The following is a 72,089-nucleotide window of genomic DNA, read 5'->3' as shown; positions in this document are numbered from 1 at the left end:
TCTATATTAAGTTCCTCATAGTTAGTCCTTCTCGTCCATCCCCTCTATGGTTCACCAGAGTCCTGTACTTGAAGATCAAACTTTCTGTTCATCTCTGGTTGTTTCAATAGGAAAGTTTGAAGGTCCCCTGTTTCATTGAAAGTCCATCTTTTCCCCTGAAAGTGGATGTTCAGTTTTGCCGGGTAGTTGATTTTCAGTTGTAAACCAAGATCTTTTGCCTTCTGGAATATTATATTCCAGTCCCTATGAGCCCTTAATGAAGATGCTGCAAGATTCTGTATAATCCTGACTATGGAGCCTTGGTAGTTTAATTGTTTGTTTCTGGCAGCTTTTAGAATTTTCTCTTTGATTTGGGAGTTTTGGAATTTGGCTATAATATTCCTGGAAATTTTTCTTTTGGGATCTCTTTCAGGAGGTTCCATTTTACCCTATGCTTCTAGGATCTCAGGGCAGTTCTGCTGAAAAATGAAAGTCTAGGCTCTTCTCCTGATCATGGCTTTCAGATAGCCCAATAATTTTTAAATTATTCCTTCTGGATCTGTTTTTGAGGTCGGTTGTTTTTCCAATGAGATATATCACATTTTCTTCTAATTTTTGATTTTTTTGGAAGATTTTTACTTCTTCCTGATTTCTTGCAAAGTCATCAGCTTCCTTTAGTTCCATTCTGCATTTGAAGGAGTTATTTTCTTCAGAGAGCTTTTTTATCTCCTTTTCCAGCTGGTCAATTCTGCTTTTTAAGGCATTCTTCTCCTCATTTGCTTTTTTTTGCTTTGCTTTTTCCATTAGGCCTAAACTGGTTTTTAACATTGCTTCAGTATTTTTTTGTATATCTTTCACCCAGCTTTTGATTTGGTTTTCATGATTTTTTTCTGCATCACTCTCATTTCTCCTCCCAATTTTTCCTCCATCTCCCTTAATTGCTTTTCAAAGTCTTTTTTTAACTCATCCATAGTCTGAGCCCATTTTCTATTTCTCTTGGAGGTTTTGGATATGGAAGCTTCAATTTTATCATCATCTGAGTATGGTTTTGATCTTCCATGGGACTAAAGTAATTCTTTATGGTCAGATTCTTTGTTTTCTGTTGTTTACTCATTACCTCAGCCCAACACAGCACTTCCAAGACTTTGGGTTTTTTTTTGGGGGGGGGGACACCCCATTGGGACCTTGATCCCTCCAAGGTCTTATGCTCTCTAGCTTGTGCTTTGATTTGTAGATGCCCCCCCCTTTCCCTCTGCCCTGGAGCTATAAGGAGGATCCTGCTATCTTAGTATGGAAACCCAAACTGCAACCTGGATCTGAGTATAGGGAAACATCAGAGTCCTACCCCAAGGGAGAGCAGAGAAATCTCTACAGTCTTCCCTAACCCCTCACCGTCTCTGAGGGGTGCAGGCTGCTTTCTCCAGATTCTCGCTGCAGAGTCTGTGGCCTGTGCTCCTCATTCCACACTCATTCTGGTGGAGCAGAGTTCTCTCACCACCCCTTCATGCTGTTGCTGGTAATCTCTGGGCTGGACTGTGCTGTGGCATGTTTTTTTTTTTTTTTTCACAACCCCTGGTCCTGGTGAAATGCACCTTTCCTGCAGAACTTCTAAATTATCTTGGACTGGGAAAAATGTATTATCACTCAGTCTTTCTGTGGGTTCTGCCCCTCTAAATGTTTGCTAGAGTCATCATTTGTTTGTTTTTTGGAGTTGGGGGGGGAAGGAGTTCCTGGGAAATGCTGCCTTCTCACCACCATCTTGGCTCTGCCTTCTTTATTGCTATTTCTTGCATCACCTTAGTTATCCGCCCCCCCCCCCCCCCCCCCAGAGAGCCATCCCATATGAGAAATAGTATTTTTTTATTTAGGGAAAAAAATCAACACAACTGATCAATACCTTGGTAAAATCTAAAACATGTGCAACATGTAATACTTGTGGACTTCCCATTTCTCTGAAGTGGGAGTAGGTTGGGCTTTCTGCTAGATTTTAATCATATTTACTTTTGATTTTTTTGGTGTGAAGTTCTTTATTCTGTGGTTTTTGTATTGTGAACCTTGAATCTCTTCAGTTGACTGGTATCCTGAATAGCTTCAGAGTGTTTTGGTCTCCAAAATCTTTAATCTCTTCTCTGATTTGACTACAGAATTGAATGATCAGTTGTCTTGTTTTAACCAGTTTTTAAGGACACAGACCATCTAAAGTCCTGTTCTGCATTTGGTAGAAAAAGGGGGATTGATGAAGAGGAGCTCATCAGGGCCCACAAATGCTGCCAAATCACCTGCTGATATCTCCTCCTCAATGGGTGTCTGTTGTTTTTCTGCTGAATGACTAAAATATGGACCACAAGTAGGCAGGATATTATTTTCTTGGTTCTGCTTACTTTACTCTGAATCAGATCATAAAGATTTTTCTAAACATCTCTGTATTTATTAATCAATTGTGGTTGTTTGTCATTGTCCTTTGTTCTCAAAGAGGATAAATGACATTAGAAAAATGAATTGGATTTAAGTGAACTGAATTTAAGTGAGGCAGGATTGCAAAGTCACCAGCTTCACCTTGTCCTCCAGTCATCAGAGTCCAGTGGTAAGATATAGATCAGGATGACTGGAGATAGCCCTCAATGCAGTGGGAGACCTTAACTTTTTAAAACTAGGGTCTTTAACAGGTCTCAGTTTCAACACTCATTTTAGGTATGATTTTGAGTTTCAAATTTTTCTCCTTTCCTCCCTTCTTTTTGTCTCTTCCCTAAGATAGTAAGCCATTTGATATAGTTTATATATCTATATCTATATCTATATCTGTATCTGTATCATTTATCTATCTATCTATCTATCTATCTATATACACACACACAATAATGTAAAACATATTACTACATTAGTCATATTATGAAAGAAGAAACAAAAGTGGAAAAAAGGAAAGCAAATGAAAATGGTATGTTTTGATCTACCCTTCTTTCTCTGAATGTGGTTAGCCTTTTCCATCAGGTGTTCTTTTCGAATTGTCTTGGATCATTATATTGCTGAAAAGATCTAAGTCAACTGTAGTGGATCATCACACAAGTAGTATTAAGCCCTTACTTTGAGTCACAGAGAGTTGGACATGATTGAAATGACTCAACAACAACGAGTCCCATACCGTGCCAATTCGTCCTGGTATAAGTAGGAAGAGTGAAACAATCCCTATTTGCTTATCGAAAATATTTGGAGCTTGAAAGGACCTTAAAGATCACCTTGTCCAACCTATTTATTTTACAGGGGAGAGAACTGAGGCACTTAGAAATGAAATGACTTGTCTTGAGTCACATGGCTAGGGAGTAGCAGTACTGGGAATGTTAATTCAGGGCATCTGACTTTGAAAAACAATTACTCAAGATTATTTTTTTTCAGGCCTTGGCCAAGTTACCCATAATGTTCTTTTGCATGTGGGCATGATAAGGCAAGTATGGAAATAGGCAATCATTTTACTGAGTGTATTTTCATACTGTCTACATCAGACAGGATAAACAAAAGTGTACATTCTTCCTTGGCTTATGAGTTTCTCTAAGACTTAATTATCAGTGACTGTCTCACCTTCTAATCCTAGAAGGGCAGGGCCTTTGGTGCCAATAATCATGCCTCTGTTGGTTACCCATGTCAGGAAGAAAAACAGCTGGGTTGAGCCCATTTTGAATTTATCTGATAGAGCTTTGAAGAAGAGTAGTCCCAGTTTTCCTGTTTGACAAGTCCAGCCTGCTTTCTTCTATTTCTCTTCTACCTCTTGCCTTTAATTCTCTCCTTCTTTTCCTATTCCCCATGGGTGTGACCTGTTCTGTGGCTTCACACAGGTATTGCTATTGTTAAAGATTTATAATGATGGGTGTAGCAGAAAGTATATTCAATTGTTATTAGCAAGGGACCCAACTTTCCTTCTCATTGTTGACACTCCAGGCCCTTGTCTTCTCTTAATCCCTAGCTCCCTACAAAATCTTGGCTCAAGTGCCAGCTCTTCAGAGACGTTTACTTATTTTCCAGTTAAATGTTTTCCCTCCATGAATTTCTATTTTGGGGATAGTTTTCATATTTGCATAAAAGTCACCCTCATGAAACCTGAAGTCCTAGCATGTGCTTACAGTGAATAATAGTGACTATTACCAGAGTCATATTTCTCCAACCATATTCATTTCTAACTCCTGATTTTTGCTCATGCTGCACCTGCCTGCCCTCCTTCCTGTCCTTACATCCTTCTATCCAAATCAGTGTTATAGTGGAATGAGCACTGGATTTGGTTTCAGAAGACTTGGGCCAGTTTAATTACTTTGGATGGATGACTTCTCCCTGGACATTTCACTTTCCTTATAAAATGTAGGTATCACACTAAATGACCTCCTAGATCCCTTCCAGTGGAAGCTTATAATTCCTATTTCCTCTAAAAGACCTTCCCAACTTTTCTAGTACAAAAGCATATATATATCCATTTTTCAAATTCCTATAGAGTTTATTATCTATATGACTGATTATAGTATTTCTTTACTCAAAGTATTAATTAGTATATGTTTCATAGAGAAAGCTCTGAATTTTGGGTCAGAGGAATTGGATTTGAATTTAGTCCTGTTATCTTTTCAATTTTGGACAATTCACAAAACTTTTCTGAGTTTTATTTTCTTCATTTGTAAAAAAAAAAAGAAAATTGAATAATCTCTGAAATTCTTTGCTTTATCATTCATTCCTTCATTCATTCATTTTGTAACCACTTGTTGCAAGGCACTGGACTAGACTCTTGATAAAATAGAGTAGGAGGAACTATATAACTTTGTCCCTTCCCTTTTTGAAATTTACCATCTATTGGGGGGTACAAGGTGTCTTATCTCTCCCCAGCTAAGTCTCTGGAAGACAGGGATTTTTCTCATACTTCTTTTGTATCCCTTCTCAGTATTTCTATGATGTCTGGGACATAGCAGGCCCTCAGTAAATCCTTGTTGAATAAATGAATGAAGAATAAATATACTGATGTTTTTCCAAATTAAAAATTGTTTAGGGCCATACTGGAAAAACTAAGCCTTTTAAGATATCATGTCACGAATTTGTATAGCCAAGAACTCATTTAGGTTTTTTGGTTTGACTTTCCCTTTCTCTTTATTCTATTTTCCATATGTAACTTTGTGAATGGTGACTTTATCTGAATAGGAGTGAAAACTTTCCACATCCTATGCTTCCAGCCTCTCTCTCTCAACTAGTATGTAAGACATTGACTGGTTCCCATTGGTGGCTTTAGTGCAGAGGCCTCATCTGAAGTCAATTCTCTGAATTTAATGAATTGCTGAAAGCCAAGAGAGTGCCTTGGTAAGCAGAGGGGGGAATTATAATAGTAACAAGACAGTTTCTCAGTTCAGTCCTTCAGGAGGTTTCAGGGTAATCTCTTTTTCCCACAAAGATACTCATTATTTAATTTTTTTAAATAGCTTTAAAAAGATCATAGCCTGCTGAATTACCCACACCTTTTACTCATAAGAAAGATAACTCCAGGTCATAGTTACATCCCCATCACATGGGACAAAGGACAAACTTGATGGGCCATGTGAATTTTTGTGAGACTTTTAATAGCAACTGACTCCTTTTATTGTGGGTTAGTTCACTATTACTGAAAGCAGTTTGATTAAAAATTATGTATTTATACATATACACATATATAAATTATAAGGTATTATAAGGTAGCTAAACATATTGAACATGCATAATACATAATAAATATATGTGATATGATATATATTATGAATGTGTATATATATATATATATATGTATTTAAAAACTTCTTAGGAAATATTTATTTTGGTAGTTTAGTAGGTTGTCACACAAGCCAGTTATCACAAAAGGTGGCATTTCTACACAAAGATACTCATTTCTCTGTTCTGTAAATAGTGATCAGATGAAATTAAAGACAGAACTAAGTGACTTTTTGGCAGGATAGCTAGTTCCACATGGTTATTATTCAAGATAGAGCAGTACCTGACTAATTCCTTGCTCCTTTTGCAGACATCAAGGGCCTGAGTTTCACCCTGAACAACTTTGAAGTGACTCATCCCAGAGCTTAGTGCCAGGTGAGCATATGGCCCAAAGGGATGATTGAATATTATTCTTTTCATTGAAACTAGCAATCATCTTAATCATGCATGATGATGGTTCTGCTTTAGTGTGCTAGTATCTGAAAACAGATGACCCTGATTCTTTCTCACTTCCCCCCCTCACCAACTGATACCTCTTCTGAGCTGAGGTCAACATAAAGAGTGTATGTCTCTACTAAGTCAGCTGTTCTTGGCTTCATGGTCACTGAGAATTGATAGCATTACAACTGGCTGGATAAGAGTGATTAGGTAGCTCCAGTCTTTGAAGACCTTTGTGTCAGTGAGATGGTGGAGGAAGGGGAGTACTGAAAACATCAACACCAACACAATGAATCTACTCAAATGGACTGACATTGAAAAAGACAATTAAACGATGTAGAAATACACCATATATAATCCTCCATGTTGTAAATGGTCTCAGAGAACATATCCATGAGCAAGGGGTCTTACAGGTTGTCCTTCATTGTTGAAGAAGACCACTACATCAGGGAGGTAATCCTATGGAAAGCACATAAATTGAATTTGTATGAAGGGGTGCTGTTCTAAGTCACCAGTCTCACTTTCTCCTACAGACTCATCTGGGTTCAGTGACACAGCTAGAAAGTGTCAGTTATCTGAGACTGGATTAGAATTCTCATTCTCCTGACTCTAAGATCAGTGCTCTATTCACTGTACCACCTAGCTGGCAAATCTGGCCTCAGACAACTGACACTGAGTGACCTTGGGCAAGTCACTTAATCCTGATTCCCTCACATCCAGAGCCTTCTCCAGTCATCCTGATTCATATCTGGTCATTGGATGCATATGGCTCTGGAGGAGATAGTGAGACTGGTGATTTAGCACAGGATCCCCTCATTCAAATCCCAATCATGCTTGTCATGGCATCATCCCTGATACAAGTTGTATTTGTATGGGGAAGTCCAGATTTAAGCAGCTCATTTCCCATTTGAATATATTGCTCCAATTTTTAGGAAGTTTTTCCTGAAATGAAGGAAAAAATTGACTCTTTGCAATATCTATTATTCCCAATTCTGCCTTCCTAGGCTATATAAAATAAGGTTAATTCCACTCCTTGTGCAGTCCTTCAGATACTATAAGACAACTATTATATCTTCTATTTCTTCCAAAATTTTCTTTTCCAGGATGAATATCCTCAATTCTTTCAATTTTTCTTCATATGCTATGAACTTGAGGTCCTTCACCACCTTTGGTCACCCTCCTCTGAATGCTCTCTAGCTTATCAACATCCTTTCAAAATATGGTGCCCAGAACTGAACACAATACTCCAAATATGGTCTGATTATTGTAGGGTATAGTGAAATCTTTTGATGCAGGCTAGGGTCATAAGAGCTTTTTAGACTATCATATTGTTTATTCAGATTAAGCCTGAAGCTTGCTAAAATCTCCTCACTCCAAAATTTCTATCTATTTAAATCTCCTCCATCAACCAACTTGGTAGGTATAAGTATAAGACTTTATATTTATCACTCTTAAATTAAAATAGTGTAGGCTCATTGTTTAACCCATAAAGATTTTTTTTTTGAATTGTGAATCTGTTGTAATTCCTAATATTTCTTTGGCATTTTGAGGTTCACAAATCACTTCAACTCTATAATCTCAATTGAACAATTCTAATTATTTGGAAATATTTTCTTTCCATGAAGCTAAAATCTGCCCCTTTCCTGTGTTCACCCATTGCTCCTAATTCTTTTAGTAACAAATAGAATCAATCCTTCAAATATTTTAAGTCAAATATTTTAAGCTATCAAATCCCTCTTCTCTCCCCAGGACTTTTTTCCCTCAGACTAAACACAGCCAGTTTCTTTCATCAGGTGGAAAGTAATTACATTTTTGTCCATCTAATGCATGAATTATGTAGTATGTGGTATAAAAACTAGATGCTGAGAATGAATATGCTCAATAAATGAAGATGATCAACAGAAAGTTTGTAATTTTTCCTGGAAGATACAATCCTTGTGGGTAGCATATTTGATTCCAAGGTAGAATATTGTTATAGGAAGACAATTTTGAAAAGTTTCCTCAGAAGAAAAGAAAAAAGAAACACTTTTCCAAAGGCAACCAGAAAAAGAAATGTAGGATCTGGAACTAAAAGTCATTTTGAAAACCATTTAGTCAATCAGCCAATGAACTATTCAGTGTAATAGGCACTATGTTAAGTACTCAGGATGCAAAGATAAAGGAGCTTATATTCTGTTGGAGGAAAAAAATTACACATATATGCAAGGAATATGTGTGCCCCTTAGGTTATGTATGGATCATTTAAATAGATAGATATAATCTGAGGTCCACATAGCCATGAGGAAGAGGAGGATGTTCCCCAGTCTTTGAGATGGCTAACATACTAGAATCATAGCTTTATGCCACCTTAATAAATTGCTGGTCTAGGGATACAATAGTTTCAAAAAAACTCATTGATGTCTCTTAAAGGGGGAACAGTAGTCTTTACATTTACTATTTTGCTTCCTTCTTCTCAAATACTAGTTACATGAAAAACTATCAGAAATAATGAATAGCAAGTAAACTTTCTTATCCAAACAAATAGAAAATAGAAATCATTCAAATCAACATATTACAGAAAACAATGTAATAAATGAGATCTCCCACTGGGAGTGAAACTTCTCAACTCAAACTAAGAAATCCCTCAATCTCACTTATGGGAAAATTCCCCAGAGTCTCAAAGGGGCACAAGTATTTATTCAAGTATATAAAATTTCTATGATACAAAAACATAGACAAATTTGTCTTTAGCTTCCAAAGCCTCTCTCCCCTCCCTTCTCCTACTCCCTTCCCCCCTTATTTCTGGTGTTGGTCTCAAGAAGAAATTAGAATCATGTGTGTCCAAGAAGAAAAATAAGAATTTTTTTTCTATCCAAGACACTGGCATCAAATCCTTTCTTCACATAAACATACTTCATTGAATCAATATTCTCTATACTAATTAAGAGAATCTCATGCAAAATGTTCCAGGTTTTACTAGAAATTTGAGTTACAGTATGCAAAATATATGCATAGTAACTATAATTTGGGAGTATGGTTGCAGGGATAGAGTGGAAGCATTAGTAATAAGAGGAATGGGAAAGTTCTCCTGTAGGAGGTGGGCTTGATGAGCTTTGCAGGAAGCTTGGGATGCTAAAAGGAAAGGTGAAGAGGGAATGCTTTCAAGGTATAGGGGAAAGCCAAATGTAGGTTAGAGCTAGAATTTCAAGTGTAACAGTAAGATCATTTTGGCTAGACCATGAAGTACATGAAGAATATGTGAAATTTAGGTAATAAATCTGGGAAGGCAGGTTGGAGCTATAAGAGTTTTAAATACAGAGCAGAGGAGATTGTATCTGATCCCAAAAGCAAAAGGGAGGGGTGGCTAGGTGGCACAGTGGATAAAGCACCAGCCTTGGAGTCAGGAGTACCTGGGTTCAAATCAGGTCTCAGACACTTAATAATTACCTAGCTGTGTGTGGCCTTGGGCAAGCCACTTAACCCCGTTTGCCTTGCAAAAAAAAAAACCTAAAAAAAAGCAAAAGCAAAAGGGAGTAACTGAAGTTTACTGAATAGGGAAGTCACATGTTAGACCTATGTTTTAGGAATATCATTTTGTCAACTGTGCAGAGGATGGATGGGTAGGGGGAGAGAGTTGAGGCTGGAGGACCAATTAGTTTGCTTTTGTAGTAGTCTAGGTGAAGATAGGCTAATTAAGATAAGTGGAGAGGAAAGAGCAAATTCTAAACTTGTACACAAGACTGGGCACATGATTGGATATGAAGGATGAAGTATCAAGGCTGACTCTGAGATTACAAACATTCTCATTTTATTGCTGAAGAAACTGAGGACCAGAGACATAACACTAGTCAAATATATAAAGACTGTGATTTGAACCAGGTCCATAGCAGACTCCTAGGTGGTCACTTTCATCTTTAGGAGTCCTAGAACATAAACTCTAGAAGTTTTCAGTCTTGCAGGGAAAAAGTTAGAACACTGGTGTAGGAAATATGGGTAATGAGCATCAGTATCTTAAAGCTCTCTAGCCCATTATTCTATTCTTCCTGACATGGTTCCATGATCAGAGCAATAAATTTAGAAATAAGACTTAGAACTTAGTTAAGTTGAAAGTTTCCCTAATATGGGTAGATAACATTACCTCTTCATATTTATTAATTGGAATAATGGTATTTAACTAGCCCAGTAGTATTAGGAGTAGCCTATTGATATTAGTTAATCAGTTTCAGAAACTTGAGAAAAAAAGTGTCTTAGAATTTCAGTGATAATTCTTGATATATGACTATACTTCTTGACCTCTAAACCACTCATGATGACTTACTTTAGACTTTTTGGTGGGATGAACAGCTACTTTTAAAAATGATTTTTAGGAAATCCTTCTCATCACTTGTTCTCTGTTGTGGTGAGGGATTTAAAGCACTTTGACGATTTGGGGATTTTATGAACTCCAACCTGGAAGACCATTTGCTGCTTTACCACACCATAAACCAAAACCAACTTTTTATTATTATATTATTAAAATATATGAAACTACAAACTGAATAAAGGTGGGACTTTAAAAGCAAAATAACCATAAAGCAGTTCATTTCAAACTAAGTCTGTATATTTTAAGCTATTGAACTAGAACAAAACTAAAACATTACAATATTTTCTAGACAATGTTCTCTTTGGGGTTTTCCCCTGACTCTGGATGGATACTTCTGGGAAGTTATCTATTCCATGTCTGTAAGTAGGTGTTTATAGTTTTTACAGTCATTCTGACCTCTATCAAAGCTATGATGATCTTCAGTGTGAAGAAAAAGAGTCTTGACTGTTGGGGAAGTATTAGTACTGAGACAAATAAATTATAAGGAAAGTCTTTATTTTTCCTGTACAAGGCCAGTGAGGATACAATAACGGGTTAAATATAGGCTGTGATTCTGTCCTTCTCCCATCTCCTCCCCTTCAGTTTGCCATCTCTCAAAAGATAAGAGTTCTCTCAGCAAAAGACAAGTCTCTCCTACCTCTTATCCTATGGTATCAGGTAAAAGGGGACCTCTGGGATTCCTCTTCTCCAAAGAGTTTGCACTTTGAACAATGACTGACTCTATTCTCATTTGCAAAGAGATAACCCTTAGGGACTGCTGCACAGAAATTCACAAAAAGAATCTGTGGAAATCAGTGCCAGACACAACTGGAGAGAGGGGAAAGGGGGAGGTATGGGAAGATCTCTAGAAATAGTTAGGTTTCCAGTTTCTAAGCTCTGCAAATGAGCAAGCCTCTGATCTAGAAATACATTAGAAGGGAGGAGAGGTGCAGATAGAGTGAGAAACAATAACCCACGTGAGTTAGCAGCCTCCTCATCCCCCAGCACAGTTCTAGGATTGTCTACCAAAAGGGGTCATGGCAGGGAGTCTTTAATTTGGTAGAGATATGAAAGGGAGTGTAGAATCCCATGAGAGAATGGTCATGCCTAAACTGGATGAGGTTTGTGAAGAGGTAAAAAGTTTGCACCTATTTCTATTCAGGCTAATTTTCTCTCTTAAGTTTCTTTTGACTTATTAACTATTTTTTTTCCTATGGCAAAAGTTTATTTATTTCCTTTTAGGAAAAGAATCTCAGGTTTCTCCTAGATTAAGTCAATGGTTTTTATATGAAAAATTCAATTTGTTTTTCCAATACATGTACATATTTGTATGTGTATTCATAAATATGAGACATATCCTTAAGATAAGTTTTTGAAAGATTATTTATATAAAAGGTATGTATTAATATATGTATATATTTATAAATGTTTTTATATTCTTTCAAAAATTATTTTAAGGCTATAGCTTATTTGAGGGGTGACTTATACTCAGGTATAGAACATGGTGGCATATATTTCAAAACTTCTAGCTGAGAGATAGACTGATTGATAAATTATTTTCCTGTTCTCTTATATGAGAACCCTGTAACCACACTTCTCATTCAATTATATAATGGTAGTATTCTTCTTGTGAAGGTATAAACCACCTAAATAGTCCTAGGACTTTGTGACTATAATATTTGTGAATAAATACCTAAATTGGATAATGCCATCTTTCCTTAAAGAACACCTGGAAACAAATAGTTTTAGGAACTAAACTTAAGGAGCACTTTAAGCTTTAACATATTTTTATTTTGTTCATGTCAGGTTCACCCTTGTAGGAAACTGTTTTCTATTTGGGGAGGAGATATAGCATTAGTACTCAGAAGAGATAAAGATCTTGCACAGCTTAGCAAAGGATTCAAGGTGTGCTTTTTATGACCTTAAAAATGCCCCAACATTAAAAAAGGAGGCTTTGAGGGATGCCCCTGAAAACATACAATTACCTTTTTCTTTAGTAAACTATCTGTCAAATGTTTAAAACAAATTTGGTGGGGAAAAGTGTGAAGTAAATGAATTTTGTTTACTTATATTATTCAACAAACATTTATTAACTACAGCTTCATTTCTCGTCTTTTTTTTTAGGTTTTTGCAAGGCAAACGGGGTTAAGTGGCTTGCCCAAGGCCACACAGCTGGGTAATTATTAAGTGTCTGAGACTGGATTTGAACCCAGATACTCCTGACTCCAGGGCAGGTGCTTTATCCACTATGACACCTAGCTGCCCCTCATTTCTCATCTTTTTTCAGGGACAAATTTAGTTTTTCTAATTAGACAAGGAGGGTTCAATTTCATTTTGTTGTTGTACAATTGATTAAACTCAAGGCCATCATATTTAGAGCATCAAGTCAGGGAATGGAAGAGATACAAAGTTTAAAGGAAAACCAGTACTGCCTAGGAGCAGCTAAGGCCCAAACATAGCTTGTTTTGGTAAATAGAGCTATGAGTCTGAAGACAGAAAGTTGGATTTGAATTTTGCCTCAGACACAAGCTGTGTGATTTTGAGGGAGTCGCCTAAACTGCTCTCAGACTCAGTTTCTCCATCTCCATAATAATAGCACCTACCTCAAAGGGTCATTGTGGGGATCATATTGGATGATAAATGCAAATCACTTTCTAAATGTTTAAGTGCTATATAAGCTATTTGAATGAGCTATTATGAATAACATATTACATTAGAAGTTCATTAAGAAGGTATAAAACAAGGGCAGCTAGCTGGTGCAGTGGAGAGAGCACCGGCCCTGGAGTCAGGAGTACTTGAGTTGAAATCTGGCCCCAGACACTTAATATTTACCCAGCTGTGTGGCCTTGGGCAAGCCACTTAACCCCTCTGCCTTGCAAAAACCTTTTAAAAAAAGGTATATAAAACAATGAGATCTGAGGGGAATGGAACAGAAATTGTAAACTGGAGAAAATAATACTGTAGGGATAGAACCTTGGATATATTGGTATTGCTCATTTCTCTTCCTCCATTTCTGGGTACCCATTGCCATCAACTCCCACAGGTATTCATTTGAAGCAGATTTAATGTGTTTGTGTTCTATACAGGGAACAGCAAATCTTCTTATACATGAAGGTCACCAGTAACTATTACAAGGTAAGAATACTGGTATTGTCCTGATTTGAACTTTGGCTTATTTGAAGCTGATTTTTTGGTTTATTACCATTGGACCTGAGGCATTTTCTTGGAAGTCACTTGAGGCATAATAATTCTCATTGTTTTAGAGATGGCATTGAGCCAATTCATCTACTTCCTCTTGGGTCTGGCAAGCAAGGATTATGGTACCTGTTGTTTTGACAAGATTCATTCCACAGGTGAGATGAATGGTTGTGTTGGGCAATGAGAAAGATAAAGAAGAAATAAAACATGGCCTCAATTCCCTGCCATTTGAGCTATTTTGTCAAAAGTACTTACTGACATTCTACTTTCTAAATTGAATGGTCTTTTCCCATTCCTTCCCTCCTCTACATCTTTATATCATGAAGCATCACACTCTAGTAAAAAAAAATCCCCCCTTGGATTCCATGATACTAACTTCACATGGTTTTCCTTCTACCTCTTTTAATTGTGTCTACTCTTCTTTGCTGGCTCTTCTTTATTCTGCCTTCTAACAGTAGACTTTATTTTTTCTCTTTTGTTCTTTTCTACACATTCTTTTTTTGATCAGCTGATCCTGTCTCATGGTGTTAGCCTCTGATTCCAATCCAACACACATTTTGTAAGTGCCTACGCTGTGCAGTTTTCAAAAAAGTACCAGTGATCTCATTGTGAAGACACTCAGGAAAAGTCTTCCCTCTACTGTTGCAATATCTTCATCTGCTCTATAGCTTAGAGCCTTAGAGAACAGTTTGGGGATGATGAGAAGTTATGATTAGCCCAAGGCTGCACAACCAGTAGGTGTCAACCTATCTTGCATAGCCAAACCCCAACCTTAGATCACCCCAACCATCCACTGCCTTTGCTTCTATTCATGAACTGCTGAACAGAGTTGGAGAAAGTCATGAAATTCACTAAACCTACTACAAACTGATGTTACTCAATCTCAATTGGGCCCTCATTGCAGTAAGGTAATATTTTAATAATCAATTTTATTGGAACAGCTAGATAGCACAATGGATAGAATGTCAGGTCTGGCATTAGGAAAACCTGAATTCAAATCAGTCGTTGGACATTTACTAGCTGTGTAATACTAGACAAGTCATTTAACTCTGTTTGCCTCAGTTCCTTCATCTATAAAATGAGCTGGAAATGGAAATGGCAAACAGTTCCAGTATCTTTGCCAAGAAACCCCCCCAAAAAGGGATCACAAAAAAGTTGGACATAACTGAAAAAAATGACCAAACAATTTACTATCTCTCTTATAAGATCAGACATTGCGGATCTTTTCATCCTTTTTATGCCTTCTATGTAACCCTTGACCCAACCTTTCTTAAATGAGGACCTTGCCTTCATAATTCACTGAAAATATTGAGTCCATTTACTGAGGATTCCCTTAATCCCCTTCTTATGTCACATCTTTCACTATCTCTTCCTTCACCAGTTTCCTTACCAATATACACCCTTCTACAGTCACTCTTGATCCTGTCTCATCCCATGTCATCTTTTGTCACTTCCCATGTACTGATTCTTTCCCTGCCTCCTAAAAAAATTCTCATTTGATCTTACCATGTCGCCTCTAGTTATCTTTGTCTATTTTTGAAGAATCTGTCTACATATTGTTCCTTCCCTTCCTCTCCTTTTACTCAATTCTAAACCTTTTAGCTTCATCATTCAACTGAAATCGCTCTCTTCAAAGTTACTAATGATCTCTTAATTGCCAAATGAAATGGCCTTTCCTCAATCCTTACCCTTCTTGACCTCTTTTTTAGTCTCCTTTGATATATCACACCTGCTCAGTTCATATGTCCCTCAAGGCTCTGCCTTCTTTTTCTAAATTATTTTGCTTTGTGATTTCATCAGCTTCCATAAATGCAATTGTATAAATGATTGGACAGAAGACTATCAGATCTATTTATCCAGCCCTGATCACTCTCCTGACCTACAATCCCATTTCTCCAACTACCTATTGGACATTTAGATGTTTTTTGGAGATTTTGTGTGTAGAATGGTAGAGCTTGACTTGGAAATATTAGTTTTAATATTTCTCTTCCCTTGCTTTATAAATTCCTATTATCCCAAATTAAACCTTTTAAATTCCCAAGATTCACAAAGTACTTTCTTAATTCACAGTGACCCTGTGAGATCAATAGGGAAATGTTGTTATCTTCATTTTCTAACTGAAACTCAGAGAAGTGATTTGTCTGTGGTCACATAATTACTGTCAAAAGTATTAATACTTATTGGTAAAGTGCAGCAAGGTGAATCGATAGCAATGGATAGAGTTCCTTAACCTATCTATACCTCAGTTTCTTCAACTATAACATGGTCATAATAATATCATCTACTTCTCAGAGTTATCGTGAAGATTAAATGTGATAATACTTGTAAAGCTGTTATTCAGTTGTTTCAGTTGTGTCCAACTCTTTGTGACTCCATTGGGGTTTTCTTGACAGAGATATTGGAATGGTTTGCCATTTCCTTCTCAAGGTCATTTTATAGATGAGGAAACTGAGGCAAACTAGCACATAGCTAGTTAGTATCTGAAGCCAGATTTGAAGCCTGATCCCCATTTGTAAAGTACTTAGCACAACAGTAGATGCTCATTTCTTTCCTTCCTTTTCTTCCTTCTGGATTTGGAACCAAAGTTTTCTGACTCCAACTTTGGTGGACACTTTACATTATACAGAGTTGCTTATAAATATGTTGAATTGAATTAAATTGAAATAATAGCTAGCATTTATATAGCATTTTGATTTGTTAAGCACTTTATAACTATTAACTCATTTATCCTCACTGTTATTACCCCAATTTGACAGATGAGTAAGGCAGAATGAGATGAAGTGACTTGTCCAGAAGTAAATAAAGGTTTATAAACAAATGTGACCTCAGATCTTCTTGTCTCTAGGTCTGTGTAGAAGTCTATCCACTATATTACCTCGCTGCCTAAAAAATAGGAAAATGTCAGGTCATAAAGGACCTTAGCTGAACCTTTTGAGTACACCATGAAGAGTTAGTTATTGACAGAGTTCAGACATTAGGGTGACATGATTGGATCTATGCATAAGGAAGGCTAATTTGGTAGATGTGTGAAGGATGAATTGGAAGGAGGAAAGAGTGACTAGAGGCCCAACAAATAATTGCTGGTTGGTTAGGTGTTTGATTGATGATGGATCTTGCTTTTCAACTTCAGCTCCACAAGGCCTGATTATTGCATGTCAGAATCTCTGTTAGTATGTGACATTTAAATCCCTTACAATGGGAAATAGGTCAGATGTTCATGTTCCCTGATAGATTTATCTACATCTATAAAATGTCTCTTTTTCCTCATCAGTATTTCTCATGGTCTGATAAAGCTGGGAAAACTTCTAGAACCAATCCTGATTAGTTAGAAAATGGATAGAGTATCTGTTAGAAGGGAGTACCTTTAAAAATTTAATTTAATTTACTCATAGTACCTGCTTCCCTACTTCTGGTCATATTTCTGATTTTCTATCTTCTTTCCATATTATTTTTTTAACCCTGCACTACTTTTTTGTTTGTTTTTGTTTTCTTTTTTTTCCCTTAGGTTCTTTTGCAAGGCAAATGGGTTTAAGTGGCTTGCCCAAGGCCACACAGCTAGGTAATTATTAAGAGTCTGAGGCCAGGTTTGAACTCAGGTCCTCCTGACTCCAGGGCCAGTGCTCTATCCACTGTGCCACCTAGCCGCTCCTTTGTTTAAGTTTTAATGCTGATCATAAATTGACTGGCTTCCTTTCCTCTTCCTCATATAATTCTGACTTTTTATATGTTAACATTAAATCTCTTCCCTGTCTACCATGAGCAGCTTCTCAGAGTTCACCTTCTTTCATTGTTTCTAATCATCTCATCTGATTGATCCTTTTCCATGTTTACATAGACATAAATTTATTTCATGAAAGTGAAACCAACATTTTTATCACCTTCAAATCCATTCTTAACAACCACAATCTTCATCAAATCTCCATGTAGTTAGGACAGCTAGATGGCACAGTGGATAGAGCACTGGCCTGGAGTCAGGAGGACCTGAGTTTAAATCCAAATTCAGACACTTAACAATTACCTAGCTGTGTGATCTTGGGCAAGTCCCTTAATCCCATTGCCTCAGATAAAAATAAAAATAAAAATAAAAATCTCATGTAGCAAATATACAAATATGCCCTCTTCTTTTTCTTTCTAGTTGGGTATGGGATTTTCCAGTACCTCTTACTATGAGAAGTAAATGAGTTCATTAAAGATAAAGTGAATTATTAACCTGAAGAGCATTGTTTTTGTTTCATTGGTTAAAAATATTAAAGTACCAGAGGATTTTGGAGTTTTAAGAGATGTTAGATATCATCAAGTCAATTCTCCTCACTTATGTATATATTAAAAAAAATTACTGATTATTTTTGATGTCCCACCAGGGTTATCCTAGTAAATATTTAACAACGATCACTTGAGGAAAACAGGACTGACACACTTTTAAGTTAAATCTGTATTATTAGCATTTTCTTAACTCTAGACAAATCAACAAAACAATAAATCAAGCTAATTTTTTGATGATTTTAGAGGTGTCAATTATCACAAAAATTTAATAATCAGTTCTCCAGATGAATTTGTTAGCACTGGCTCCAGCATACCTATACTCTTAAATTTTAGGAGTTACAAGGTCAGCTTGAAGCATAGTGTGAAAAATGTAGGGTGTTGGTCTTCACAGGGTATGGAGGGAAACCCTTAGGGAATCCATTACAAAGTGGGAATAACCCAGCCAATCAAAAGACTGGAAGAGTTTTCCTAATTCCATTCCAGGGATACCAAACCCCAAACTGGTTCTCAGTGGGTCAAGAGTGACCTAGAAATCTTGATCTAATGCTACTGAGTTTGGGCAATTAGGTAATTGAATATTAACCCGCACACCCCCATCATGATTGGGGTTCATTAGCATATCATGCCTCGGATGATGTGGGGTGAGGATCAAATTAGGGGCATGTCATGGAATGGGTGGACCTCTTAGATTGTAACTCAAACTCTGAGAGCCTATGAACATCCAAGAGAGAGGGGAAAGAGTTTCTGAAGACCATAAATTACCTGACTTTGAAGACTAATTCGTGCTTCACACCTAGGTGAGGTACCATATCTTGTAAGATGTATCTTGCTAGGTTAGCGAATAAAATATACAATTTTGTCTCACTCTAGCAGGTTTTTCTTTTCATTCATTTATAAACAATAGCTACAAGAGAAGGGTGATTAGGATGAGGATAGGTCCTCAAACTCCTTTTTGGGGGGTTGTCTTTTTAGAATTGCTTGAAAGAATTAAAGACATTGGAGAAGGATAGATGTGGAAAGTCTGATAATTATCTGCAATACTGTAACATGGCCTTGGTAGTATAGTAGTATATATATATAAGTATAAATGGGAAGAAATTATAAGAATAAAAAGGAGTTTTTGATTCTCTATATTTAAGACCTTTCTATATAGGATTAATAATCAATAGGCTGCTTCATGACATGATAAGTTTCTTTTTATATCATCCCTACTATCTTTGAACTTTATTCATACTACAACCAGCCCTAGTTCTAAGCCTTGTCTCCATAGCAATAACCTGCTAGATGTTTCCTCAAGTGTCTCTCACTTCCAATCCATCCTCCATGAAGTTGCCAAAGTAATATTTCTAAAGTTCAGGGTTTCTTACACCATGCCTCTGCACAGGCTTTCTCTCAATCCCACACCTCTAGCTCTTGAACATCCTAATTTCTTTCAAGGCTCAGTTCAAGAGTCCCCTCCCTTGTTTCCCTAGAATAGAAGCTCTTTGAGAGTAGAGAGTGTTTTAGGTTTTGTCTTTGTATCCTCCAGTCTTAGAACTGTCATTGACACTTAGTAGTAGTAGGTCCTTAATAAATGTTTGCTCAATTGAACAAGAAAAATTTGTGGAGAAGGCTTTTGGTGATGTTATAGAAAAGCCTCTAACATTTGAGTGGGTGGATTTAATAATATGTAAGGTTTATCGTGGCTTATGAGTCTACGGGCAACTTAATAAGGTGCCTAAAAATGTTTGTGGATTAATAAAGTTCTTTGATATTTACTATTAGAGCTCATTTAAATTAAGGCAGATGAACGAAATACTTCTTTTAGGTAAATATATTGTACAACTGGCTTTCAAAGTTCTCAACCCAAAAATGTCTTATTTTCCTTAAAGTCAGAAATGATATGACATTTGTATTACTCATTGTATTCTTTCAAAGTATATTGATACTTTGAATTGTTTTCCAAAGTCCTAAGAGGTGTTTGGCTTCTGGACAGATCCTTTCTGTTCAGGTTTCCTATGGGAACAATAATACTAGGAAATTTTGTAAGAAGGGAGGCAGAGGACATTTTGAGATGCTTTGTTCAAGATGTTTTCTTAAAAAGGATTCTGTTGTACTGTGTTTTATAGTCTGTATAGTTGTGCCCTTGCAGCAATGCTGTGAGGTAGGTAACGTAAGTTTGGTATCAGTGCTATCACTAGCAATTTCTGTGCACTGGGCAAGCAACACCAACTGGGGAATTAACACCAAATATAGCCACAAGTCAATTTTGGAATTCATAATGTGAAAGTAATTTGAGAAGTAATTAATGTAAATTTAGTTGTATGAGAAGGAGAATCTTTTACTTAGTTGCTTAGGGAATGCAATGTTTGTCCTTCATTTTTTTTTTTTGCAAGGCAATGGGATTAAGTGGTTTGCCCAAGGTCAAGTGTCTGGGGTGGGATTTGAACTCAGGTACTCCTGACTCCAGGGCTGGTGCTCTATCCACTGTACCACCTAGCTGCCCTCTTGTCCTTCATTCTTGAAGAAGTCTATGAATATTGTATCCTGGTGCTAAAAAGAACCTTGGAAGTCATTTACAATCCGTGCTCATTCTTCTGTACCAGAGTCACCCAAGTGAGGCTCCTTCCTATATGCTTAAAGGTGGGAAGGTAGTAAGTAGTAGGATTATTGCTTGGCTTCAGTATCCTTAAATAGTGTACAAGTATCCTTATATAGAGGGCGGACAGGCAGAAGCAAGGCTAGTATCCCAGTAAAGCAGAAAGGTGAGAAGCCCTGGAAGAAAATGGGATGTGTGGACTGATTGAGATTTTATTTTGTGGATTGAGAGTGAGCCCAAAGCTATGTATTACAAAGCATGTGAAGATTTTCCTCAGGGGAATGGGTAGATGAGAATAAATTGACCTTGTAGGCAGCTGAAGCAAGTGCTGCAGAGGGCTTAGAGCTTGAATAGCCATCAAAGATGACAAGGTCATCCACTGCATCATGGGGCTATAAAAAGTCTTCTTGACTTTTGTCCTGCCATTGGATTTCGATGGCTCAGAAAAAGATGGATCACTTTGTGAATCTCTGCTTCACTCAATTCACAGGCAAAACAAAGCATTGGTTCTTTTGGAAAACATGAATAACAATAACTACAAAAAGATAAAGAGGGAGAGAGAGAGAGAGAGAACGATGATGCTGTTGCAAAATCTGACCCTCCTCTTCTCTTTAATACCATCTAAGTAGAATTACAGTCTGATCCCCTACTCTTCTGAATTCTTTCAGCTCTGCTGAAGTATTTGTTTAATGCTGAATTCAATTCATTTGTATTGAAGTGTTAAAAGTTTGTACTTTCTAAGTTTCTTGCAGTGGGGTAAAACTTCTATGATACACTAAATCAGTAATGCTTATTGATTGATTACACATTTGTTTCTTTTGTTATATATTTCCCAATTATATGTAAAAATTTTTAACATTCATTTTTTAAAAATTTTGAGTTTCAAATTCTCTCCCTCCCTCACAGTCCTTCCCTCTTCTTGTGAAGGCAAACAATTTGATTTTAGTTATACAAGCCATGATATTTTTCTGTATTAGTCATGTTGCAAGAGAACCAAAAAAAATCCTAAGAAAAATAAAATAAAAAAAAGTTTTAATTTGAATTTAGACACCACTAACTCTCTCTCTCTGGAGGTGGAGAAAATTTTTAATCATCAGTTCATTGGAACTGTCTTGGATCATTGTCTTGAGCTTTCATAGTTTATCATGTTTTACAGTATTGCTGTTACTGCAAAAAATGTTCTCCTGGGGGTGGCTAGGTGGCACAGTGGATAGAGCACCGGCCCTGAGTTTAAAAACAACCTTAGATGCTTAATAATGACCTAACTGTGTGGCCTTGGGCAAGCCACTTAACCCCATTGCCTTGCAAAAACCTAAAAATAAAAAAAAGTTCTCCTGATTCTATTCATTTCACTTCACTAAGCTTATATATGTCTTCCCCGTTTTTTTTTTTCTGAATTTCTGCTCATCATTTGTTTTCTTTTTTTCTTATTTTTAAATTTTTTTCACATTATTACAATAGTTTTGTTGCAAAGATACTCCCCACTCCTCCAAAAAAGAGAAATCTCAAGAAAAATAAAGTTAGAGAAAAGAGAAAATGTGCTTCAGTTTGTATCCAGCTACCATCAGCTCTGTCTTTGGGATGGCTAGAATTCTTTATTATAATTCCATTAGAGAAATTGCTTCAATATTTTTTCATCACAGTTGTTATTGGTAGTTGTATTTCCCTCCATCCTATTTCTTCCTACCCCATTTATTTTATTCTCTCATTTCACCCTGTCCCTCCTCAAAAGTGTATTGTATCTATCATCACCATGATCTTCCCTTTCCTGTCACCTACACCCTTCCTCCCTTCCCTTCCCTGTCCCCTTTCTCCCATGCCTTTCCTCTCCTATTTTCCGATAGAGTTCTATATCCAGTTGAGTGTGTATATTATTTCCTTCTGAGCCACTTCTGATGAGAGTGAAGGCTCACTCATTCCCCCTTACTTTCCCTTTTCCACTCCATTGCAAAAGCTTTTTCTTGCCTCAAATGAAATAACTTATCCCATTCCAATTCTCCTTTCCCTTTCTCCCAGTACATTTATTTCTTGCCCATTAACTCCATCATTATAATATACTATACTTTCATATGCCTTGTCTATATATGATCCTTCTAATTGCCCTAATAAATGAGAAGGTTCTCTTATCAGTATCTTCCTACGCAGGAATACAAGCAGTTCAACATCATTAAATCTCTCATAATTTGACCTTCTCATCTACCCTCTCTATGCTTCACCTGAGGTCCTGTACTCAAACTTTCTGCTCTGCTCTGGTTGTTTCAAAAGAGTTTGAAGGTCCTTTATTTCACTGAATGTTCATATTTTCCTCTGAAAGAATTTGTTCAGGTTTGCTGGGCAGTTGGTCCTCAGTTGCAAAGCTCTTTTGCCTTCCAGAATATCATATTCCAAGCCCTACAAACCCTTAATGTAGAAACTGCTAAATCCTATGTAATCCTGACTAGCTTTGTGATATTTGAATTGTTTCTTTCTGGCTGCTTGTAATATTTTCTCCTTGACTTGGGAGTTCTGGAATTTGGCTATAATATTCCAGGGGGTTTTTATTTTGGGATCTCTTTCAGGAAGAGATTGGTACATTCCCTCAATTTCTATTTTCCCTTTGCTTCTAGGATATCAGGGCAATTTTCCTGGAGAATTTCTTGAAAAATGAAGTCTAAGTTCTTTTCCTGGTCATGACTTTAAGATAGACCAATAATTTTTTTCTTTGTTTTTTGCAAGGCAATGGAGTTAAATGAATTGCCCAAGGTCACACAGCTAGGTAATTATTAAATGTCTGTGGTCAAATTTGAACTTAGGTCCTCCTGACACCAGGGCTGGTACTCTATCCATTGCACTACCTAACCTCCCCCTCCATTGTATAATAATTTTAAAATTATCTCACCTGGACCTGTTTTCCAGGTCAGTTGTTTTTCCATGTCATATTTTACATTCTTTTCTAATTTTTTATTCTTTTGGTTTTGTTTTATTGTTTCTTGATTTCTCACAGTCATTAGTTTCCCTTAGTTCTATTCTACATTTGAAGGAATTATTTTCTTCACAGAACTTTGTATCTTCTTTTCCATCTGACTGATTCTGTTTTTAAGTCTTTCTTCTCCTCATTGACCTTTTGGACTACTTTTAACATTTGTCTTAAACTTGTTTTTAGGATGTTATTTTATTCAGTATTTTTGTAGCTCCATCAAGTTGCTGACTTGGTTTTTATGATTTTCCCACATCACTCTCAGTTCTTTTCCCAATTTTACCTCTACCTCCTTTACTTGATTTTCAAAATATTTTTTGAGCTCTTCCATAGCTTGAGACTAATTCATATTTTTCTTGGAGGCTTTGAATTCAGAAGCTTTGATTTTTGTTATCTTCTGAGTATGTATTTTGATCCTCCATGGGATCAAAGTAATTGTCTATGGTCGGGTTTTTTTTCCTTTTGTTCTTTGCTATTTCTCCAACCTAAGACTTGATTTTAACTCTGTTAAGATGGGGCTCTGCTTCCAGGGTGAAGGATGAACTTTCCCAAGCCTTTGAGGGATTTTGCAGTTGTTTTCAAGGGCACCCTCAGGGATCTCAATTCCTCCAGAATCTAATGAGAGGCTCTGACTGCTCTCCTGGTCTATGCTCTGGTCTGTGGATGACCACAAACACTTCCCTCTGCCCTGGAACTGCAAGGAAGGGCCAAAGCTCCCCTTTCTGAGATTGGGATCTAAGTAAGGACAAAGCAACAGAGTTCTGCCTTAGAGATTGAGAGACCTCTGCAGTCTCCTCTGACCCTCTTACTGTCTGTGGGCTGAATGCCCTAGAAGCAGCTGCCAGCTGGTTTTCTTCGAGTGGCTCCCCAGTCCTGTTTCTGGGATGGAACTGTATAGGGCTCTGTGCACTCTCTGGTGTGGCAGAGTTTTCCTGCTGACCTTCCAAGTTGTCCTTGGCAATCCTTAGACTGAAAACTACTCCTGCTGCCACAGACCTAGGTACCCCCCAGGGACCAGGTACTCTGAGGACTCTTTCTGGATGACTGGAGTTGGTTTGCTCCTGTCTGCCCAGCTGTGCTGCAGCCCTTTCCAATCCCAGTGTAACAGACCTTTCCCACAGAGCTTCTTCTAGGTTGCCTTAGGTCAGAAAATTGTTTCATTCAGTCTTTCTGTGGGTTCTGCCACTCTAGAATTTGGTGACAATCAATATTTAAAGGTATTTGGAGAGGTCTGGGAAAGAGCTGCCAGCATTTACTGCCTTCATCCTACTATATTGGTTTTGCCCCTCCAATTACATATTTGTTAAGCACTTACCATATGCCAGACACTATACTAAAGTGCTGGGAATACAAAAAAAGAAGCAAAAGACAGTTCCTGTCCTCAAGGAGCTTATAATCTAATGGAGGAGAAAACATGCAAACATATATATATAAAGCAAGTTATATTCAGGATAGATAGGCAACACTTAACAAAGGGAAGGCACTGAAACTGAAGGACTGAGGAAGGCTTCTGATAGTGGCTTTTATTAGTATTACCATTTTACAGAAAATGAAGCATATTCAGAGAAGTTATGACTTAACCAAGGTATCAAATCTAGTAAGTGTTACAAGATCTTTTGGCTCTTTGCCCAACTCTCACTATATGTCTCAATGCCTTCTTCCTCTAGAGGGGTTTGTACAAGGGTTTGCTGGATAGCTCTGTTGGTTGAAAATTCTCAAAGGGCTATTGACTTGGGGGGCAGGGGCAGGTAGTGGCACAGTGGATAGAGCACCGGCCCTGGAGTCAGGAGTACCTGAGTTCAAATCCAGCCTCAGACACTTAATAATTACCTATGTGGTCTTAGGCAAGCCACTTAACCCCATTGCCTTGCCAAAAAAAAAAAAACCCAACCTAAAAACAAAAGGGGTCTATTGACTTATTGTGAATTCCTTTCCCAAAGAAACAAACAGGAAATTGTTCCCACAGTAGTGATTGCTCACTGTCCTGATTGGGGTTATTTATTTGGGTCTGCCACAGATGACTGAGTTTAATTTGCTAAAGACACTAGAAAACTGTCAGGTCTCCTGAGGGAGGGGAGCTTTCTGAATACCTTTAGCGGGGAAAAAGAAGAAAAGATCAAAGGGACATTTTCTCTAAATGCCAGAAAAACAAAAGCAAAACCTAACCAAAACAACTTTTTGTTTTGAAGTCAAGCTCACCCTTACTGCCTTGTGTTTCCTTGTATAGATGGAATGATTCTTACAGTCCTGGGACCCATGGTTATCCAAATTCTTTGTGGTTCTGCTTTACTATTAAGGAAAATGTCAGTTGGAAGGATATCCTTCAAAACCCAGCTGTTATTAAGTCTTTCTTTCTGGTCTTTGTTGTATCTGATGCTTTATGACCCCTTTTGAGATTTTCTTGGCAAAGATCCTGGACTGGTTTCACATTTCCTTCTCCAGTTCATTTTACAGGTAAGGAAAGTGAGGCAAACAAGTTAAAGTGATTTTCCCAAGGTCACACAACCAGTAAGTATCTGATACCAGATTCAAACTTGGGTCCTCCTGACTCCAGGCCTGGTGCTCTAAACACTTCCTTGCCTAACTATGCAGCCTCAGTTGTATTTAGCTTCCTTGGGCTATTTCAGGCCACAGAAATCTCTTCCTTCTCTGTTTGCCTTTTAGACTTAAGACATTTATCATTCAGTTAAGTGCTTTATTACAGACAGTCTGTTTCTAATTGTACCATTCAATTAGCAGTTTACTTTGTTGATAATGCTGATATAGATTATTGTCTTGTTTCTTAATCATTTTAGGTGTGTCTACCTCCCCAGAAACATTGTAAATTCCTCGTGGGCAACAGCCATACCTTTTACTTTCTCATATTCCAGAAATATTTATTGTTTGAGATAATAGTTCCTTGAGAAATTGACTTTTTCTTTTTTCCTCTTTTCCATGGATAACTTTTTAACAACCATAGCCATTTTCTGATATATGTCCCCTCATTCTACTTAAATCTCTCACTTAGAACACAGAAACAATTAAGCAAACTGTAAAAGTAAGCAAGTCTGCCAGTGAATATGTAATGTTCTGCACGTATAGTTCCCCACCTATCTGATAGGACAGTTTGGAATCAATATTATTCATTGCAACTAATTAAAGTTGACTTTTGGTGATTTACATTATCATAGTCTTTTTGTGTGTTATTCTCTTTTTTTTTAGAGAATTTATTTATTTTTATGCTGAATTTAATAAACTCCAATAAGATGAACATTTCCACTTAAAAATTATCAAGAAAAAGAGGATTATGAGTGAAACTTTAAATATATATATATATATATATATATATATATATATCTTTAGAAAAAAGTATATAATAGATTCAACATTTTTAAGCTGTTCTGTTTCTTTTGGAAATTCTTGTCTTTTCTGTATATTTTTAAATGATTTGATGAACCTCCCTCCCTTCCTCCCTTCCTTCCTTCCTTCCTTCCCCCCTTCCTTCCCTTGTGACAAGTAAACATAGTCCAACAAAACAAAAACCACATTGTATCTTTTTTTTTTAAGGTTTTTGCAAGGCAATGGGGTTAAGTGGCTTGCCCAAGGCCACACAGCTAGGTAATTCTTAAGTGTCTGAGGCCGGATTTGAACTCAGGTACTCCTGACTCCAGGGCCAGTGTTCTATCTACTGCGCCACCTAGCTGCCCCCACATTGTATGTTTTTTAAAAATCACATATTTCTAAAAATCCCCTCCCTAATAAATCATCCCTATTAACAAAGTTATTTTTAAAAAATATTTCAGCCAAACCAATCAATACAGCAGCCACATCTGACAGAATGCAATTGTTCTATCTATATTCACAGTCTGAGATTCAGGATTATAGGATTTAATGCTGGAAAAACCTCTGGAAGTCATTAAACCTACACTCATTTTTCAGATGAAGGAACTGAGGCCAAAAAGATTAAGTAACTTGTTCAAGTTCTCATATTAGGAGAAAAAGACTTCTTTAAAAATTTAGTTTTAAGGGATAGCTAGGTGGCCCAGTGGATAGAGCACTGGCCCTGGAGTCAGGAGTACCTGAGTTCAAATTCGGCCACAGACACTTAATAATTACCTAGTCGTGTGGCCTTGGACAAGCCACTTAACCCCATTGACTTGAAAAATCTAAAAAAAAAAAATTAGTTTTATTTTCAGTTCCAAATTCTTTTCTCAACCCATTGAGATGGGACAAGAGAAACAAAACTCATTATAAACGCACATAGTTATACAAACTATTTTGTGTTAGCTGTTCAAAAAAAAAAGGAGAAAATTATGATCCAAAATGAATTCTGAGTTTATCAGTTCTTTATCTGGAGGGAGTGGGCATATTTCATAATTAGTCCTTTGGAATTATAATACAAATACACATATTTACAATGTCCAGAAATGTATGCTCTTTTTTGAACCTTGAGTCCATCATCCTCTATCAGGGAGTAGCTAGTATGCTTCATTATCCATCTTCTGGCTTAATGTTTAATTATTACATTTGATCAAAGTTCTTAAATCTTTCCAAGTTGTTTTTCCTTATAATATTATTGTTACACAGTACTTTGCATCAGTTCATATGCTTCTTCCTAGGTTTCTCTTAGTTTATTTTATCATTTCTTAAAACTACCATAATGCTCTATTCCATAATTTGTTCAGTCATTTACTAATTGATCAGCACCTCCTTCCCCCACGCAGTTCTTTGCTATGACAAAAAAGAGCTACTATAAGTATTTTTATTCATTTGAGTTTTTTCTTTCTTGGATCTCTTTGGGATATAGGCTTTATAATTGGTTTTAGTGACATTTTGGATATAATTCAAAATGACTCTTCAAAATGACTGGACTAATTTACAGCTCCACCAACAATGTATTTACTCTTTTTATATCCTCTCCAACAACTGCTATTTTTCTTTTTTGTCATCTTTGCCAACATAAATAAGGTTGATCTTTCTTGAATTTTTTTGATTTGATTTTTTTCACATGGTTGTTAATAGTTTGGACTTTTTAACATCCTTTACCATTTATGACTCACTCTTTTTTTAAAAATTTTAGAAAGGTTTTATTTATTTTGAGTTTTACAATTTTCCCCCCCAATCTTGCTTCCCTCCCCCCGTCCTGCACCGAAGGCAGTTTGTTAGTCTTTATATCATTCCCATAGTATGCATTGATCTAAGTTGAATGTGATGAGAAAGAAATCATATCCTTAAGGAAGAAACATATAGTATGAGATATAGGAGAATTACATAATAAGACCTCATACCTCTCAGACTGGCCAATATTGACCAGAAAGGACAATGGACAATGTTGGAAGGGATATGGGAAATCTGGGACACTTATACATTGTTGGTGGAGCTTTGAACTCATCCAGCCTTTCTGAAGAGCAATTTGGAATTATGCCCAAAAGGTAACAAAAATGTGCATACCCTTTGATCTAGCAATACCACTACTGGATCTATATATCCTGAAGAGATTATGAAAAAGGGTAAAAACATCACCTGTAAAAAAATGTTCATAGCAGCTCTGTTTGTGTTGGCAAAGAAATGGAAACTGAGGAATGTCTATCAATTGGGGAATGGTTAAACAAACTGTGGTATATGTATATGATGGAACACTATTGTTCTATTAGAAACCAGGAGGGATGGGAATTCAGGGAAGCCTGGAAGGATTTGCATGAATTGATGCTGAGCAAGATGAACAGAACCAGAAGAACATTGTATACCCTAACAGCAACATGGGAGTGATGATCAACCTTAATGGACTTGCTCATACAAAAAGGGCAACAATCAGGCAATTTGGGGATATCTGTGATGGAGAATGGCATTTGTATCCTGAAAAAGAATTGTGGAGTTTGAACAAAGACCAATGACTCTTATTCTTATAAATTTGAATAAATTTCTTATATAGCTTGAATATCATACCTTTATAGAAGGAATTTGCTGGAAAGAACCCCTTCTGCCCATTTATATTTCCCTTTATTTTATTTGGCATTATTTTTACTGTGCAAAAACTTTTTAAGTAGTTTTTAGTTTAAGTAATCAAAATTTCCATTTGATCTTCCGTGATAAATGGATGAATCCGTCTGGTAATAAACCCTTTCCCCTTTTCATTGTTGTTATAGACATTTTCCTCCTTGATCTTATAATTTTTTTTTATGAAATGACTGTGTATATTTTTGTCAGTTTCTCAGTTTTCCTAGCAGTTTTTGTTGAGTTGCTATTTTGGGGTTTATCGAATACTTTGTCTATAGTACTCCTGTAGGTAGTATACTTAATTTGTTCCATTGGTTGAATTTTTTAGTTTTAATGAGTTACTGGATAGTTTTAAAATTTATTGCTTTGTAGTACAATATGAGATCTGATAACGCCAAGCCTCTCAATTTTTTTCATTATTTCCCTTGAAAATATCAATATTTTGTTCCTATAGATGAATTTTGTAAATTTTTTTAGTTTGTTGGTATGACATTGAATAAACAAATCAATTAATATCATTTTTATTATAACCATTTAGGTTTGTATTTCTATAGAGTATTTTGTAGTTTCAAAGTCTTATAATTTCTATGTGTCTTGGTAGGTGTATTCCTAAATATTTTATTTTAACTTGAATTTTTCTTTTTATACCTTCCTGCTATAATTTATGAAAAATAAAAATGCTAATGATTTATGTGGTATTATTTTTATACCCTGAAATTTTGCTGAAGCTATTATTTCATTTACTTTTTAGGGACTCAGCAGAGGGCTTTAACCTTTAAATTTGCAAAAAACAACCATTTTGTTTCCTTTCTGTTATTTTTATTGCCTTATAGTAGTTGTGTCAAGACATCCTTGTTTCATTTCTAACCTTTTAGAAAAGTTCTAGTTTATTGTTGTTAGATATATTGCTGGCTCTTGATTTTAGATAGGTACAATTTATGTGTGTGTATATGTATTTTAGGAAATACAAAGTTTAATTAGTATCAGCTGTTGGGAAGTTGCCAAGTGGCTAGCAACCTAGGCAGAATGAGAGATACACACACACACACACACACACACACACACACACACACACACACACATAAGATTTTATACAGCCTGACAACAGGCACAGAAATAAACCCATCGGTTGAGAATACTCACTGACTTTCTTTATTTGTTGGGGTGGCGGGGCGGAGAAAGTCTTAACCTTGGGATTGTAACTTTAATTTTCATGTCTGGTTTGTAACTTGTTAACCTTGGTGTTACCAAAGATGGGGTAGGGAAGTTACTCTGTAGTTAATCTCATCGGACCATTTTCAAATGGAGCAGGAGATTTCCAGTTGATGTCATCTGAATGACTAGATGGGACCAGAGGTCTAAAGAATGTGGAGACCTTCCTTAGTTTTTTTAAAACAAAAATGGGTGCTACATTTTATTGGAAGTTTTTCTCCTTTTATTATTTGCATGATTTTTAGTGTTTTTTTAAACTAATGTGCTCCATTATGTTGACAATTTTATTAATGTTGAAAGTTTTCTTCATATTATAATTCTCAATGTTACACTTTTAGTATAAAGTTGACTTGTTCATAGCATATAATATTATGATGATATCTTGCTATAATCTCTTCACTAATATTTCATTAAAATTTTTCTATTAATTAGAGATATTGGCTTATAATGTACTTTGTCTTTCCCTGATTTTAGTATCAAAAACCATATTTGTATCATAGAAGGAATTTGACAAGATCCCCTTATTGTAAATATTTCCTATATTTACATTTGAATATGTGATAGAATTAATTTGAAAAACCCATCTGTCCTAGATTTCTTTTTTCCCCTTTGGAAGTTTAAAGTTTGTTTAATTTCCTCTTATGAGCTTGGATTTATTTAAATTCTACATTTCTTATTTTGTTTATTAGATGCCATATATATATATTTATTTTTTAATTATATATATATATAAAACATTTATTTATTCCATTTAAATTGCCAATTTTGTTCGCATATAAATTGAAAAATAATTTCTAATTTTTTTATTTGTTGTGTATTCTCCTTTTTTCATTTTTATATCAGTAATTTGATTTTTCTCTCTTTAAAAGGCACCCTGGCTTAATTGTTTAAAACTAATGTATATATATACACTTAAAAAATTTTTAAAGCAGCCTTTTCATTAATAATTCTCTGTGTCTGTTTAAATTTGGTAACCTCTTTGATTTTTAGAATTTTTATTATGGTGTACAGTTGGGATTTTAAAATTCATTGGTTTTTTTCCTAGCTTTTTTTAGTTGTATGCCCATTTTAATGAACTGTTTTTTTATTTTTATTGATAAAAGTGTCTAATAGAGATATAATTTTTCCTCTCAAGACTCCTTTAATTGCATGCTTCTAGTTTTTTGGGTAGTATTTTGTCTCCTTGTCACTTTCTTGTATGAAATTCTCTATTGTTTCTAAGATTGTTGGAATTATCATGAGAGAACTAGACTGTCCTGTGTCTATTTACTCTACCAATTGAAAATAGGATAGATAAAAGTTGAGGTAGTTAGGCGGCACAGTGAATAGAGCACTGAACTTGGAGTCAGGAAGACCTGAATTAAAATTCTGCCTTGGAAACTTCCTACCTAGGGGACTTGGACAAGTCACTTAATCTCAGTTTTCTACTGGAGAAGGACATGGCAAACCATTCCAGTATCTTTGCCAAGAAAACCTCATGAACATTATTGGCATACTATGGTCCACAGGGTCACAGAGAGTCAGACATGACTGAAACAACTGAATATGTCTGAAGCAACAACAAAGGGAAAAGTATTATGATACATAGATTGATAAATTCCCTTTTGTTTCTCAGTCCTGGAATTCTCTGATACAGCATCTCAGGACTATAGGATTTCATGATAAATTATGCAGTTTCGCCAGGATGAACCACTCAGTCTTCATGAAGCATTAGGGCTGGCCTTATGGATAAAGAGAAGGCTAAATTCTCTTTTTTTTTCAGGAAGCTGCAGGAAGACCTTGCCTTGTATATCAAGTATCACTATCTCTGATATTTAATCATGAAATTCTCCTCTTTCTGTTTCTTTTTTAAATGTTTCTTGTAGGAGTAAAACAAAAATAATAGCCCAAAGCGTGCAAATAACTTTCCCCATAACCACCCTATGCAGTAGTTTTATGGGCATTGGAATACCAGGATACCAAGATTCAAATTTCCATTTTGCCTGGTCAAAGTCTGTGTCCTTGGATATTACCTTTCACTTTTCTGAGGCACAGTTTCCAAATCTATAAAGAGAGTTTGACAGTATGATCTTTAAGCCTATGATTCCTTTTTTCCAGTTTCGTGATGAGACATAGGTTAGGCCAGATGATCTTGGATGTCCCTGTTAATCCAGAATGTGGGTTATCCTGAAAGAGTGACTCATGGCTGATAACTGTACTAGCACATGGTGTAGTATATTGTAGCACTGAATGAAGTGATTGATTCAAGGTCATGTTCAGAGAGGGTGGGGTCAAGAATGATGAGTTTTTGTAGAATAATGGATTGGACACTATATGATCAGATTTACAACTTTTCTCCATATCTGCCATTTAAAACCATACCCATACTCTCCAGATATCTGTAGATATTAACTCAGTTTCTATCCTACTGATAAAAGCTGGTTGTATTTATTAGTATCACCAACAAACTTCTATTTTTATAATTGCTAATCAAGGTTCCCCTTTATATCATTAATAATCAATTAAGTTTATTGCTCCAATAGCTAACTTTATAGCAGAGAGTTTTTTCTGTCTGCTCTGGATCTTAATCAAAAGTGAACTCTGCCCCAAATCCAGGAATAAGAAGTTGCCAAACCTCTGCTTGTTTCTGGGCTGCCTGTTGAGGAAGGTTCCAAGTGGAAGTCTATATCCAAGGCCAGGCTTTTCTCTTTTGTGATATTCTTCTGCCTCTTTTATTCAGATAAAGCCATTTCTGTTTCCTAGGAAGATGACAATAAATGGCTAAATGAAAATGGGCAACTTGGTGTAGTAGATAGTTAGATTTGGCATCAGGAAAATAGAAGTTTAAGTCATTTCTCTGCCACATACTGCCTTTGTGACCAGAGGCTATTCACATAACCTCTTAGTCCTCCAGGCTACTGCTTGTGCTCTATAAGGGGGAGAAATTTCCATACCAAGAATTCTTCACAGGTAAGGAAAAAAAAAGGAAAAGAGGCAGAAAAGAGGGACTACATGAACTTTGTCTGCCAGGGAGATTTCATGTTTTGAAAAATTGACATTTTAGTACAGTGCCCAACACATAATAAAATATAATATTTATTGATTATACTTGAGCTGAAAAATTATAAAAATGCCACTATTCCTATAGATACTATATAATACTTGTATGACAACAGCTATAGTCATATATCTTTGCAGCCAATGAAATTTTTTCTCATAGTCTTTCTCAATTATTCTCATGCTTAGTGGATAGTTTAATTATCATTCCTCATTTAAAGTTGGGAAAGTTGTAGTTTATTATGTTGGGATATAAGTGATTTCCATGGCAATCAGGATAACTTAATGGATATTATCATTATTCATTAGTGTAGAGCTTTCTACTTCTCAAAATGTGTAATAATTATGTCCATATAACAGTCCTGTAATGTAGCTGATTAATATTCTCTCCTGGCACCAAAAGAGTAAATTGAGACAATCCGGTTAGAACTAGAAGTGGAACCCAGGTTTTTGGACTCCCATTAGATCAGGGTCCCCTTTCTCCAAATATGCTTGCTTCTACATACACAAATGAAGTTCCTTTCATCTAAGGAATTCAGATTTCTTTGCAAATATTCATGACTCCCAATACCATCCTTTTGCCATGGGGGAGTTTAGATATAATTAAAATTTCTAAGTGGTACTTGCACAAAGGATTAGGTGTCTCAGATTTTTAATAATCTAATTTAAATTTAATTTTCTTAATGGGGGGAAGGGAAGGAAGGGAGGCTTTCTGAACTTTGTTTTTAATGGTCCAGGAATTAAGGAGGAAGTTTCCTTTGAAAACCTTTCACATTAAATATGCCACCTCAGCGACTTGCATGGTCCATCAGGCAGTCAATCAACAACATTTATATCCTTACTAACAGCAGGTCATATAATATGGGAAAAGCAGAAGTAATTTTCTCTCCTGCTGATCAAATGTTCATTAAGATGTTTGAAACAGTAGAGGCTTTGTTAACAGCAGGTTTCATCAGATACAGGAGCTTCCTAGAAAGATTAATGTTCTCTTAAATGTGGAAAAAAAAATCCCTTCGAGGGATGAAACCAGAAGAACCATGGAAAATTATTTTTTTTTTTCTAAAGCTTTTGCCAGTCTCTCTGAAGATGAGAATTTCTAGTTCTTACCTGGATCCTTGTGCATGCTGTGTAACCTTCGGGCACATAGAGCAGTGCTGTAGTTGCTCCCTGAACTTTTTTTTGAAGTAACCAAGTTAGACATCCAACAGACCATAAATGAGGACTCTAAATTCTATTATTCAGTTGGACTAGATGCTGAGTAGCTGAGTTAAATCCTAAGAAGTCTAATCAAAGAAATAGAAGAGGAGTCCCTATTTGAAAGGATTTAACTAATCTAGTTGGGGAGATAAGGTAACCTTCTTAAACAAGACAAAGCAAAGATACCTTGTGAGTAAATGTCAAATTGAATGGTAAGAATAATTACTGAAGGATTCGGAAGAAGGAGAAGTCAGTGTGGACTGGAGTGCTCCTTATAAAACCTCATGGAAGAAACAGGATTTGAACTGAGGAGGATGCTGAGAATTTTAGATTAAAGAAGAGGAGGATGAATGGGGAATGGGAGGGAGTGGAGGAGGATGAATGAGGAATGGGAGGGAGTGGAAAAGGATGAGTGGAAAGGATCATTGGAGGACAGGGAGGGGAACTGGTCAAGCTGAAGCCATGTTAAGATTGGGAAGAAGATTGTAGAATTATAGCTGGAAGGCTATCTGATCCAATCTCCTTAGTTTACAAATGAGATATCTGAGGTCTGGAGAGATAAATGTGATGTAAGTCCCACAAAAATGTGATTTAAGTCCCACAGGCTCCCAGTAGCAAAATGGGATTCAGACTCAATGCTTCTAACTAGTGGATAGAATAAGATGAATTTGGACAGATAAGGTAAGGTCAGATTGTTTAAATACTTTTTTTTATGTATCCTTTTTTAATTGTGGCTTTATGCTTAGCTCTCGATTCTGCTTTGCCACTCCATATTCTGTCTACTGGTACCTGGAATAATCTAAATTATATAAATCTATATGTATATCTAAATCTGCAGTTGGGTAGATGGGTGTTAGAATATTCCTTTTAAGGGGGCAGCTAGGTGGCACGGTGGATAGAGCACTGGCCCTGGAGTCAGGAGGACCTAAGTTCAAATCTGCCCCCAGACACTTACCTAGCTTTGTGAACTTGGGCAAGTCACTTAACCCCATTGCCTTACCAAAAAAGGAAACATTCTTTTTATGATCTATGAATTTATAGACTGGAAGATCCTTTATATAGGTCTCATTTAATAGAAGAAGCTGAGACTGATAGTTTGATAGAATCAAACAGGTGGTACAACTGGGATTTAGGAAAGAGTCTGGGGTACAGACCTTTGTAAGGTGAATAAAATCTCATCGATTTGAGAGTAAAGTGACTAGCAAATACTCAGATTAGTCACTTTTCAGGTTCTTTTTGACTCTTTGGGACCCTATTTAGGGTTTTCTTGGCCAAGACACTGGAATGATTTGTCCTTCTCCAGCTCATTTTACAGATGAGGAAACTGAGACAGGGTTAAATAACTTATACAGCTTGCGTCTGAAGCTGAATTAGAGTTAATGAAGACGAATCTTCCTGATTCCAAGTCTAGGGCTCTTTTCCAGCCCTAGAGTTACCTGGTACTAACAAATATACTTGTTTGGTAAAACCTACTTTTCATAAAGGAGTTAACACCCTGAGTATTGGACCTCACAGACCCCCAAAGAAAGAATCTTGGCAATGGAGGATGCAGTGCCACTTTTGATCAGAAAGTCAGTGGCCTTCTTGGACAATGTTCTGTACTGGGCCAGTGTCTTGGTAGTTGAGTTTGAATACTGAAACAAAGGGAGATATGTAGATCATTATCAGCTTACAAAAGGAGGCTGACCTGGCCAAGATATTCAATAAAGATCAGCATTAAGGACACACTGGATTGATTTTAATGAGCATAGCTCCCTTGACTGAGTGGGCCAGCATTTTTCAACCAGCCACTCCTTGTGGTTGATGTTTTTGTACTCAGGTAATGACAAAGTGATGCCAACACTGAACCAAGTTTTTAAAACTTTAGTGTTTTTTAAGAAGCCTAACTTGAATGGAAGCAGGAATAGTGTATTGCTCCTGGTTCATAGGTCCTGCACTGGCCTGCCAAGCAGCCTTGAGGCTTTTCCCTTTCCTGGTTGGGTGTTATACAAATCACTATTCTATTAGTCCCCTTCCTTGCATCTGCTCCCCATCCTTCTTTAGCTAGAATCCCTACATTGTAGCTCTGACTTGAGCAAATAGGGACTGATGGGACTTTACTGAGAGAAAATTATTAATGTACAAAGATTCTTTGCTCCTCTGCCTTTTCTGATATACCCCCTCCCAGTACAGGGATCAGATGCAGCTCTTCCAAAACAAAACAAATGGTGTTGTCTGGGAAGCTGGGCCTTGCTGGTGCCTCTCCCATTCTTGGCTTCATTGGGGAAGTAATAGAGACAAATAGAAGGACTCAGGCGCCGGGACAAGGTCATCTTGGGGAATCTTCTAACAGAACAGAAGCACTGGGGTAGAAAAAGATCTTTCTTCAAAGCCTCATTGTGTAGTGAGACTCCTTTTCAAAGGCTCATTCCTTAGCCTTTTTTGCCAGAAAATCAATTGTTAAATTATTCATTGGCTCAGATCGGCTCATTCTGAAAGCAGTCTTCATTGCCAGCAATGTTTTATCAGAGTCGACATTATTCCAGTTATCAGAACAGATTAGGTTTATAATTTAATACTTAATCTGCCCTCCAAACACTGTGATGAAGTAGATGTGGCTGCTCCCCTTGGGTGTCCAGGGAATTGAAGATTTTCTTCTTTCGTATTCCCTCTTTAACTTATCAAGTGAATAAAACATGAAAGTAATAAAATAGACTCATAAAAATGATGCTCATTTTGGTTTACAGTTCTAATCCCTTAATTATCTCTGGCTCAGTTGCTGCCCAAATTTGCCTTTCCAGTTTCAGTTCAAACCACACCATATAGTCCTAGAGTTTTTTACCCAGAAAGCATATTAGAGATCTTTTAGATCAACTCTCTCATTTTGCAGATGAGGAAACTGAGACTTAGTGGAGTGAAATTAGTATCTTGCCTGAGTTAATAGTAGAACTGGAAACTACTTCCAACCCCTAAAGCCCACTTACTGCACTTAAAACAACACCTTTAGCCCCTATGCTGCCATAAAATATTTATTTCCCTTTTAAGTCATACCTGTAAAATAAATCTGATCCACTCTAAGGAGAGCTTTTAGAGACTTGCCTCTCTGTGATAAGAAACACATCTTTATCCCTAAATTATCCTGATGATAGTGACTTGGAGTATTTATTCCTGCCAAGAAAAACTAAAGAGTTCCAAATTGAGATGGTATAATATATATGTGTATATGTGTGTATGTGTGTGTATACATATATATGTATAAGGAAAATAATTTATATATTGCTTTAAAATTGACCAATCCCTTTGCATATATTAGCTCTTTTAAGCCTAAAAAACCCCCTAACTCTGCAAAGTAGTACTGTGGGGATTATTGTTCCTATTTTATAGTTGAATAAACTGAGGGTCAGAGGAATCAAGTGATGTGGCTATGGGCACACAACTAATAAATGTCAGAGGTAGAACTTGAACCCAAGTTTTTCTTGATTCCACATCAGATGTGATTATCACTATAGCACAGTGCTAGTTCATTTAGTCTAACCAATACTTAATTAGAATCCCCTCTTTTAAAAAAAAAGTCAGTCAATTATGTCTAACTGGGACTCCACTGCAGGCTTTCTTGGCAAAGATACTGGAGTAGTTTGCCATTTCCTTCTCCAGGAAACTGAAGCAAACAATATTAAATGACTTGCCCAGGGTCCCACAGTTAGGAAGTGTCTGAGATTAGATATGAATTCAGATCTTCCTGACTCCAGGCCTGGCACTATTAACAGTACCACCTGCTGCCCTGGAATCTCCTCAAAAGCCAGGAATGCCATTCGGTGTGCCATGTTATTTTGCAGATATTTTCAGTTCCTTTTTTGGGGTGTTAATTATTTTTTTCAGTTGGAATGCTGACTACCTTTCTTAAGAACTTGTTTCTTTTGAGGTAGCTAGGTAGTGCAATGGATAGAGCACTGGGTCCTGAGTCAGGAGAACCTGAGTTCAAATCTAGGGTCAGATGTTAAGGGCTATGCAATTTCGGGAAAGTCACTTAACTCCAATTAACTTTTTTTTAAAAAAGGAATTAATTTCTCTTTACACAGTTGTCATTGCTCCTTTTGAAACCACTCATCTGAATTACACTACAAGTAGAGCAAGGCTATTTCACCTGTCACCCATTCAGAGTCACAGCATAAAAAAAAACTCTTGCAGGAGTAAGCTCATGATAAGTATGTGTGCACATATGTATGTGTTTATATGTGTTTGTATGTTTTAACGTACCTATGAATTTTTCTTCATCCTTTTTTAGCTTCAGGCATTTTCCTTACTAACCTTGGGATAGTAGTTGGCAGGTCCATTCTGGTGATCTATAAAGATAGGGAATCCAGTTAACTTAGAGCTTGGTGGGTCCCACATCTCACCTTTAATTTGGACAGTTAGAGGAGATGAAAGAAAATTTGTGTCCATAAGAAAGCTAATTAAAGGGAAATGGGAAAGAATTTAATGACCTGCAGTAATTCTGTGCTCTGTGGGCAGAGTTAAGTCTCAAATAGCTCACCTCTCAACTGAAACACAATTTACCAACTTCCCATATTTTTGTAATAGGTTTTTGGCTGAAGTTGAAGTTCTTGGTGAAATAGTGATCAAGTTCATTTAGTTCTTCCTGGCACTAACTTTCATGAATTAGAAGTCTAGGAGTTTCTGTTCTTCCATGTTAACCCCACTGGCAAGATAAATTCTCAATGGAATTGTTGCTAACACAGTGTTTAGAGTGACTTCTAGTGAAGGGAGTATTGAATTTGAAGCCAAGAAGACAGGGTTCAGATCCAAACACCATCTCCTATATCTGTGCAAGAATGGATAAATCAAAGGTTTCTTTTTAAGCCTCTATTTCCTCCTCTAGGAATGACAATTTATAATACCTTCCATCCTTAATTCACAGGGTTATTCTAAGATTCAAATGAGATCTATGTAAAATACGTTGCCATTTGGAAAGGACATGAATGTGTTATGATAATGAGGTTGTAGTAAAACTGAAATGGTCAGGAGGGTCAGCTATTGGATCCTCCCCAGCACCAGCTGAAAAGGAAGCCCCTTCCAAGTTTATCATAATACTTTAGCCCAACTTCAAAACTCCTTGAGGACAAGAACTGTTTCATTTTTTGTCTTCCAATCTCCAACACTTGGCACAATGGCTGGCCCTAAGTAGGCACTGAATAAGTGACTATCCATTCCTCAGTTTTCTTACTCTCTTTTATATCATAGTTATTTGTGCATCTTCTTCTTCTCTTCCCTTTACCCTCATTATTAGATTGTAGATTCCACAAGAACAGGGTGAGTGCCTTAATATATCCCTAATGACTAGTATACCCACTATAATTATCACTGTAGACATTTAATAAATGTTTGTTGAATGAAATGACTATGACCCTAAAGTATTTTTCAAGCAAAGTCAAATCAAGGATTAAAGTTTTTCTTTTCTTTTTAAAATCATCTCCTTTCCCCCAACAACTTTCAGTTTATATCTTGAGATCTTCTGTAATATAGTCTTATATTATCATTAGTTAATACAGGCTGTTCCAAAAATGATAGTGTAACTTAGAGCTATTAAAGCTTAATTTGAAACCAGACTAAGACTTTTAGGACACCCTGGGGAGTAATAATTCCATTTTAAGTTTTAGAAAACATTTTCAGTAAGAGAATGCAAGTAGTATTATTTCCATTTTACAAATGAGGAAACTGGGATTCATTGAAGTAGCATGACTAGTCTGTGTTTGATATTTAGATTAAGAATTGATGCTTAAAATGATGACTTCTAGATTTGCAAGACACTATCATTAATGAAAAAATTGAGTCTTCAATTCTATTTAATATGTAAACCAAACATTCTAGAACAATTTTCAATAATAAGGATAGAAACAAAGAGTGTTGGATTTGAAGCCAGAAGACCTGGGTTTAAAATCAATCTCTGAAATTTATGATCTGTTTGATGATAGGCAATTCATTCAACCTCTGAGTTTCTGTTTTCTTATCTTTATTCGGTCAGTTCCTGAGAGGGTTTTTGGCAAATTCAAATAAGTTAATTTATAGACATGTTTTTACAAATTTAGGAACACTATATGTTAGTCAATAAGCATTTTTAAAAGTGTATAGTGAAGATATGAAGAAAGACAAAAATATCACCCTAACTTCGAGAAGCTAAATGAAAGAGGCAACATTTAAAGAACTTACAGAATCAATGTGTCCACATAAGAGATGTATAGAATAGATGGACATAATCTCAGAGAGAAGGCATTAGCAGGGAAGATGTAAAATTAGAAGATGATCCCTGTAGAAAGTGGTATTTGAACTGAGTCTTGAAGAAAACTAAAGAAATGAGGAGACAGGTGAAGATGGGAGAGCATTCTAGTCATGGAGGGGACAGTTAATGTAAAGGCAAAGAATTGATAGATGTAGTGTTGTGTGTGAAGTGATGGTGATGTTTGTTCTTTATCCTCAAAGAAGTCATGATATCAGGGTGGTGATGCCATGATATGCACATGAATTGGAGTGAAGGGGTGCTGTGCTAAGTCACCAGTCTCACTTTCTTCTCTGGCGGCATCTGGGTCCAGTGACCAGATATGAATCAGGGTGACTGGGGTTGGTCCTGGATGTGAAGCAATCAGGGTTAAGTAACTTGCCTAAGGTCTCACACAGTTAGTGTCTGAGGTCAGATATAGAACTCAGGTCCTTCTGACTTTAAAGTCAACTCTTTACTCACTGCACCATCTAGCTGAAGTACAACAAATAGGCCAATAGCTGCTATCGGTGAGCATGTGTGTGTGGGGGGCGGTAATCATGTGTAAGAATATTGAAAAGATAGGAAGGGTTCCAATTGTGAAGGGTTTCAAAATACCTCGTAGAGGACTTTATATTTGATCCTGGAAGTAATAGGAAATCACTGGAGTTTAAAGAGTTGTAGGAAAAGTGTGTATGATTAGACTCATACTTTAGGAAAATCCTTTATTAATCTGAACAGAGGATAGAAATGAATATTACTTTTCAAAAACAAGGAAAGTTTGAAGGTTATTGTGCCACCTTTATCATTATCTTTCTAGTGGTAGAAATGTTTATTTATAAATTCCTGCCAAATGTATACCACAGAAACAATGTAAAGACCACAGAATGCCTTCTCTGGGGGGTGGGGGAGGGAAACAAGAATGGGGGGAAAATTGTAAAACTCAAAATAAATAAAATCTTTCTAAAAATAAATAAATAAATTTGCTGCCAGTATTGGAGTTCAGGATTATAAAGTTCCCATCCTTTGTTCTCGACTTCTGACCTTAGTGAAGTCTTTCCTCCCAACACTTTGTTTTTTAAAACAATAGCTAGCCATTACCCTATAGTATGAATACCATGGTATGTAGCCTGAAATGGAGATTATCTTTGAACAAAGAGGACAAGACTTTCAATATCTCAAAATATTTATGATTTTAATGATGTAAATAAGTACTGTATCCAAACTTAGTGCCTTATTTGGATGGTCTTGATGACTTAGCATCTTTCCACTGAGATTATCTCTATATATCTTGTACATAATTTGTTTTGCTTTCTTCTCCATTAGATTGTGGGCTCCTTGAAGCCAAGGATTTTTTTTTTTTTATCTTTCTTTGTATTCCCTAGTGTATAGCAGAATGTCTGGGACACAGTAGGCACTTAATAAATGTTCTCTGACTTGACTTGACTTGAGGTTAGTCTTCTGGTGAAGGCATTTCAGAACTTAATCAGGTTGATTCTTGGTTAATGGACCTAAAAATACATTTTCCAGGTTGGTAGGATCTAGCCAAGTTTTATCTCTATTGCCATAGCCTTTTAGAACCCAAGTTCACTTCCTTGCCACAGTGAGGCATTGGAGTAGGACTTTAGTGATTGTTTTCCCTTAATACTCATTGAGACACACATATTCATATCACATTTTAATGGCCTTAATAGCAATCTTGTAAGAAATGGTTTACAATATTACAGATGAGGAAATTGAAATTTAGGGAGTTGCCCAAAGTAACACCAGTAGTGTTAGAGGTTGGCTTGAAATCCTGTTCTCTTTTGAATCTAAGAGCAATTATCTTCCCAAGATGCAATACTTTTCTCTTTTGCTCCCAAATCAGTTTCTTTTTCTAGTTCTTTAAAGTCTAAAATGATATAGTCTACTTCCTAATTTAGCAGATACTAGAATATGCTTATGACAATTGTGGCTAAGTTTGATTCATGATTTGCTTCTTATTTTTTCTATTAGTTTGGAGTTTTCTTGGTTAATAAAACTAACTACAAGGAAATTCAAATATTAGATACAGAGGTTCCCAGGGATATGAAAATTTTTACTTCGTTCCAGTCAGTTCAGGAATCTCCTGTTCTGAAATTGATTTCATCCATGCAAATGATTGAAGGAAATAGAGTCCCCATTATTTGCATTCCTTTTATAAGATGCCTTACAAAATACAGAGAAAGCACAATCCATGTGTATTGAGTGTTATTTGAAATCCAGTTGACATAAGCTAAATGTATACATAAGTTAAAATAAAACAAAGATAATAGTCCAACCCTAGATTATCTGATTATAAATTTTCATTCCTGGGATGAAGTCCCCCTGTCATCTAGTATTTTCTTTGACTTTCTCTTCTTATCCTCAGTTGACATGTACTCAGAAAAAAAATACAATTGAAAATCAGAAGACTTGGATTCTAGTTGGGTTAATAATTGCCTGTTACTAATTAGTATCTTACTCTTATTTTCTTTTATAAATAAGGAGGGAATTAGACTGAAGGATTCTCTCTAAAATGCTATGATTCTAAATTACATAAGCCTAAATATTAAATTTATTCCCATAGCATTTTATAGTTGCAAAGTGATTTGTATGTTATCTTATTTAATCACCTAAGAAATCTTTGAGATGTGAGCATCTTGACCTCATAAATAAAAAAAAAGTGAGACTCAGAACAAATGACTTATCCAAAGGCACATAGAAAATGCTGGAATCATGACTTGAACCCAGATCAGAATTGGAACCCAAATTTCAAATCCCATACTCTTTATTCTTGCAAAGGAACATTAGGAAGGTAAATCTGGTATAATAAAAAAAAATACTATGAATTTAAAAGTCCATTGTAAATAATTTTTCTTGTGTATGCTATTAGTGCAATTGATTTGGAAATGGAAGGCTCTAGTACATGGAAGTAGTGAAATTTCTTGTGTGTGTGTGTGTGTGTGTGTGTGTGTGTGTGTGTGTGTAAGTGTATCTGTATTTACAAAGCCAAATATGGTTGCTCTTCAAAGAAGAGCATACATTTATTTGAATGGTGCTGTGATGACTCAAAACATTTTTTGGAGTTTTTTTTTGGAATTGTCTTTAGAAATGACATTCTTTTAGGTAATCTCAGTAGTGACAAGTTTTTTTCCATTGACAATGGATTTGATTTGGGGGAATAGACAAAAGTAAGTTGGAGTCAAGTCTAACCAATTAATATAATTTGGGATTCAAAATGAGTTATGACTATAAAATAATAAAAAGACTGGTTTTCTTGGATGGTTGTTGACCTTGTTCTGAATGCAGTCCCAAGAGATGACAACTCTTAATTCATGTACTGAATTAAAATTATTGAAATAAATCCATAGACTCTGCCTCAAAACCTGCCTCTCTCATTTATGACAAGTCATTTAACCTCTCTGAAAGTCAATTTCCTCATCTGTAAAACTGGAATAATAATGCCCTCAAAGGATTGTTGTGGTGCTTAAATGATAAAATGTACATTAACTGCTTTTCAAATCTTAAAGCACTATTTAAATATTAGCTATAAATATATATGACATATATAAAAGTATATAAAGGGTCAGATATTGTTATTGCTTTAAAGACTAGCACTAAGTATTTGTATGAAATTCATTCTCCTTTAGAGTCATTCCCTTTATATCTAAATAAGTTGACATACTTGTTTTTGGCTTTGAACTCTCTTAAGAGGACCTCAAGCTTGAGACCCTTTTAACTAAATAAGCAAATAATTTCTCTGCTGTGGGGAAATTCAAGGCAATTTCTTGAACATCTACTTCTACTTCCTAGGCTTCAATCTGCTCACTTCTGAGTTTACAGAACCTCAGAGTAAAAAAGGATCTCAGATGCCATCCATCCAACTTGTGCCTATACAGGGCTCCTGTCTACAATGGTATTCCTGAGATGTGCTCATTTAGCCTTGAGCAGTAATGAAATAATTTGCCAAGAAAGTTATTGGCAAATATGGGAAAAGGTTTAATTTGTACACTGGTTAGGATAGGACCTGAATCACACTGGTCAGCTTCCAGGTGTGGGCAGTAGTAAACAAAATTTTGAGTTCTGTGTTACACAGGGATCTCTTTCTAAAGCTGCTATCATTTTTTAAAAATGAACCACAGGACCATTCATAGAGTGATGGTTTTTATTATGTTGAAGTTGGAATAGATTCTAGGATGAACTTTGAGGCAGATTCCAAATTAGAAAATCTAGCATTCAAAGATAAAACCATAAAACATGCTCTTAGTAGGCAAGTAATACAGGGAGATGGAGAGAGCTTGTAGAAAGACTTCAGACCTTGTGACCCAAGATGGGCTGGATTGAAAGGGAACCATGACCACTAGAGAGAAGAAACACCAAATCAGACTATGACCAACACCTCCTTTCCTCAGATGGAGACATAATAGAACCCTGAGCCCCCAGACTGTGAGAATAGCAGTGATCCCTAGACCACGGACAGGTCTTGCTTCCACTGCAGCCTTTGCAGTCATCATCTAAAACCCTGGTGAAGATATGACCTGGGAACTGTCTCCTCAGGAGTTATAGTACTGAAGACTTCCAAAAGAAAGCTCTCAATATCAGAACTCTCAGTCTAAAAGTCCAAAGTCAATGATACAAAAGTGTAAAATGGTTCAATCACATTAGAAACAAATTTTATTTGATCAGTATTAGCATCTGAGTCTTTCTATTTGACTTGAAGCTGAAGTTTCCTGTACATGTTCTTTTCCCCTGTCAGAATATGAACTCTTCAAGAGTGGATATTGTTTCTGTTCTCTCACAGAAAATAATTGCATAGGGAAGATAATGGAATTAAGTAGCATTGGGAAAGGTTTCCAGTAAAAGATGAGATTTGGTTTCTTGAGGTTTCAAGAAAGCCAGGGAGATAAGTATAGAATGTAAGCTTCAGGAGAGTAGGGACTCATTTTTGACTTTTTTTTTTATCCTCAGTATCTAACACAATTTCTGGCATATAATAATATAACATATTAGTAAATGGTTGTTGCATAAGAAACACAGACACACACACACACACACACACACACACACACACACACACACACACAGCCAAGAAACATAAAGTAAAAAAATCCAACTATGCTTCAATATGTACTCAGTATTCATCAGTTCTCTTTTTTGAGGTGGATAACATTTTTTCATCATAGGTCCTTTTGAATTGTCTTGGATCACCATCTTGATAAGGGTAGCTAAATTTTTCAGAGTTGATCATTATTACAATTTTGTCACATATTTGTATTCATTTTGTTTTCAATGTCTGGGCAGCTAGCAGTAGGATAGAGTGCTGGACCAGGAGTCGGGAAGATTAGATTCCGGAGTTCAAATCTGACTTCAGACACTAGGAAGATCATTTAACCCTGTTTGCTTCAGTTTGCTCATCTATGAAATGAGCTGGAAAAGGAAATGACAAATCACTCCAGTATCTTTGCCAAGACACACTAAATAGGGTCATGAAGAATTGCACATAACTAAAATGACTCACCATTCCATCATAATTATATAGTACAACTTGTTTTCCCAACTGATGGGCATCCCCTCAGTTTTTGATTCTTTGCCAACACCAGTAGTGCTGCTTAGAAATAGTTTTTATACATAAGTCATTTTCCCTTTTTAAAAAAAATCTCTTTGGGATACAGATATAATAGTATTTGATTGAGTCAAAGGGTATACTTAGTTTTATAGCAGTTGCTGTCTTTATGATCAAAGAGATCCATGGCATCATCCATACAGCAGCATGACTTGTACATTATGTTTATTATGGTGAGAACAATGTGTAAAGTCATCCTTCTTACTGCCTTTTCCAGAAAGCTATCACTCCATGACCTAGTTTAATAGGAAACAAGTCTTCTGATGATGGCCTGAATGCTGTGGGAGTCCCTGGCTGTACGGATATGGGTCCCTCCCACATCAGTGAGATACCAACAATGCTGAGAAAACACCATTATATGATTTTCTGAAGACAAATCGGGACAATGGTATTTTCAAATCTACGATGGTCTAATTATCAGTATAGTGATTTTATAGCCATAGTCTTTCATACATGCCTGTCAATCAGAAAGGTCATATACTGATGCATTCCCTGGTGTTGAACTCCCACAGCATCCAGCCTCTGGATACACTACTAACTCTGTCATCCTGTACTGGACTTGGAATGAGGAGAGATCTAAATTTGAATTTTATCTACTCTTGAAGGAGAAATATTACTACTTTACTCTGTGCTTTAGGCACAGGTCTACAGAAATGTTGAGTTGTTTTTTAGTCTTCTCTGACTCTTTGTGACCATTTGGGATTTTCTTGGAAAAGTTACTGAAGTAGTTTGTTTTTTCTTTCTCCAGCTCATTTTACAGACAAGGAAACTGAGGCAAATTGGATGAAGTGATTTGCCCAAGTTCACACAGCTATTAAATATGCTTGATGTCAGATTTGAACTGAGGGGAGAAAAAGTCTTTCTGAGTTTAAGGCCTGTTTTCTATCTACTACTGTGCTACCTAGCTGCCCCAGAAATATTTTTTCCCTACCAGAAATAGTTTACATTAAATCTAATTTCCAAGCATTTAGTTTGGAGAGATTTCCAAACTGGCATAGTCCTCTCCTGCCTCTGACCTGACATATATCTATACCCAGACAATGAGGTAACACATAAGAATAATGAATAAAGAAAAGATTAATTTGTTAAAATATAATTTGGAGTAAATATACTAAAATAACAGCTCTTCCTTCCTTCTTGGACCAGTTAGTCATTAAACAATTCTTAAGTACCTACTACAGTTGAGCACTGTGCTGAATTCTAGGGATAGAAATAAAAATAAAGCCTTCAAGGACCCTAAAAAATAATGGGGGAAGACAAGAGGACACAGAAGGAAGTTGTAATGGGGGTAGGGAGAGGGAGGAAGCTGGAATCCAGTCCAAGGAGTGTAACTTTAGGAAATGAAGAATTGCTGGTCCTGAGAGCCCTCTTTAAATGGAGGCTTTGGGAGTTCTTTCTTTGACTTCCAGCTCTTTAATTTGGGTACTGATAGGCAGAGGGTACTGATGAGGTGTAGATACCAAAGCTGATTCTCCTCTCAAATGTTCTCCTGGACTAAACAAAGAGACCTTCTCTCTTTAATCATTATCTTAATCCTGAGCACCAATTAACTACTGGGAAGATAAGCAATTGGTTCATAAATGAGAATATTTAAGTTGAGTCTTGAAGGAAAATAGAGATTTCAGAGAAGGAGGAAGGAGTTGTGTGGGAAAAAAATGGCAACCTTCCCAGCCTAGGAGACAGCCTGTATGAAAGAGATAGAAAGCTGAGTTCAGTGGAAAACCAATTGTCTAGTGTGACTGGAATATGAGAGAATACTATGAAAAGTCTAGAATGGTTAGCTTGGGATCAGAATGTGGAGAACTTTAAATGGCAGGTTGAGGAGTTTGTATTTCATTCTAGGGATGCTGGCTATTTCTACACTGTTGAGATTGTTAGATCTGTAATTTAGGAAGGTTATTTTTATGGCTATGGAGGTTGTATTAGAGAGAGAAGAGACTGGACACAAGGAGAACATTTTTTACTTTATTTTTTGGTTTATTTTATATTATTGCAATAATCTTGTTGTGAGAGTAAACATAACCCCCCCTTCTTCCCCCTAGAAAGATGAGAAACCTCAAGAATAGTGAGAGAGGAAAAAATGTACTTCAATCTGTGTTCATATTCCAATGGTTCTGTATCTGGTCAGAATTGCCTTCTTTATCATGAGTCCATCAAAAAAGTTGCTTCAATATTTTCCCCACAGTTGCTATCATTAGCTATATTTCCCTCCACTTTATTCCTTCCCACTGTCATGTATTCTGCTCTCTCTCCTTTCACCTCATTCCTGTTCAAAAGTGTGTTGTATCTGAGTATCCTCTCCCATGATCTTCCCTCTCTTCTATCACCTATTCCCTTCTTCCCTTCCCCATCCCCCCTTATCCCATCCTTTTCCTCTCATTTTTCTCTAGGGTAAGATAGATTTCTACCCTATTTAGTGTGTATGTTATTTCCTCTCTGAGCCATTTCTGATGAGATTCATTATCCTTTGACTTCCTCCATTCCACTCCATTGAAAAAGCTTTTTCTTGACTCTTATGTGAAATATTTTAGCCCCTTCTTCCTAGTACTTTCCTTTATCACCCATTGACTCCATAATTTTGCTATATTATACCATTATATTCAGCTCCTTCCTGTGCCTTGTCTACATATGCTCCTGTTCTTATAAATGAGAAAGTTCATATGAGTTATCAGTATCATCTTTCTTTGCAGGAATAAAGCAATTCAACATCATTAAATTTCTCATAATTAGTTCTCTTTATGGTTCATCTGAGTCCTGTACTCAGAGATCAAACTTTCTGTTCAGCTCTGGTTGTTTCAATAGGTAAGTCTGAAAGTCCCCTGTTTCATTGAAAGTCCATCTTTTCCCCTGAAAGAAGATGTTCAGTTTTGTTGGGTAGTTGATTCTTGGTTGTAAACCAAGATTGTTTGCCTTCTGGAATATCATATTCCAAGTCCTATGAGTCCTTAATGTAGATGCTGACAGATCCTGTGTAATCCTGACTATAGAGCCACGGTGGTTGAATTATTTTTTTTTGACAGCTTTTAGTATTTTCTCTTTGACTCAGGAATTTTGGAATTTGGTTATAATATTCCTGGAAGTTTTTCTTTTGGGATCTCTTTTAGGAGGTGATCAGTGAATTCCTTCAATTTCTATTTTATACTCTGTTTCTAGGATCTCAGGGCAATTTTGATGTATTGTTTCTTTTTTTTTTTTGCAAGGCAATGGGTTAAAGTGACTTGCCCAAGGTCACAAAGCTATATAATTATTAAGTGTCTAAGGCTGGATTTGAAGTCAGGCACTCCTGATTCTAGAGCAAGTGCTCTATTCACTGCACCACCTAGCTGCCCCTGTATTATTTCTTGAGAAATGAAATCCTAGTGGTGACTTTCAGATAGCCCAATAATTTTTAAATTATCTCTTCTGGATCTGTTTTCGAGGTTGGTTGTTTTTCCAATGAGATATTTCACATTTTCTTCTAATTTTTATTTTTTTAATAGGTTTATTTCTTTCTGATTTCTCAAAAAGTCATCAGCTTCCTTTAGTTCCATTCTGCATTTGAAGAGAGCTTTTTTATTTCCTTTTTCAGCTGACCACTTGGGCTTTTCAAGGCATTCTTCTCCTCATTTGCCTTTTGTGTTGCTTTTTTCCGTTTGGCTTAAACTGTTTTTTTTTTAGGTTTTTGCAAGGCAAATGGGGTTAAGTGGCTTGCCCAAGGCCACACAGCTAGGCAATAAGTGTCTAAGGCTGGCTTTGAACTCAGGTACTCCTGACTCCAGGGCAAGTGCTCTATCTACTGTGCCACCTAGCCACCCCCCAAACTGGTTTTTAGCATATTTTCTTCAGTATGTTTTTTGTATTTCTTTCACCAAGCTGCTGATTTGATTTTCATGATTTATCTGCATTGCTCTAATTTCTCCTCCCAATTTTTCCTCTACCTCCCTTAATTACTTTTCTAAATCTTTTTTTTTTTTAGCTCATCCATATCTTGAGCCCATTTTCTATTTCTCTTGGAGGTTTTGGGTACTGAACTTTGATTTTTTCATCTTCTGAATCTTCCATGGGATCAAAGTAATTTTCTATAGTCAGATTCTTTTTTTTTCTTTTGTTTTCTCATTTCCTCAGCCTATCTCTGATTTACTGCACTTCCAAGGCTTTGGGGGGTTTTGGGATAACTCAAAGGGACTGTAATTCCTCCAAGGTCTTATGAGAGGCTCTGACTGCTCTCTTGCCTGTGCTTGGGTCTGTGGATGACCACAGGCCCTCCCCTCTGCCCTGGAGCTGTGAGGAGGCTCCCTGCTCTGCTATGGTAGTGTGAGAGCCCAAACTGCAACCTGGATTTAGGTGTGGAAAAACAGCTGAGTTCTGCCCCAGGGAGAGCAGAGAGACCTCTGCAGTCTCCCCCAACACGCTTACTGTCTGTGGGCTACACTCTGGGGGGTGCAGGGTGGCTTCCCTGATTCCCACTGCAGGTTCTCACTGCAGGGCTGCTCTAGAGACTGGCGCTCACTCAGCACTTACTCTGGTGCTGCAAAATTCTCTCACCACCCCTTCAAGCTGTTCCCAGTGATCACTGGACCAGGAGGTCTGGAAACCAGCTCCTCTGCCATGGACCCAGGTATCCCTAGCAATTTAGGCACTTGGCCCGGCTGCACTGTGCCATGGCTGCAGTTGTGGCTGCGCTCCCAGCAGCTTTTCTATCACCTGGTCCTGGTGAAACAGACCTTTCCTACGGAACCTCTAAGTTGTCTTAGACTGGAAAATTATATCACTCAGTCTTTCTGTGGGTTCTGCCCCTCTAAATTTTGACCAGAGATATAATTTAATGACATTTGGAGTTTGGTGGGGAATGAATTTCTGGGAATTCCTACTTTTATGCTGCCATCTTGGCTCCACCCCCCCACCCCCAATTAGGAAACTCTTAACAAGAGTTAGGTAGGAGATGATGAAAGTTTGAATTAGAATGAAGGTGCAGAAAGAAGTTGGAAAGTGAGATGCTGTGTTTGAAATTCACGTCTAGCCCTAACAATCTCCTAACAGTTCATAGTCATGAACTATAGTTCATGTTTGACATAGAAATGAGACATTCCAATGAGATCCTTCAACAGTTACCAAAAGAAGATTTATCTAACCAAAGTAAGAGAAAGATATTCAAGAAAGATATGTCTAAGTAGTTGATTCAGCATAAGGATGCTCCCTTGCTGGGATTGCCTATCATGATCCATGATTGAACTTTACAGAACACCTAGAACTCCTCCCACAGTTTTATACTCAGGTGACCGACTAGGAAGTGCTCTTAATGTTTAGTTCCCCTAAACTTGTTCTGAGAATAGTTTCAATATCTTTAAAGGAAAAATAGTTTAACTTACAGGGGAAGAAGGTAAGAGTATCGCTCCCACCAGAGGGTAAAATGAACAAGATTTAGCAACTAATTGGATAGGAAGAATAAAGAAAGGGAAGAGATTCAGAGGCTGTTAACTTGGATATGGGTTGATATTATCAAAATATAATCAACATATTTGAAAGAGGATGGAAGAATATTATGTTTTAGACATATTAAATTTATGTTGCCAAGAAGGCATCCAGGTAGAGATATCTAGCATGCTACTGACCAAGTTATAAACGTGGGAGATGACATTTTCAAGGAACAAAGTAGAGAGGAAAAAAGAATTCAGGATTGAATTTTTAATGGGACCATCCATGCTTAGGAGCTGAGAATTGAATAATGATCTAACAAAAAAAAAGACTAAGAAGGATCAGTTAGATAGGAAGGAACCAGGAATTATGAAAGTCAAAGGAGGAGGTTACTCAATAGGAGGTAGCCAAGATCATGAAATGTTTCAGAAAAGTCAAGGAAGATGAAGATTGAGAAAAGCTGTATAAATTGCCAAATTATCATGGCACCTAGAATATGCCCTTTGTAGTAACAGGCTGACCTGGTAAAGATATGGCAAAGTCTAATTTTTTTCCCAAGAAATTTCCTGTTTCTTTGTTCTTGCTTGCTTTATACTTTTTCTTAAACTTTATATTGGCTTTTAAATACTTCATGTTTCACTCCAAAGAAAGCCACCTTGCTTCAACTTGCCTGGAAATGAGATGAGTTATCTTTCTACTCAGTTAGGAAATGTTTTAGGGGACAGTGAACTTTGAATTCTGTTAAAAGGGATGGGAAGGATGGAGTAACCAGAGAAAGAAATTTAAATGAATAATAAATTAAAAAAAAAAAAACACCTTCCTGACTCCAAGGCCAGTCCTCTCTGCATGATGTCAGACTGTCTTCTAATGCCACTAACACCTTCATTCTAAAATTATCTTCACATTAATTTTTTGAAAACCAGTAACCTTGTATGTTGTCCATTCACCAGAGATCAATCTAGTTTTGTTCACTTTCTGCTTGCTTCATCCTATCCTACCTTCTAACATAGGTTGCCCCAACTACTTTGTTTCTAGCAACTTAGCAACCATCCACTTCCACTCTGGCTCCTACTCCTCCCAAACTCTGCCCTATCATTGCTTTCTAGTGGCTCCTGTGCCTTTATCTTCAATAGCTATGTTGTGCTGTTAACCAGCTTCCTCTCCCCTTGGTGCCTGTTCTTCCTTGTGTCACTGCCTCTGGCTTGTTAGTGCCCAATCCTCTGTTCCAACTATTTCAGCTTCATATTTTGTCTAAGATTCTCTTGGATGTAGGACTATCCCAGACCCTCTAACCAAGTATATGATGACTTTTCTTTCTTTTCTCCCTCTCAGGAACACAATTTCAATTTCTATGTATTTGCAATTTTTCTATTTCTATACATTTGTAAATTCTCTAAATTATGTTATTTCTAATAGTGATATTCCTTAAAGCAGGAGTGGTAGTATTGGTCTAGCATTGCTGAGGCAACTGCAGGCAGGACTCAAAATTCAAAAAATCTAGCAGCTTTTTAGGAGTAAATTAGGGGTTTTTTTGGGGGGGTTGTTTGTTTTTTGCAAGCCAGTGGGGTTAAATGACTTGCCCAAGGCCACACAGCTAGGCAATTACTAAGTGTCTGAGGTCAAATTTGAACTCAGGTCTTCCTGACTCCAGTACTCTATTCACTGTACCACTTAGCTGCTGCAAGAATAAATTTAATAAATCTTAATCAAATATAGTCCATGAATGATGTTATAAATATCCAAATAGATCTTGGTAAAAAACAAAAAGTTCCCCACCCCTGAAAAATTTTAAGATAACCAAGAGTTTTGAGTAGTAGCTAGAGAATGAAGGGCATCAGCCTTGGAGTCAGCCTAGTTCAAATCAGGCCTCACTCACTTACTTACTATCTATGTGAACATGGACAAGTCATTTAACCCTGATTGCTCCCAAAGAAAATAAAAAAAGAGCTTTGGAATTAAGGAAATTTTGTTCAAATCCCACTTTTGGCCTAAATTAATTATATGATTGTGGGCAATTCATAACCTCTCAGTTCCTGGGAAATTCTAAGAATATAAGTTACAGAGCAATTTTGATCCACATCGGGTGAGGGATTTTCTTCCCTGGAAGTTCCTTAAACCAATGGTCTCCAAAATGGGGCCTATACATATTACTGCCCAAAGGATTTTTCTAATAGGTCTTACCATGTCATTTCTTTGCTCAGTAAACTCCAGTGACTCCCTATTGTCTTTATAATCAAGTATTATTTCCTCTTTATGTTGTATCCTTTTAAATTGTCTACTGGTTTTTAAAAATGTCCAATATACATAATTATGTGTATAGTGGTAGATGTACATATTTTTATTAACAAATATATAATCACATGCTCAATTCTTTTTCAGCAATGGGAATATGTGATGAAAAAAAGTTTAGGCCACTATCCTCAACTAATGAAATCATAATTCTTATCCAAAAGAAAAATTTTTTGCACTTTGCAGGAATTATTTTATTTGAGCCTTACAACAACTTTTGAAGTAAGTACATTTATCCCCAATGCCTATCACATAGTAGCATTTATTAAATGCTTGGTGATTATCATTTTAAAAATAAGATGAAATTTATTTTTAATTTATGGAATCAAACAAGCATTCTATAACATAGTATAATAAAAAAAGATAATTCTACATGGAACTGGAACTTCTTTTATTTACTTTGACCCCACAAACTGAGTTTTAGAGAGGTGAAATGACTTGCCCATAGTCATGTAACTAATAAGTGACTAAAGTGGGATTTGAACCCAGGTCTTGATTTTAAATCCAAGAAGCTGAGAAATCTGCCTCTTAGGCAGATTAAGAAAATGAGAAAGATTAAGAGTAGAGTGAGACAGATTGAAAAACTTGATTTTATAATTTTTTTTTTAAGTGATCAGTGTCTCCTATCATTTGATGTGGTCAGTTTCTAGTCTTCATTCAAATCTGGAGCTTATTTTATGTCTTCTTGAAGGAGTCAGATTAATGGTTCTAAAGAAAACTTGTTTACCTCTTTAATTCAGCCACATTGAAATCTCTTAAATAGCTTATTATTGTGGGTTTGTACAATAGCATTCTGCTACTATCCTGACTCTTTCCTGTCTTATCTTTCTATTGCCTTGAGATTGACTTTGAGACCGATCACAGTTTGTTTCTGGCATGTAATCCTCGGTAACCCTTTATGCCCCAGCCTATAAGCCCATGTTAAGCTTTTCTTAGACTTTGCCAGCAATATTTCCAGTGTCTTTATCAACGGGAACTTTGGACTTAAGCTTATGACTCCTCCAAACACTTCTAAATTTCCTTTTCCTCTTGGATAATCTTTGAACCTCTTTGAACAAACACAAGACAACTTCGAAGAATTTGAAACAACCCTTTAGCATTTAAGCATTTGAAAACTAGAAAAGGCATCATGAGGGATTAAGGAATAAACATAAAATTATACTCCAGTCACTTATGATAATACTTTTCTTTCAAGTTCACTTAAAATTTTTAAAAGGTGTTGAATTTTCATTGAAAAAGCATTTACTAGGGGTGGCTAGGTAGCATAGTGGATAAAGCACCGGCCCTGGAGTCAGGAGTACCTGGGTTCAAATCCGGTCTCAGACACTTAATAATTACCTAGCTGTGTGGCCTTGGGCAAACCACTTAACACTGTTGGCCTAAAAAAAAAGTATTTATTAAGTGCTTACTATGTTCCATGTCCCATGTTAGGCACAGAGAATACAAAGACAAAACAAATAGAGCCTGCCCTCAAGGTGAGTCAGGAAGAAACATATTCATTGAAAGGAACCAACAAGAAATATCTACAAAGTCTATTCCCAACAGCTGAGGGAATTAAGATAGATTTCTTAATGGAGATGACTATTGAACTGAAGGAAATAGTAACTTGACCTACTTCCACTCCTAGTGTAGACAGATCCCTTGAGAATAACTGTAAATAATAATAGTTAATGTTTTATATAGTACTTACTGTGATAGGCATTATGGTAGGTGTTTTCTCATTGATCCTCACTACAACCCTGGGAGGCAGGTGGTATTTTTAATTCCCATTTTGCAGAAAAGAAAATCAAGGCAGAAAGAGAGAATAAGTGTTGCTCAGGCTCACAAAGCTAATAAGTGGCTGAGATCAGATATTGAACTCAGGACTTTCTTGCTCAAGAACCAGCACTTTATTCACTGCATCATCTAGTTGTCTATTAGATCCCCTTCCAAGAACCTAGTGTCTATTATGTCCCCCCCTCAAAATTCTAGCTTTCTATTACATCTTCCCTCAAGTTCTAGCTGCCTATTGCATCCCCCCCCAAGGTTCTAAGGTCTATGACATCTCCCCTCAAGGTTCTAGCTGTCTATTATATCCCCCAAGGTTCTAGCTGTCTATTACATCTCCCCTCAAGGTTATGCAGTCTATTAAATCCCCCCAAGGTTCTAGTTGTTTATTACAACCCCCCAATGTCCTATTACAACCCCCCACAAGAGTCTAGCAGTCCATTACATCCTCCCTCAAGGTTTTAACTGTCTAGTATATCTCCACTCAAGGTTATGCTATCTATTACATCCCCCCTCAATGTCCTGTCTATGACATCTCCCCTCAAAGTTCTAGCTGTCCATTATATCCCCCCCAAGGTTCTAGCTATTTATTAATTCCCCCCTCAAGATTATGCTGTCATTAAATCCCCCCAAGTTACATCCCCCCACAATCTCCCCTCAAGGTTCTAGGCCAGAGTGATTGGGGTATCTTTCTAATCTAAACCTATTATAAATCAAACTCCTATTGGACTTCCCTTAATAATTATCAGTTGATAGGAATTAGATAGTCAGATTTAATTAGTTCTTATTAAGAGGTATTTACTAAAATAGAGGAGGACAGCTAGATAGCTCAGTGGATAGAGCACTGGTCCTGGAGTAAGGAAAAACCTGAGTTTAGATATGCATTAGTCATTTATAAGCTGTGTGAACTGAATAAGGTGACTTTAACCTCTGTTTGCCTTAAACCACTGGAGAGGGAAGTGGCAAACCACTCCCAATATATTTGCGAAGAAAACCTCAAGCTGGGTCACAAAAAGCCAGACATGACTAAACAGCCACATTTACTAAAGTAGCATAGTAAGAATACTTGGAACAAAACATCTCCCCAAAGGTCTGACATGCTTCTTCTCCAGTCCTTCTAGAGTCCTGGGGAAAATGGGCACAAGATCAGAGAATATGTGGCAAAAGATTCCTTTACAAGATTTGGTTGATATTTGGGTCAAGTAAGTGTTTTGGAACCCTCTTTGCAAGAGGAAGTTTCATCATTAAAGCAAATTCACCAGATCCTGGTTGCTAGAAGTTTTTTTTTCTCCCTGATATGATATTCTTGAGGTTCCCCTTAGTCATGAGCTCGCTTCTTTGTTGGACTCCTTGTAGAATCTTGAAGCTGCCTCTCCTTAGTGTGTCTAGTTTGTCCCTGGCTTCCAATGCACAAACTGTGTCAGCTGTTTCAAACACTCTTCTAGGATTAGAGCACAGACAGCAAGTCCAAAATTCTTCTCTCTTCCAAAGTTCACAAGGGTTTAGAGGAAGGGTAAGAGTGAGGAGAGGAGAGAAGGACATCCAAGGCTAAGATTCCTTTTCAGGGGCTCTAAATGGAATAATTCTCTTTTGTTCTGGCACATACTTGAATCCTGATTCCAGACTAATTGATGATTTTATACAAACCCCATAGGACTTGACTTAATAGTCCAATAGACTTCTTGTTACACCTACTTAAAATACCTCTGATTGATTCAATGTAGATGTTCTCATATGATAAAAGTGTTAAATTAGGTGGGGTGGGTAATTTATTGACTCAGTTGAAACCCAGTCAGGATTTTATGAGACAAAGATGAAAATTTCAGTCATGGGAACTGCTAGGAAACTAGGTGATATAATGCATAGGAAGCTGAACTTTGAATCAGAAAAGACTGAGTGCAAATTTTGCCTCAGAAACTCACTTTGTGGACCTGAACAAAACACTTGATTTTGTGTGCTTTGGTTTCTTCATCTATGAAATGAAGAAATGATAGCACCTGCAACCCAGGGTGCTGGGAGGGTAAATGAAATAACTTATGTACTATGCTTTCCAAAACTGAAAAGTGTTATGTAGATGATAGTACAATAGTAAATAGCCATTGTGGGGAAAAGCAAGCAGAGAAGTTTGACTGGAACAGATAATGTGTAATAAATCTAGAGAAGTATACAGGAGCAAGAGTATACAGACACTCCCCTCCCCTCCAGATGATTTTTTTTTTGTAAAGAAAATAAAGGAACTGGATCACTGTCCCCAAAAATCCCTTGCAGTTCCACAATCTTTAACGATACGATTTCATGAAATTCAGATTTTTTTATTTTTCATTTAGATTCATTCAGTATTTTCCAGAACTTTAGAGAGATTTTGGAAGGATGAAGAAGAGTATATAAAATCAGATCATATACTTGACTCGTCAATTATAATGCCAAAGTTTCCCTCCAACATGAAGTGAACTCTATTTTTACTTCTGTACTATTTATTCTTTGCAAGGACTATTCTTTGCAAGAAGGAAACTGTGATCTTCAAGAAAGGTGGCCTCTTACAAGGAGCAACTGGATCTTATTTTAAAAGGTCATCTTGGCTCTTTCCATGTATTCAGAATTTTAAGGGAGGGTGTTGCCACCCACCATCCATACCCCTGCATATAGACAGCAGTCAACTTCACTTAGTAATCTTTGATTAAGTGAACTCAAAACATGAGCTTCATGGAGTTTGCCTGAATGAATCTGGAATTAATTTCCCTTTGACTGATTTATCTGTGGACCAAATCTACAGCAAAAGCAATAATAACAGCTAACATTTGCAGGTTTTATTAAGGTCACAAAGGTCTTTACATTCTCATCTGATCCTCATTAATAGCCCCAGAAGACAGGTGTTATTATTAACCTCATTTTACCAATGAGGCAATTGAGACTGACTAAGTGGCTTGCTCAAGGCCACCATCTGGTAAATGTCTGAGCAGGATTCCAACTCAGGGCTTCTTGACTCCAAGTTCAACATATTATGTGAAATGCCACTAAGGGATATGAGAAAATACCAGCCCCATCCCTCTGCTTTACAGAGGTGTGAGGTCTATGGGTTTATATATTTTTTATTTTAATAAACTGTCAAATTTTATTTTGTTTTGTTTTATTTTAATGAACTGATCAATTATGTTGATCATTTTCCCTCTTTTTTTTCAATTCTTTGTTATATGGAATGATATTCCAGAAGGGAAAGAGGAGAGAAATGGGAAAATTTGGGCAATGTAAAAATGAAGGATATCAATATAATTTGTCTTTGAAAAACATTTTTGCATGTTAATATCTCTTCATAATATCGTGCTTCTGCATACCTCTGCTATAATCAAGAGATTTTTAATTTCAGTAGCAAATGATTATAACATACTTCTTTTTTCATAATGTGTTACCATGAGAGAAATAGGCATAATGAAAATTAAATAGCAAAAATAAAGGATAGTCATAATAGACTCTGTTAATATAGCTTGTTTCTGGTGGAGAGATTGAAAGACTATATTGACATTATTTTTAGCAGTTCTTTCAACACTCTGGTGAGGTAGCCAGTTGGTGAGTACAAATATTGATTCATTGAATACATTATCTCATTGATGTTTATTAGTGTGAATGTGCCCTTCTCTGGTACAGAATAAAAATCATTCATGCTTTCTTAGCCTGTGTGATTCATGTTCCTTTCTTCCTCTAAGTCCTTTGTCAAGTACCTACCCAAGAAGCTAAGAGGCCTTCTAGAACTAGATTTTTAAAATATTTTAGGTAAACCTTTATAATACTCCAATTGTGCCTCTGTTATCTCTATTTCTAATTATACAATTGACCCCTCTCCCTGTACAGGGATGTACCCTTCTTCATGTTTCTTGTATATAAGTTGTTGCTGGCAATAGATTGCATTCTTGTTTTATCCACCTCCAAAATGATGGTGATGTGGGGGAGAGATTAGACAAATCTCTAAGGTTTTATGTGGAAAAGATAGATAAGATTATTGCCTCTGGAATGAAATGTAAAGTCTTCTGTTTTGTTTTTGAAGCCCTCCACAACTGGACTCTCTTTCCAGACCTATTATGAAGATATGATCCAGTCAAACTGGTGAATTCTTTGTTTTTCATACCTAGTGCTTTGTCTCTCTTCTCTATCATGTCTGTGCCTCTGCACAGGTTGTTCCTTATATTTAGAATGTATTCTCTTCTTAACTCTTTCTCATAGAGTTTCTACCTTTAAGATGCTGCCTACTCAAGACTTAACTTTTATTAAAAATATATTTGGGGGCGGCTAGGTGGCATAGTGGATAAAGCACTGGCCTCGGAGTCAGGAGTACCTGGGTTCAAATCCGGTCTCAGACAATAATTACCTAGCTGTGTGGCCTTGGGCAAGCCACTTAGCCCCATTTGCCTTACAAAAAAAACCCCTAAATATATATATATATATATATATATATATATATATATATATATATATATATATATATATATATTTGATCTGCTAGAGTCTTTTCTCCAAATTCTCTCTCTCATCTCACCCTCCCTCTCCCTGAGTTGGTAAGTAATAAGATAGGTATTCATGTACAATTATGTAAAACATTTCCATATTAGTCATTTTGTACAAGAAGACTGGAAAAAAGAAAAAATGAAAGAAAGTGAAAAACAACATACTTCAGTCTGTATACAATTAATATTAGTTTTTGCTTTAGAGGTAGATAGTATGTTTTATCATCTGTCCTTTGAGATTGTTTTAGATCATTATTTTGTTGAGAATAGCTAAGTCATTCACAATTCATCAAATAATATTGCTTTTACTGTGTACAGTATTCTCCTGGTTCTGTTCACTTTACTCAGCATCAGTTCATTTAAGTCTTTCCAGGTTTTTCTGAAATCATCCTGCTTGTTATTTCTTGTGATACAATTATGTTCCATTCTAATTGTATACCAAAGCTTGTTTAACTGTTCCCCAATTGATGGGCATCCCTTTGATTTCCAATTCTTAGTCACCACAAAAAGAGCTGCTATACATTTTTTCATAAATTGGCCCTTTCCTGGGTTTTTAAAATGTCTTTTGGCTAAAATAGTACGTACTTTAAAATATCGAATTGATTTTCTGAGACAGGGCCAAATTCAAAGGTGGTAAAAATGAGTTCAAGGACCAGGCTTATTCTTTAAGGATACCAAATCTTTGGGAGCTGTATATATAGTAAGTGTATAATGAATGCTTTTTAAATTGAATTGAATATGGTGCTTCAAAAGCTGAATGACAGGCAGAAATTAAACTGCTAGGACCTATGGAGAGGGTGACAAATTGTGAACTTTAGTACTGGTTAAATCTTTGGGTAGAAAGGCTATTAGTGAGCAGAGTGGTGATTGGGGGGATTAAGGAGGTTAAGGAGATTTCTAAGGAATAAAAATACAAGGACACCTGCTTTCAGTCTTATTTGGGGGGTGTATAATAGGAGGAAATATAAAGAAGTAGAGGAAGAGGGAGAGGGAAGAGAGATAGTGAGTAGGTTTTAGGAGCCAGGAGAGGGTATGATGAAGAGTGACGATTTACAGCAGGGGAGTTAATAAGAGAGAGAATGGACACAGAACTGGATACGGGCACTCACAATAAATATTTGTTTATTGATTAAATGGCTTTTCCCCAAGGACATGCAGAAAGTTAGTAGCAGAGTTATACATTAAACCATGATTACTTGACTACTGGATCTCTTTTGGGAAGAAAGAATACACTTGGGGACTGACACTGGGAGGAAGTCAAATAGAGATTTCAGGACTGGGAGCTTTTCACTGTGATAATATTCCTTGAGATGACATTAGACTTATGATCTCACTGGCATAGGAAACTTTCAGAGGAGAAAATTTATTCTTATTAATTCAGGTCAGAAGCTTCTCTGTAACTTACCTTCTTAAGAGAATTGCCTAGAATCCTTAGAAATGAAATCGTTTTCTTAGGGCCATGTAGCCAAAATATGTCAGAAGCAGGATTTGGACCCAGGTCTTTTACTATGCTGCTTCTTTAAAAATAGCTGACACTTTTGTAGGTTTTCAGACTACTTTAGGAATATGATTAATTTTAGTCAATAAACTTCATAAGGAAGGGACTATTACTTATCATCATTATCACCCCCCCCCCACTTTTCAGATGAAGAAACTAAGACTCAGAATGATTGTGTGACTGCCTTAGTTGAGTGTCAGAGGAAAGATTCAAACCTTTTTCATTCTGATTCTAAACCGAGAACTCCATTCATTATTCCATGCTTCAGATGAGTCTCTCTGAGCATCCTTTAAGGTTTGTGAAGCACTTTATGAATATTATTTCATTTTATTCCCACAGCTACTATAGGAGGGTAGGTATTATTGTTATTATTATTCCCATTTTATAATTGGGAAATCTGAGGCAGACAGAATGACTTACCCAGGGTCACAGAGTTAGTGTCTGAGGCTATACTATATCTGAACTCTAGATTAAGAATTCTATCCACTCTACCAACTAAATAATTTTGGTTGTCACAATCCATGATCAAGGAGCTATTTTCACTGAGGCAGTTTTCTGCCCCAACTTCCAGGCTCTTCTAAAGTTCCTGATGATGTGAATCAGTGTCTAGTGGAGTTTGCCCAGTATCTGTAAGATAGGAGAAAGCCCTTGGAAAAATCTAGTCAGGCTGGGAGGGTGTAGGCAGGCAGAAAAACTGCCCCAGGTTATAGTAGATGAGTCCAGATAGTAAGTCACACCTGTGGTACTTTACCCCGTATTGGTCTTGATGGTGATGTTTGTCCTTTGTTCTGGAAGAAGACTGACCTCAGGGACGTGATACCATGACAGGAAAGTGAATTGGATTTGAATGAGGGGGGTGCTGTGCAAAGTCACCAGTCTCACTTTCTCCTCTAGAGTCAGCTGGGTCCAGTGGCTAGATAAGGATCAGAACAACTGGAGATAGCCCTGGATGCAGTAAGAGACTTTGACCTTTTTTCAACTCATCTTGTGTTACTTTTAGAACCGGGGTCTTAAGGTCAAGTTCCCTTATTTTTAAAAAATTTTGATCACTGTATTTCAATATAATTGGTTTTCTTTGTAATCCCATAAATTTTATTTTCTGTATATAAGAATATTGTTCAGAGAAAGGCTTTATCTGCCAAAGGGGTCCTAAGATTTAAAATCCCTAGTTTAGAAAATTATTAAAGATCTAGGCTGCAAGTCTTAGCATAGGGTGATTTACATGCTGATATTTTTCCCCCCTTCAGAATATAATGGAAGCTGCACTATGAGGTTGCATCCTTAAGGAATGGGAATTCTAATTTCTCATGGCAAATCTGATGACAAATGGCAACCAGCTTACATTAGCTGCCTTTCTTGATTCCTCCAGTTGCTATTGATTTCCCCTTATGGATATCATCTTTGTATAAGCTTTGTATTTGCTAGTCTGTTGCTCCTCACTCTATTATAATCCTCATACTTTGCTGTTATTCAGTCATATCTGACTTTTGGAGCTCTAAGGATTTAAAAATTTAGAACTGGTAAGAACTATGGAATCCATCTGCTCCAACTTCTAATTTTAGATTAGGCCCCCAATAGGAAATATTCTGTTTTGCTACAATAATAATTCTGTAAAGGTAGTTTCAGAATAATAATAAACAGCCACAAATTTGTAGGTTCACAAGCACTTTCTTCAGAAACTCTTTTTGAGAGAGGTAGTTTAAGGATTTGGGGCACCTAGGTGACACAGTGCATAGATCACCTGTCATGGAGATGAAGATCTGAGTTCAAATGTGGTCTCAGATACTCCCTAGCTGCAAGATACTGGTCAAGTAATTTACCTTGTTGGTCTCAGATTCCTCATCTGAAAAATGAGCTGGAGAAGAAAACGGCAAGCCATTCCATTATCTTTGCCAAGAAAACTCCAATTAGAGCCCCAAAAGTCAGATATGACTGAACAACAACAAAGCATGAGGATTATAATAGAGTGAGGAGCAACAGACTAGCAAATACAAAGCTTATACAAAGATGATATCCATAAGGGAAAATCAATAGCAACTGGAGGAATCAAGAAAGGCAGCTAATGTAAGTTGGTTGCCATTTGTCAAGCCTTGAAGAAAACCAAAGATCCTAATAAGTGGAGATGTGGAGGGAGTGTCATTTGCTCATTATAAGCATGGGCAGGTCTATCATGTAAAGGGAATAGTGAGCAGTAAAGCAAAACAAAAAAGTAACTGTAGCTAACATTTATTCAACATTATGGATCAGGAGCTGAACAAGATGCTTAAAAAATTATCTCATTCTTAAGAAAGAAACATATAGTATGAGATGTCTCTCTCATCATATTCAACTTAGATCAATGCAAACTATGGGAATGATGTAAAGACTAGGGGTGGGGGGGCAGGAAAGCAAGATGGGGGGAAATTGTAAAACTCAAAATAAATAAAACCTTTCTAAAATTAAAAAAAATTATCTCATTCAATCCTCATAACAACTCTGGGAGACTGTTAAACCCTTTTTACAGATTAGGAAATATGGAGGGAAAGGACAGTTAGGTGGCACAGTGGATAGACCACCAGCCCTGGAGGACCTGAGTTCAAATGTGACCTCAGACACTTAATTGACTAGCTGTGTGATCTTGGGCAAGTCACTTAACCTCATTGCCTTAAATAAATAAAATTTTAAAAAAGGAAATATGGAGGCAGAGGTTAACTGACTTGCTCAAGATCTCATAGTAAGTGTCTGAGATTTGAACACAGGTCTTCTTGATTCCAGGTCTAGCCACCCTGTCCTCTGTACTACATGGGGAGTAGTATGAAGTAAAACTGGGAAGGTAAAAGTAGGAATCAGAATCTAGAAGGTTTTAAATGCCAGACAGAGAATTTTGCATTTTGTATATTATTCCTTCTTTACAAATGAGCAAACTGAGATAGAGAAATATAAAGGAATTTGTTTAGGTTTTGGTTTGTTCATTCATGTTTGATTCTTTGTGATCTCACTTGGGGCTTTTTTGGCAGAGATAATGGGGTGATTTACCATTTCCTTCTAGTTCATTTTACAGATGAGGAAGCTGAAGCATATAGAAATAAGTGACTTGCCCAGGCTCACACAGCTAGTATCAGAGGTTAGAGTTGAACTCAGGAAGATGAGTCTTGCTGACTCCACAAACTGGAAATTTTATCGTCTTTACCACCTGGCTGCCTCCGTTTAAACTTAGACACAGAGAATAAATGACCAAACCAGGATCATAACTGTAGGTCAGGAGGCAGCTGATTGGAGGCTCAGTGCTGAGATGCTTAAAAAAGTTTGAGACACATAGTTTCTGGGTAATTAATCATTTTATTAAAAATGCTGGCATTATATTAATAAAAGAAATGGTCATTTGATCTATCTCTCTTTTGAACCAAACGTGACTCATGGCAGTGACTTCACAGCCTTTCGAATAGTGGGCATTGCTGAGAGTGGCTATCAATTCTGAGTGGTTGACAATTAATAAGAAAATGAATATTATAATGAGATGTGGACTCTTCTAATAGAGGTCTTGGGAGTATGTGTCTTGGATAACCCATGTCTTTGTCAAAGAGATTTATCTATTATCTATCTATCTAGCTAGCTAGCTGTCTGTCTGTATCTAAATAAGTATAAAATATATAAATAAGAAATATATATGTATATCAAAGAAGAAATCCACTTCTATCCCAGATCTGTCTGACCAAAGATTATGAATGGAATCTCACCAATTCTCTTTGTGGGGTTAGTTTTTCCTAAGATTTCCTACAATGGTTGATAAGGAAGTGAAGAATAAGGAAGTGGAAAAAAAGTCTTTAATCCTAATTCAATAATTGCTTATTAATATAAGAAAGAAATAATCATTTCTTTCAGTGCCCTGGACTTCTGGGGCAGGAAGACCTGAATTCAAATGTAACCTCAGTCATTTTGTATAATCCTAGGCAAGTCATTTCTTTGCCTCAGTTTCCTCATCTGTAAAATGAGGTATAATAATAGCACCTTCCTCCCAAGATTTCTATGACTCAAACTACATAATATCTGTAAAGTGCTTTGTAATTCTTAATATTATGACTGACCATCATCCAACTCCACTTTACATGCCAAAGGTTTATAAATGATCTTGAATAAAGCAGACTGTTCAGTTAAAAAAAACCCCAATAAATTAAAAAACTTTTCAGTCTTATAATCAGCCCCCAAATAGAAGTCTGAATTGTAAATAGTGAATAGGAAGGTTTTTTTTAAATAAGGCAAGAAGCCCAAAATGCCTTGGTAAAGTTTATTATCATCAAGGGTTTTTATTCATCTGAGTCTTGAAAACTTCATATGTTTTAAGAGACCTTGTCTAAAGGCTTAATTAGTTACTCATTAGTCAATATTTTAAAAGCAGGTTTACCCAGCACACCCAAGAAGCTCTAACTTCCTTCTCTAAAGAACTAAAAACAACAATTTAAGGAAGTGTTGACCTCCTTCCTCTGAAGAGGGAAAAAAGTCAAGTTTAAACTCTTTACTACTTGAGTGATCTAAGACTCTTAGAGGCCAGGGGAGCACTTAAGGCAGTTCAGCTGATGTTATCCTTTAAAATATTTCTCCCCCACCTCCATTTTCTATTACTGTTCAAATATTTTTTTCTCTCTCTACCATTTGAAAGTGAAGTCTAAGGAAAGTTACATTCAACTCATTTATCATTTACAGTTTGGAGAGATGTGCTCTGATTTCCCTATTGTTTTCATGTGACTTCATAGAAAATGACTTGTATGTCTCTGACTGGTTTTCTCATCTATAAAATGAAAGGATTGCATCTAGATAATCTTTAAATTCACTTGTCCTATGAACAGCCTTTATTCTACAGTCATTTTCAGTTGTGTCTAAATCCTTGTGACCCCATTTGGGATTTTCTTGGCTAAGATACTGGAAAGGTTTGCCATTTCCTTCTCCAGTTTATTTTATGGATGAGGAAATCCAGGCAAACAGAGTAAAGTGACTTGCCCAGGTTCACACAGCTAGGAAGGGTAACTCATGAGGATGTCTTCCTGATTCCAAGCCCAGTGCTCTATTCACTTGACCATCTAGCTGCCCCACAAACTACCTATTAATTTAAAAAGATTAGTCAATCTTAAAATAGGGATTAGATTTGTCAGTCACTTAACAAATATTTACTATTGCTAGACAATTAATTCCCTTTTAAACTTGACTGAATAGACATCCTTTGGACTCATGTCATTTCTTCATCAAATATTTGTCTTTCAGATGCTAGGATGGAAAGAAGAGTAAGGCAGAGTCCCTGTCCTCATGGAGCTTACTTACAGTTCAGTCTTTTAAATGGTGCTCTGCAATAACTTTATTAATCAAATAAACTTAGTTGTAAAACAGTAAAAGAATGATTTCAAATTTTCTGGATCTCCTGGAAAATCTTCATTCATTTGCTACCTGACTGTGAGTGGAGTGTTGACAATTCTCCCATAGGGAGAGCATAGCTCCCACACTGTCTACCTCCAAGGCAAAAGAACTGCATTATAAAGTTCCTGGGGTTGTAATGAGGATGGGTATATTGTAGGCACTAGATAAATGCTTATTCCCTCTTCTTTCCCTTCTCTCCTGTCCCTGTATATTGGAAAGATCATTGGACTTGGAATTAGGAGAGATCTGGTTTTAAATCTCACCTGTGACATTTACCCAATATCAGGGATATCAGTCTAAACAGTTCTCAGTTCTGGGTGGTGGAGTGGATAGAATGCCTGATCTGGTGTCAGGAAGTCTCGTGTTTCTGAATTCAAGTTTGGCCTCAGTCACCTACTAGCTGTATGACCTTGGGCAAATCCTTTGCCTCAGTTTCCTCATCTGTAAAATGATCTGGAGAAGGAAATGGTAAACCACTACAGTATCTTTGCTAAGAAAACCCCAGATTGGTTCTGGAAGAGCTGGACACAATTGAAATGACTCAACAATAAAATAGGAGGACACTAATAGCCACAGCAGAGTTGTTTTGGGAATTAAATAATGTAAAATGCTTTGTAAATCTTTAAGTACCATCTAGTTACCTATCTTTTTCTTTCATACTTGTGATTTCTTCAGTCTGGAGGGCATCAGCTCAGTAACCCTAGCACTTATAATCCTAGATTTTGGTGACTTGTCTAAGGTCCCATGAATAGTATGTATGAAAGGTAGGATGTGAATGCAGGTCTTACCAACTCCAAACTCTAATCACTATACCATGGTTTTCATCTCTTTATAGAAGTACTTTACAGATATCTATTAAGTACATTGGAATAATAATATTATTCTCTACTCCCCCCAATAAAATCTATAACTCACATTTTTCCTCATCTGGAAAATGGGCATCATACTTATATAAATTAGGGTTGTTGTGAAGGAAAAAGATACCTTGCAAATGATGAGTTGTCGTGATTATGTTCTTTACTAATTCAGACTAATTTTATTTCTAGCTAACCTAAAGCAATGAGATTTTTAGTTGTTCCATCATCATTGTTAGCTTTAGTTTGTGGATTATTCAACAAGTGTAATAATCTGCTGCTACTCTGGGCAAAGCTTCCTTAACATGCCTTTCAGGGATTACAAACTCTTTTAATATTAGTCATAAGCCATCCATCCTGTCACATTCATTCAATGCATTTTTATTACATGCAAATTTCTTTAAGTGGATGTAACTAATATATCTTTGACCAGGAATGTCCCTAAACACTATGTTAAGTCAGAAAAGTTATTGTCAGAAATTCTTTCTATTTTTACTCTTCTCCCCTGACTCCTTCCTTTTCAGAACTGTCACTGAGGACTGCTTTTTCCTGGATTTGTATTCCATATTTTCCTATGACCATCCAGGATTTTTTTCACAAGTTTTTCATATCTATTAGAACTCTTAGCTCTGACCTAAACATACCATTTTGGTATTTTATTATTATTTAAGCTTTATAATGATAAAGTGCTTAAAGTGATATTATCCTTTCTTTTCTCTGTCTACTCATTGTCAATTTTCAAAGTAAACAAAACAAATAGGGGCATTTGTAGGCACCCAGTGTATAAGAAATGGTGTTGTCTCTAAAAACTTTAGAAGAATATTTGTTCACCTTTATATGGATCTTTAAGGTTTACAAATACTTTACATACATTATCTCATTTCATCTTCAAACCAAACCCAGGAGATAGGTGGTATTATCCTCATCTTATAGATGATAAGCCTGAAATTCAGAGGGTCTTAGTAATCTATTCAAAATGATATGTTGTTGATTTATGAGTAGTCCAAAAGAAGGTTAGAGGAGAGAGATTACATGACTTTGCTTTTCTATCTTGATATTCTTTCTGCTGACTTGGTATTAAAAGAAAGATATTGAGGATATTCCTATTTGGATATGAAAGGAACTTTATCATCTCTGAAGTTCTTTTCATATCCTAGATTCTATAATTGAGAGACTATATAGTACAGTGTTTTCAGTATGTTATTTTATTTATTGACTATTTTGTTATTTTGTTGAAAGTTCTGATTTTCTGCTATATGTGTGATGCAAAAGGTTTTCTTGCGTGTGTTTTTTTTCCTAGGTGGATTGATTTGGGGACATTTTTTCTCCCTAAAGGAATACAGACCTAAAATTATCATGAAAATCAAAGGGAGGGGCGGCTAGGTGGTGCAGTGGATAAAGCACCAGCCCAGGAGTCAGGAGTACCTGGGTTCAAATCCGGTCTCAGACACTTAATAATTACCTAGCTTGTGTGACCTTGGGCAAGCCACTTAACCCCATTTGCCTTGCAAAAACCTAAAAAAAAAAAAATCAAAGGGAAAAATAAAAGTTGATTTCTGAAAAATTAAGTTATCTGAAAAGTTATCCTTTTTTTGCAACACTTAATACCTCCTTATCTCCCATTGCACTTCCTACTCTCCTTCCTCACCTTGTAAATGACCCTGCCCTTTGAGATAATGTCATCTTTCAGATGGGGTAATCAGGAAAATTAACCCATGAAAAATTAGGTAAGATATCTTAAATTTTGGGGTTTTGAGATATACTTAAAAGGACATGGTTTAGGTACCACAGGAGAAACGTGAAGCAGAAACCAGGTTTTTTGAGGTTTTGGGTTTTTTAAATCACATTTTTGAATCATGGACAGCAGGTGGTGCTATCAGGGAGAAAGAGGGCCTTTTCAGAAAGGAGCCTTCTCCATGGTCAGTATAGCAGTCAGGGCTTAGATTGCCAGTACTCCTCTAGCCCGAGCAGCCCAACCCAGTAAACCAATTGTTAAATTTTCAGTGTGAGCATTTATACCTTGCTATCCATAAATCCATAAACTCTATAAAACAGGATTTGACATATTGTTTTGATGATTGTCTAAAGAAAACAGAAAAAGTTAATAATTCTGAGTAAACTTAAAAGTGTGTCTTGTGTAGAACTTTTTTTTTGACCCTGGAGAGCCAGTTGTTAAAATTTACCAGCATACCATGTTGGGAACCAGTAATCCCAAAATAAACATTAGCAAGAGAAAGTACTCTCTGCTACCTTTTGCTATTGATTTAATCTTCTGGATTAAAGGAAATTAATTTATCAATTGCTTCTGTATGTTCAGATGTGTTAGTCCCATGGAACTATGAACTCAGTCAAATTTTTATTATCTACAATTTTCATGAGGTTTCCTTCTTGTGTTTCTTTTGTGTTAGTTCCTTGTTATTCCTAGTCTGTACAGTTGGGCTGTCTCTAGGACACTCAGGGAAGGATAGTTACTTCTGGGAGAGAATCATTTTGGCTTGTCTGTTGATGGTACCTAGAAAGAAGAAACAGAAACTGTGGTAGTATTCCTTGAATCTTTATTTGGGTTTGTTTGAGATAATTCATAAATGACTTCCAAGTAAGTTTTGGTCATAAAAAATTGTGCTGTGCATGGTAAGAGATGGAGTAGGGATCAAGAACATGCATCATGGAAGTAGAGGTAAACTTGAAGTGTTTGTCTAGCTGAGTGAGTTTTGGTTGACAGAGTGAATGACTGAATGCTACGTTGAAGAAACAGAATTGTGAGGAAGTTCAGTATGAGACATTCAGTGTGTGAAGTGAAGCCATGCTGAAGGGACCTTGGAAAGAGTGAATAGAAAACTGGTATTGGGGGAGAAGATTTAGTTGGTGTACAGAAGAAAAAGAAACATGAATTTCTGGAGTTAGAAAGACTTACTTACTAGCTGTGTTACCCTAGGCAAGTCTCTTGTTGTTTGTCTTAGTTTTCTCTAGTTCTGAAATGGGGTTAATAGCAGCACTCCCAGCATTATAAGGATGAAATGAGATAATATATATATATATATATATATATATATATATATATTATATATATGAAGCATTTAGCACACCATAACTGGTACATTGTAGGTGCCCTATAAAGGTGTATTCCCTGTCCTTATCTTTTCCTTTTTCCTGTTCTCCAGGAAAACAATTATTTCTTTGTAGCTATTGTTTTGTTTAATTTTTCCATAGATATTAATAAAATGTTGGCATTCATCATCATCTTGTCCTGAGGTTCCTTAGTTTTCCTCATTAAACATTTATACTCTATATTAAGTGTTAGGGCTACAAAGACCAAAACATGAGATAGTTCCTAACCTCAAAGAACTAGCATTCTTCTACTAATATCAATCAATTCTCTAGTTCATTTGATATATTTTTTACCTAATTTCATTTCTTTTCTTAATTACTTCAGAGAATTTATTATTCATCTTCTTGTGTCTTTTTTTTTTTTTTAGGTTTTTTGCAAAGCAATGGGGTTAAGTGGCTTGCCCAAGGCCACACAGCTAGTGTCTGAGGCTGGATTTGAACTCAGGTACTCCTGACTCCAGGGCCAGTGCTCTATCCACTGTGCCACCTAGCCGCCCCCATCTTCTTGTGTCTTCAGAAATTTTAGTTTTTATTTTTAGTCTTCATCATATTTCTTCTTTTGGGATTTTTGCCTCAATTTCTTTCA

General features: G+C 36.5%; 1 long non-coding RNA gene across 1 annotated transcript; it reads right to left on the bottom strand.

Moving 5' to 3' along the window:
- Positions 1-33,157: 33,157 nt before the first annotated feature.
- LOC141516377 (uncharacterized) lies at positions 33,158-56,244 on the bottom strand. The gene is made up of 3 exons (XR_012476676.1): positions 56,086-56,244; positions 39,094-39,179; positions 33,158-33,362 (listed from the first exon to the last, which is right to left on the bottom strand). It is a non-coding gene; the product is annotated as an uncharacterized LOC141516377 (long non-coding RNA).
- Positions 56,245-72,089: the final 15,845 nt, after the last annotated feature.

This window comes from Macrotis lagotis, chromosome 3, assembly GCF_037893015.1.
Source record: "Macrotis lagotis isolate mMagLag1 chromosome 3, bilby.v1.9.chrom.fasta, whole genome shotgun sequence".
Taxonomy (NCBI): domain Eukaryota; kingdom Metazoa; phylum Chordata; class Mammalia; order Peramelemorphia; family Peramelidae; genus Macrotis; species Macrotis lagotis.
This window is presented reverse-complemented; position numbering and strand designations above follow the sequence as displayed.